Raw genomic sequence first — 72,089 nt, 5'->3', positions numbered from 1 at the left:
AGTCTCTCTGCAGGCGCTCTGTTTCCTCAACACTACCCACTCCCCCACCTATCTTTGTTCCCTTTGGGTGCTCCAGTTTCCTACCATAATCCAAAGACGCATTGGTTAGTAGGTTAGTAGTTTGTAAGTCGTCCCATGATTAAGTGAGTGTTAAAGAGGTGGTGCAACTCATTGGGCTGGAAGGGCCTATTCACACCCTGTCTCTAAATAATAAAAAGGAAACCATAAACCAATTACCAAGAACTGTTTGGATAGCATTTTGAGGTGAAATTTTATACATAATTTGAGCATTGAGATCACTGAATGGGGGTAAGGATTGTATGACAGTAAATTCTGAAACTCTGACATAATATTTTATTGGCTGGTCTTTGAACTTATATATATAAACAATTTTGGGCAAATATACGCCAGCATTCATTTTACAGCCTCTAAATAAATCTGGATGAGGGATTCTGAACATAAACTTTAGAACTTAAGTGGAAGGGGCTGGTGAATAATTTTTAGAAATGGCATGTACTGCAGTCAACCAAATGAATGAACGGTGAATTCTAGTTGTTCTTTCAATCAGATCCAAGTACTTTAAATTCAGACAGAGACTTTTGACATATCAGTTAGCCCCAGGAATACATTGTGCTTTACAAGTGGTCAATGACCCAGAGCAAACATTTTATTAGAATTGTTTAATTTTTATAGTTCTTCTTGACATAAATGTTTTTAGTCCAAGTAAATTTGTATTCCTGATGGGGAAGAAAATGTTTATGATTGCATATCAAGTTTATCACAGTACTTTTGAAGATTGTATATCCTGCAATGAACTTGCTGTGCTGTTTGATCAGTTGCTTCCACCTATTTAAAGTTCAAAATTAGACTTTATGAAAAAGAGCAAATGCACTAATCTAATGATTAATTTTCCTGTGATTTTCCTCAATGCTCATTAGGATTTGATTAAACAACATGTAATATTTTACCTGGGTAGTTGGCAGCAAAGTGGTATAAGCATTGAATTTTCCAAGCAAAATACGAGCTACTGCAGGAACTGAGCGGATAAAGGGCATTGATGAAGCGAACTGGATAGTTGACATTTCAGATTGAGACCTTTCATCTGGACTGAAAGAATATTGGGAGAATATCCAATATAAAGGGTGAAAGGGAGGAGTGGGGCAGGAGCTTGTAAGTGATAGGTGGATCCAGGTGAAGAGGGATTGATTGGAGACAGGTGGAGAGGGGAAAGGTGGAAATAGCAGTAAGCTGGCGTGTGAGAGGTGAAGACATGACTAGGGTCACAGATGGCAAAATCTGATGAGATAGGAAGGTGGACCATGGAACCATATAAAGGTTGTATAGATAGGACACTGGGGAGAGAACCCAGTGGGATGAGTGCTATGGGTGATTTGCAGATAGATTAGGCGGTAGAAGGAAAAAAAAATAACTGTTTAATTGGGATTTGGAGAGAAAAGCTTGCATTAGCGGACCTGGATAGATCAGAAAATTACAAAGGTGTGGCAGGCTACCTGAAAGTAGAGAATTCAATGTTGATGTCAGAAATGTCTGTAAGCTTTCAAAGAACCCTCTCTAACCTAGTCTTGTCCTTTTGACTTTCTCAGATTTATGAAGACTGAAGTCTATGATTGTTTGACAAGGATTTATTTTTATTAAAAACCTCTCCAACTGTTTTGCTGACTTTAATTTAAGCAATCTGTAAACCATTTCAACCAGTTGTGTGTGTCCTCCCCATCTCTTGTCTCCATCCATACTGATTCTAAAATATATCAGATCTTTCAACGGAAAAATAAAATTAAGGAAAAGATAAAACCTGAAGGAAACAGAACCATAAATTTTCTGCATTTTAAAACATGTTCAGAACAGAAACAGAATCTTTTAGAAACGGTCAAAGAGGTGCATGTTAAATTACTCGAATTACAAATATATTTCTGTGCCAATTAAGATTCAATAATGAAGAGAATGAATATTCTACAAAATGTTGAGTGAAGATTTTGTGAATTCTGCTGGCCTATCAATAAGGTTGACAATTAAATAAAAGGTTAAGTTAATTGTTATCTAACCACTGTTTTTCCACATGCTGTTAGAATATAATATACTGAAACATTCGGTGTAAAAGTGAACTTGCACTCCCAATATGGTGACTGCTTGAATAATTTTTTCTTTGAGACTGTTGAATCTGCAGGTCATTGCTAATTGGTCCCATACTTCAAACTTTCATTAGAATGTGCCAGATGTAATTAGATAGAACTGTGAATATTCACATGGGCACTTAGTTAAAATCCGCATTTTGTAGAAGTAGGTGTATGATGTTGAAAAAATTATGATGAGAGCCTGCAAAACTCATTAGGACAGCTTTAATGAGAAGAAGCATTTAAGAGAAACAGAAACCAAGAACACTTCTACCACATTAATAAGGAGATGCCTTTGGGCTAAATCTTATTATTCTAACACCACTGTTAAATGGAATTATCAGCTTTTCATATTGTCACATGATAGCTGAATAACACCTTCCTTTTGCCAAAAAGACCTTTCAGTTATTAAAAAAACTTTGATTTTCCACCATTATTAATTGATGTAAAATTAGAATATGGACGTTGCAAGTAATAAAGTTTATTTGCATGTTGCTCTCTATCTTAACACTCAGCTGAAATGGCCACTGTGGAGATCAATAAATGTCATTTGGCCTAACACCAAGAGAACTAAAATGCCCATACAAGGCAATTCCTAATGACATACAGTACAGAGTAGATGATTTTGGATCAACAATTCACATTCCCAAGGTCAAAACTACTCCTAACAACTTTGCTGATTTGGATCCAATGAATCGCACTGGGGGTTAGCTTTCCAGATCAATTTTCTTACTGGTTACCATTTTACTTGCACTTGGAGTATGACGAACAGTCTTGGTCACCCTGTTATAGGAAAGACATTGTCAAGCAGGAGTAGGTGAAGAAGAGATTTGTACGGATGCTGCCTGGACTAGGGGGCCTGAGTTAAAGGGAGAGATTAGCCACATTCGATTTTTTTCTTGGAGCATAGGAGAATGAAGGGTGACCTCATAGAAGTTTATAAGGGGTATGGATAGGTGAACAGTGATCATCTTTTCCCCATTGCTGGAGAGTCCAAAACCAGAGGAGACAGATACCAGATAAAGGTGAAACAACAACTGACAAGTGACTTCTTTAAACAGAAGTTAGTAAGAACTTGGAATGAGCTGCTAGTTGAAGTGGTTGAGGCGGATACAATTGCTACATTTAAGAGGCATTGAGATATATACATGGAAGGGAAGGATTTTGAGAGTTATGGGCAATAGGGACTAGCAGGGATGATGCAACAGTCAGTGTGGACAGGTGGGTGAGAGGGCATGCTTCCATGCTTTATTACCTTAAGATGCTGTGAATCTATGGTTTTACTAAAATGACTTTCATGTCCCATGTCTGGGGAAAACAGTGATGGAGTGAAGTATGTAGATAGCCAAGCTGCCTTCTAATGCAATTGACAAATTGATCCCAGTGGTATTTTTGAAAACTAATGTATCAAACAAATGGTGCAAAACTACATTGACAACTTTTGTACAAAATAAATAAACATTATCATATCTTAGATATTAAAATGAAGCTGGATACATTAGAATATATTCCTTTGAAGGAGCAGAGGCACACTCTCATTGTGTATCCATTTTATAATACTAACATGAAAACTCACTTAAGTTCACAGAGACATAGAAGACTATGACAAAGAGACAAGCTCTTTGGTTCATCTAGTTCATGATGAACTGATATTTTGTCTAGTCCCAATGACCTCACTTGGACCACGGCACTTTGTACCCCTCCTATCTCTGTACTTATCCAAGGTTCTCTTAGATGTTTTAACTAAAGCTACATCGGCCACCACTTCTCCTGGCAGCTCATTTCACACTTGCACCATCCTCTGAGTGAAAAAGTTCCCCTTCAGGTTCCTATAAATATTTCAACATTTCACCCTTAACATATGACCTGTAGTTCCAATCTCACCTAAACTTAGTAGGAAAAGCCTGCTTGCATTTACCCTATCTATAGCCCTCATAATATTGTATATCTGTGTCAAATCTCCCCTCATTCTCTGATGCTTCAGGAAATAAAGTCCTAACATATTCATCCTTTTCCTATATTTCAGGTCCTCAAGTCTGGGCAAAATCCTTGTAAATTTTGTTTGCACACTTTCAATCTTAGCGATATCTTTCCTGTAGGTAGGTGACTAGAACTGCATACGCTACTCCAAATTTGGCATCACTAATGCCTTATAAAGCTTCAACATAAAACCCCAACTTCAGTACTCAATACTCATATTAATGAAGGCCAATGTGCTTAAAACTCTCTTTATGAAACTATCTACCTGTGACATCTCTTTCATAGAATTATGGATCTGCATTCCCATGTCCTTGTGTTCTACTGCACTCCTCAGTGCTCTAATGTTCACGGTGTAAGTTCCACTCTTGTTTGTTTTCTCAAAGTGCAATCCTGGTATCATCCCCAGCCTTGCTGTTCCTGTTTACCACATTATCATCCAAATCATTGACATTGATGACAAAGAACAACAGATCACCACCATTGAGGATATCTTCAAACGGCAGCACCTCAAGAAGGCAGCATCCATCATTGAGGATTCTCACCCCCCTGGACATATCCTCCTCACATTACTGCCATCAGGGAGGAGGTACCTTAGCCTGGAGAATTGCAGGCTATTGTATCTTCTCCTTCACTATCAGATTTATAAACTACCCATGAACTGATGAACAGTATCACAATACTACTCTCTCTTTTTTTGGCACAGTGTATTTATCTATTTATTTATTTATTGATTGATTGATTATTGTAACATAGATTATTTTCTCTGTTGCGCAGTGTACTGCTGCTGCAAAACAACAATTTTATAACATATGTCAGTGATAATAAACTTGATTTTGATTCTGCACTGAATAGCAATTAGATTGTTTTTTTTTATCTCCAATGCTTCGGCAAAATAAAACAGGCTTTCAGATGTAGCACTGGATTGGACAGGGAATTCAGAGACTGTTGACATTGTGTTGCTACAGCATGACTGATACACAAATATCACACTATAATGTTATAGAGTGACTTCCATCTTGCAAATAACTTAATAGATTTAGTTGGTAATGTCTGTCAAGACATTCATACAGGCTGCTTAAGAACTTGAAAGCAAAGGGAAATGTAATTTTGAGTGCAATTGTAAGGTATTTTAAAACTGTATAGGATGATACAGGCTTTATTCCTTATTTTGTTGCAAATCTGAGCATTTTGGGCATTTATGTTATTGACACAGAAGAATTTAATCAAGGAATCTGATGGAAAAATGGATAAGCGTTCAACACAATCATTCCTCAGCACCTGATTGGAAAGCTCAAACTGCTGGGCCTGAACACCTCCCTCTGCAACTGGATCCTAGACTTCCTGACTGGGAGACCTCAGTCAGTCCGGATTGGAAGCAGCATCTCCGACACCATCACACTGAGCACGGGAGCCCCCCAGGGCTGTGTGCTCAGTCCACTGCTGTTCACTCTGCTGTCCCACAACTGTGCAGCAACACACAGCTCGAATCACATCATTAAGTTCGCCGATGACACAACTGTGGTGGGTCTCATCAGCAAGAACGACAAGTCATACACAGAGAGGAGGTGCAGCAGCTAACAGACTGGTGCAGAGCAAACAACCTGTCTCTGAATGTGTACAAAACAAAAGAGATGGTTGTTGACTTCAGGAGAGCACAGAGCTACCACTCTCCACTGAACATGGGCAGCTCCTCCATTGAGATCATTAAGAGCACCAAATTTCTTGGTGTTAACCTGGCGGAGAATCTGGCCTGGTCCCTCAACACCAGCTCCATAGCCAAGAAAGCCCAGCAGCGTCTCTACTTTCTGCGAAGGCAGAGAAAAGTCCATCTCCCACCCCCCATCCTCATCACATTCTACAGAGGATGTATCGAGAACATCCTGAGCAGCTGCATCACTGCCTGGTTCAGGAATTGCCCCGTCTCAGATTGCAAGACCCTGCAGCGGATAGTGAGGTCAGCTGAGAAGGTCATCGGGGTCTGTCTTCCAGCCATTACAGACATTTACACCATATGTTGCACCCATAAAGCCAACAGCATTCTGAAGGACCCCACACACCCCTGATACAAACTTTTCTCCCTCCTGCCATCTGGCAGAAGGTACCGAAGCATTCGGGCTCTCACGAGCAGACTGTGCAACAGTTTCTTCCCCCAAGCTATCAGACTCCTTAATACCCAGAATCTAGACTGGCATCTACATCATTTATTATTATATTGTAAATTTGTCCTCTACTGTGCCTATTGTCTTGTTTATTAATTATTGTACTGCCCTGCACTGTTTTGTGCACTTTATGTAGTCCTCGAGGAACGTTGTTTTATTTTTACTGTGTACTGTGCCAGCAGTCTATGGTCGAAATGACAATAAAAAGTGACTTGACTTGACTTGATAAGGAATATTGTGATTATGAAATGAAGTTGCCAGACTACAATGACAAATGCATTGATGACTTCCATGCATATACTTCTATGAAATGTCATGAAGTGCTTCATAGAAAACATTGTTGTATCACCCTTTGAAATATTAGGGAAGATGACCAATAGCTTAGAGAAAGATAAAGAGTTCTAAGGAGTATTTTTAAAGAGGAGGCAATAGACAACCAGTGGAGGAACTCAAATATTTGAGCTGCATATATAATGCAAAGGAATTTTTGGTTTCAGGTTGATACACTGCTTCAAGGCTGATGTATCTGCATTTTTAAAGGAGAGCCTTATGTGGAGACGATCATGAAGGGAATTCCCAGTGTACTTCTTTGTATTTCTTGACAGCTCACCAAAATGCCAGGAGATTAAATTCAGTGATGAGCAAGTGACTGGAATCCAGTTTAAGATGGCACTGCTGGAGTTCAGTGACCACATGCTGGTAGCCAATAAAAATAGAAACAAAATACTTCATCATTCACATGTTTTCTGCTGGACTATCACTGTAAACAGTGACGTAGGCTTCCCTGTCGAAGGCGAGTTGAATCGTCCATATGACCTGGCATCTTTGCTGGGGGCCAACAGAGGTCATATCTTTTGTTGATTGCACAGTTAGACTTAGCTTACGCTTGGGTATGCTTAAGTTTCATCACTTCAAACTTGTATGTTTGTTAATTGCTAATAAAGGATCAAATAAAGGATCCAACTTTTGAAACAGTCACTATTGGAGTGAGAGTGCAACATAGAAATATAACAAATAACATGCCAGTTGCTGGCAGCGATGATTATTTTGGTTTGCTTTGGCCACAACTTTCCTGGTTGACAAGAAACCCATGGCTTACTCCCAGAGGCAATGAAGAGAATTTCAGAAGTTTTTTTAATCATAATTTGAAATGAAACCATAGGCTAGAGTTGAATCTTTGGAGTAAGGCAGCAGTGTGGAGATAAATATGAAATTCTGAGAGTTCGTGATGAGTTTAAAATGAACACTCTATGATCATGTAAATGGTAAAGGTGGCAAAGCACAGAAAATGCAGTCTACATTAAACTAAACGGTATGTAGGTTCTGTCAAGGGCCACACTGCTTATGTTTCTAAGGCATCCACATATTATATAACATAAAGAATGGAAAGAACATGTACACATGGTCAGCACAATATTGTGGGACAAAGGGCCTGTAATGTGCTGTAAATTTCTATGTTCTATGTTTTATATAATAAATCTTTGGCCTAATATGGACATTTTTGTTGGGATTAAGATCCAAAATTACCCAAATAAAATGGATATGGCTATATAATGTTTTCCAGCCATTTACCATCTGTACCTGAACTGCAGTGTGGCAGAGTTTGTTTCAGGATGTTTTATTTAGATGCACTTCACTGAGACTGAAGAAGGCACTACAATATAATCTGGCTGTCTCAGGACTAAAATATTTAATCTTTGCTCATCTTGCTTTTAATTGCTAAGTTAATTGATACAATTACTGCAACTATATAATTCAAGTTTATGATATTACTCATATTATTGTTGTAATCAACCAAAAGTGATCATGCATTCATCCAGATTTGTAGTGCCATTTCCCCTTAAAATATTTACATCTTAAAACAGGAAACGATACTTATGGTTCCAGCAAAATATTTAAGGCTAAATACACTGTACAAAATTAAGAAAACACATAAAGTTAATGAAGTAGTGTGATATGTGTGGGGAAAGATAAATATTCTGCTGCTAGATATTGCATAACAATTTGCTCACAAGATTGAAATCATAATTCTCTCGCTACAAAATGGTAATGCTGACTTCAATAATTTCATCCCTCATTGCTCCTTGAAATTCCTAACAATGAACACTGTGTATCTGCAACAATTCACACAGACGCAGTGAAATACTTAATCAAAGAATATAAGAAAACATTAGTTTGCCATCTGCAAATCAAACCACGCTTTAGCAGCACTTAATTGCAATTTGTGCAGGCACAACTGGCAGAAGAAATGTAAAACTATGGTTTACATTGAAAAGTCCTGCATATCTCACATCTCCATCTCTTTGCAAGTGGCATGTGGCAACAGTTATTTAACAGCTTCAAGGAAGTGGCATAATTACCACCCCCACCTCATTTCCAAAGCTGTGTCTATTATGCTCATTCAGGTGCATTTTATAGCTGACTGTGGTTTGAAAATGTGATTTGGAGCCCTATGATTCAAAGGATTCCTGAATCACTGAGATTAAAAAATAAATTAGTGTCGTTCTTCCTCTTCAGAAGTATTTTACTATGTTTTAAATTTAGGCAATCATTTATTCACAAAATGTTGGAGGAACTCAGCGGGGCAGGCAGCATCTATGGAAAAGAGTAACAGACTGAATTCTAATCTCTTTTTTCCAGTCCTGATGAGGGGTCTCAGTCCAAAATATTGACTATTTACTTTTTTCCATAGATGCTGCCTAGCCTGCTGAGTTCTTCCAGCATTTTGTATGTATTACTTTGACTTTCAGCATCTGCTGATTTTCTCTTGTTTGTGAATCTTCTCTAATCTCTCTAAGCCTAATGATTGTACTGATAGTTTTAAGTCAAAAGCTGAAGCCAAAAGTATTTAGGTATTGTGTTCCTTCTTTAAAGTCAATGAACTGCAAACACTAAGAATCTGAAATAAAATTAGAAAATGGTGGAAGCATTCAGCAGGTCAGGCAGCATATAAGAAAAGTGAAATGGAGATATTGCTTCAGGTCAAGGAAACTTGTAAGAGCTGTTGATGAAGAGTCGTCAACCTGAAACATTAATGCAGTCTTTAATTTTACAGGTATTCGATTTCCTTCCTTCAAGGAAACATGAGAAATCAAAAATCCTCTAACAATTTGTAATTCTGAAAAACTAGGTGCTTCAAAATAAAAAATCCTGAGAATCCTTTACCTAAAAGTGCAAATCAATAAAATTAAGCATTTTTTGAGTCATTTTAATCTTTTTTATATAAAAAAAAGTAGCATGATAACAGGCCCTTCCATCCGAATGAGCTTGTGCCATGTAATTATACATGAGACAAATTAGCATATTAACTACTTCGTCTTTGGGATGTGAGAGGAAACCTGCACAGTCACAGGGAAACAACAGGAATTCTGCAGATGCTGGAAATTCAAGCAACACACATCAAAGTTGCTGGTGAACGCAGCAGGCCAGGCAGCATCTCTAGGAAGAGGTGCAGTCGACGTTTCAGGCAGAGACCCTTCGTCAGGACTAACTGAAGGAAGAGTGAGTAAGGGATTTGAAAGTTGGAGGGGGAGGGGGAGATCCAAAATGATAGGAGAAGACAGGAGGGGGAGGGATGGAGCCAAGAGCTGGACAGGTGACAGGCAAAAGGGGATACGAGAGGATCATGGGACAGGAGATCCGGGAAGAAAGACAAAGGGGGGGGGACCCAGAGGATGGGCAAGAGGTATATTCAGAGGGAGAAAAAGGAGAGTGAGAGAAAGAATGTGTGCCTAAAAATGAGTAACAGATGGGATACGAGGGGGAGGTGGGGCATTAGCGGAAGTTAGAGAAGTCGATGTTCATGCCATCAGGTTGGAGGCTACCCAGACGGAATATAAGGTGTTGTTCCTCCAACTTGAGTGTGGCTTCATCTTTACAGTAGAGGAGGCCGTGGATGGACATGTCAGAATGGGAATGGGATGTGGAATTAAAATGTGTGGCCACTGGGAGATCCTGCTCTCTCTGGCGGACAGAGCGTAGATGTTCAGCAAAGCGGTCTCCCGGTCTGCGTCGGGTCGCGCCAACATATAAAAGGCTACATCGGGAGCACCGGACGCAGTATATCACCCCAGTCGACTCACAGGTGAAGTGTTGCCTCACCTGGAAGGACTGTTTGGGGCCCTGAATGGTGGTAAGGGAGGAAGTGTAAGGGCATGTGTAGCACTTGTTCCGCTTACACGGATAAGTGCCAGGAGGGAGATCAGTGGGGAGGAATGGGGGGGACGAATGGACAAGGGAGTTGTGTAGGGAGCGATCCCTGAGGAATGCAGAGGGGGGGGGAGGGAAAGATGTGCTAGGTGGTGGGATCCCGTTGGAGGTGGCAGAAGTTACGGAGAATAATACGTTGGACCCGGAGGCTGGTGGGGTGCTAGGTGAGGACCAGGGGAACCCTATTCCTAGTGGGGTGGCGAGAGGATGGAGTGAGAGCAGATGTACGTGAAATGGGGGAGATGCATTTAAGAGCAGATTTGATAGTGGAGGAAGGGAAGCCCCTTTCTTTAAAAAAGGAAGACATCTCCCTCGTCCTAGAATGAAAAGCCTCATCCTGAGAGCAGATGCGGCGGAGACGGAGGAATTGCGAGAAGGGGATGGCATTTTTGCAAGAGACAGGGTGAGTAGAGGAATAGTCCAGATAGCTGTGAGAGTCAGTAGGCTTATAGTAGACATCAGTGGATAAGCTGTCTCCAGAGACAGAGACAGAAAGATCTAGAAAGGGGAGGGAGGTGTCGGAAATGGACCAGGTAAACTTGAGGGCAGGGTGAAAGTTGGAGGCAAAGTTAATAAAGTCAACGAGTTCTGCATGCGTGCAGGAAGCAGTGCCAATGCAGTCATCGATGTAGCGAAGGAAAAGTGGGGGACAGATACCAGAATAGGCACGGAACATAGATTGTTCCACAAACCCAACAAAAAGGCAGGTATAGCTAGGACCCATACGGGTGCCCATAGCTACACCTTTAGTTTGGAGGAAGTGGGAGGAGCCAAAGGAGAAATTATTAAGAGTAAGGACTAATTCCGCTAGACGGAGCAGAGTGGTGGTAGAGGGGAACTGATTAGGTCTGGAATCCAAAAAGAAGTGGAGAGATTTTAGACCTTCCTGGTGGGGGATGGAAATATATAAGGACTGGACATCCATGGTGAAAATAAAGCGGTGGGGGCCAGGGAACTTAAAATCATCGAAAAGTTTAAGAGCATGAGAAGTGTCACGAACATAGGTCGGAAGGGATTGAACAAGGGGTGATAAAACAGTGTCTAGGTATGCAGAGATGAGTTCGGTGGGGCAGGAGCAAGCTGAGATAATAGGTCGGCCAGGACAGGCAGGTTTGTGGATCTTGGGTAGGAGGTAGAAATGGGAAGTGCGGGGTGTGGGAACTATAAGGTTGGTAGCAGTGGATGGGAGATCCCCTGAGCGGATAAAGTCGGTGATTGTGTGGGAGACAATGGCCTGGTGCTCCTTAGTGGGGTCATGATTGAGGGGTAAATAAGAGGAGGTATCCGCGAGTTGTCGCTGTGCCTCGGCAAGGTAGAGGTCAGTACGCCAGACTACAACAGCACCCCCCTTATCGGCGGGTTTAATAATAAGGTTAGGATTAGTGCGGAGGGAGTGGAGAGCAGAGCGTTCGGAAGGAGTGAGGTTGGAATGGGGACAAGGTGCAGTGAAGTCGAGACGGTTGATGTCCCGTCGGCAATTAGCGATAAAGAGATCCAGAGCAGGCAGAAGACCAGAGCGGGGTGTCCATGAAGAAGAGGAGGGTTGAAGACGGGAGAAGGGGTCATCGGTGGGGGTGGAAGAGTCCTTGCCGAAGAAATAGGCTTGGAGATGGAGACGGCAGAAGAAAAGTTCCGCATCGTGGCGAACACGGAACTCGCTGAGGTGTGGGCGAAGGGGGACAAACATGAGGCCCTTACTGAGAACAGAGCGTTCTGCCTCCGACAGTTGAGGTCGGAGGGGATGGTAAAGACCCGGCATGGATGAGAGCTGGGATCAGAGGGGGGAGGGGGGAGGCTGGGTGTGTCAATGGAGAGGGGAGGGTTGTGGTGACAGGAAGATGGAGCCTCCGAGGGCCCAGGAGTTGACGGTGGGATCTGAGGAAGACGGGGCTGCGGAGTGGTGGTGGGGGAAGGGGAGACGGGAGTCACAACAGCAGCACATAACGACCCGGCCTGGAGTTCAAGGCTGGCGTCACAGTTGGTGGTTGTGCAATCGCTGTGAAGGTGTCCATGGTTGTTGCTGGAGTCCGGGTTTTGAATATGCCCTGAGGTGTTGGAGCCGCCGAGATCAGTGGCAGAGGCCGCAATCTGAAGTTCATGAAGTCACAGGGAAAATGTACAAACTCCTTACAGACGGTATTGGGAATTGAACCCAGGAAGGCTAAAGACATTCCTCCTTATCTATGTTCTGAAGCCGTGTCCTCCAGTCTTAGATACTCCCACCATATGAAACATCCTCTCCACATCCGCTCTATCAAGGCCTTTCACCCTTCCATAGGTTTTAATTCAGTCTCTCCTCATTCTTCTGAATTCTAGTGAATACAGGCCCAGGGCCATCAATTGCTCTTCATCTGACAAGCCATTCAGTCCAAGAATCATTTTCATGAACCTCCTTTGAACCATCTCCAGTTTCAGCACATCTTTTCTATGATAATAGGCTCAAAACTGCTCACAATACTCCAAGTGAGGTCTCATCAGTGCTTTATAATGTCTCAACATTATGTTCTTGCTTTTATATTCTTGTCCTCTTAAAATGAATGCTAACATTGCATTTGCCTTCCTCACCACAAACTTAATCTGCAAATTAACCTTTAGGGAATCCTGCACAAGGACACCCAATACATTTTGCAGTCATTTAAAAAAATATATTTTCTCTCTATTTAGAAAATAGTCAACCCTTTTATTTCTTCTACCAAAATGCATAACTTGCCAACACTTCTTTGCCCATTCTCCAAATCTAAGTTCTACTGTAGCCTCTCTGTTTGCCCAAAACTACCTGTCCCTCCACCTAACTTCATATTGTCTGCAAACTTTGCAGCAAAGCCATCAATGCTGTAATCCAAATCATTGATATATAATAGATGAAGAAGCAGTCCCAACACAGACATCTGTAGATCACCTCTAGTTGCCAGCACCCAACCAGATTCCAACTGATTGCTACCTGCTAATCAGCAACTGTTTTATCCATGCTAGAATCTTCGCTGCAATGCCTTGGGTTTGTAACATGTTAAGCAGTGTCATGCCAAAGGCCTTCTGAAAATCCAATTACACAACATCAACCGATTCTCCTTTGTCTATCCTGCTCGTTATTTCTTCAAAGAATTCCAACAGATTTGTCAGACAAGATTTTCCCTTGAGGAAACCATGCTGACCATGACTTATTTTATCATGTGCCTCTAAGTCCTCAGAAACCACATACTTAACAATCAACTCCAACATCTTCCCAACCACTGAGGTCAGACTAACTGGCCTATAGTTTCTTATGTTCTGCTTTTCTCCCTTCATGAAGAATGAAGTGACTTCTACAATTTTCCAGACTTCCTAAAACATTCCCCTCTGACCTTCAACTCTCATAGGCAGAACGCTCTGTCCTCAGTAAGGGCCTCACTTTTGTCCCCCTTCACCCACACCTCAGCGAGTTCTGAGTTCGCCATGATGCGGAACTTTTCTTCCGCCGTCTCCGTCTCCGAGCCTACTTCTTCGGCAAGGACTCTTCCACCCCCACCGATGACCCCTTCTCCCGTCTTCAACCCTCCTCCTCTTCATGGACACCCTGCTCTGGTCTTCTGCCTGCTCTGGATCTCTTTATTGCTAACTGCCGATGGGACATCAACCGTCTCGACTTCACTGCACGTTGTTCACATTCCAACCTTGCTCCTTCCGAACGCTCTGCTCTCCACTCCCTCCGCACTAATCCTAACCTTACTATTAAACCCGTCGATAGGGGGGGTGCTGTAGTCTGGCGTACTGACCTCTACCTTGCCGAGGCACAGCAACTACTCGCGGATACCTCCTCTTATTTACCCCTTGATCATGACCCCACTAAGGAGCACCAGGCCATTGTCTCCCACACCATCACCGACTTTATCTGCTCAGGGGACCTCCCATCCACTGCTACCAACCTTATAGTTCCCACACCTCGCACTTCCCATTTCTACCTCCTACCCAAGATCCACAAACCTGCCTGTCCTGGCAGACCTATTGTCTCAGCTTGCTCCTGCCCCACCGAACTCGTTTCTGCATACCTCGACACAGTTTTATCCCCCCCTTGTTCAATCCCTTCCTACCTATGTTCGTGACACTTCTCACGCTCTTAAACTTTTTGAAAATTTTAAGTTCCCTGGCCCCCACCGCTTTATTTTCACCATGGATGTTCAGTCCCTATTATACTTCTATTCCCCACCAGGAAGGTCTAAAATCTCTCCACTTCTTTTTGGATTCCAGACCTAACCAGTTCCCCTCTACCACCACTCTGCTCCGTCTAGCGGAATTAGTCCTTACTCTTAAAAATTTCTCCTTTGGCTCCTCCCACTTCCTCCAGACTAAAGGTGTAGCTATGGGCACCCGTATGGGTCCTAGCTATGCCTGCCTTTTTGTTGACTTTGTGGAACAATCTATGTTCCAAACCTATACTGGTATCTGTCCCCAACTTTTCTTTTGCTACATCGATGCCTGCATTGGTGCTGCTTCCTGCACGCATGCTGAGCTTGTTGACTTCATTAACTTTGCCTCCAACTTTCACCCTACCCTCAAGTTTACCTGGTCCATTTCTGAGACCTCCTTCCCCTTTCTAGATCTTTCTGTCTCTGTCTCTGGAGATAGCTTATCTACTGATGTCTACTATAAGCCTACTGATTCTCACAGCTATCTGGACTATTCCTCTACTCACCCTGTCTCTTGCAAAAATGTCATCCCCTTCTCTCAATTCCTTCGTCTCTGCCACATCTGCTCTCAGGATGAGGTTTTTCATTCCAGGATGAGTGAGATGTCCTCCTTTTTTAAAGAAAGGGGCTTCCCTTCCTCCACTATCAACTCTGCTCTCAAACGCATCTCCCCCATTTCACGCACATCTGCTCTCACTCCACCCTCCTGCCACCCCACTAGGAATAGGGCTCTCCTTGTCCTCAGCTACCACCCCACCAGCCTCCGGGTCCAACATATAATTCTCCGTAACTTCCACCACCTCCAACGGGATCTCACTGCTAAGCACATCTTTCACTCCCCCCCACCCCCGCTTTCCACAGGGATCGCTCCCTACGTGACTCCTTTGTCCATTCGTTCCCCTCCCCATCCCTCCCCACTGATCTCCCTCCTGGCACTTATCCTTGTAAGTGGAACAAGCGCTACACATGCCCTTACACTTCTTCCCTCACCACCATTCAGGGCCCCAGACAGTCCTTCCAGGTGAGGCGACACTTCACCTGTGAGTCGGCTGGGGTGATATACTGTGTATAGTGCTCCTGATGTGGCCTTGTATATATTGGTGAAACCCGACGCAGACTGGGAGATCGTTTCGCTGAACACCTACGCTCCGTCCGCCAGAGAAAGCAGGACCTTCCAGTGCCCACACATTTTAATGCCACGTCCCATTCCCATTCTGATATGTCTATCCATGGCCTCCTCTACTGTAAAGATGAAGCCACACTCAGGTTGGAGGAACAACCCCTTATATTCCGTCAGGGTAGCCTCCAACCTGATGGCATGAACATTGGCTTCTCTAACTTCCGCTAATGCCCCAACTCCCCCTCGTACCCCATCCGGTATTTATTTACATACACACATTCTTTTTCTCTCTCTCTCTCCTTTTTCTATCTCTGTCCCCCTCACTATACCCCTTGCCCATCCTCTAGGCTTTTCCCCCACCCCCCCCCTTTTCTTTCTCCCCAGGCCTCCTGTCCCATGATCCTCTCATTTCCTTTTTGCCAATCAACTGTCCAGCTCTTGGCTCCACCCTCCCCCTCCTGTCTTCTCCTATCATTTCGGATCTTCCAGTCCCACTCCCACTTTCAAATCTCTTACTAGCTCTTCTTTCAGTTAGTCCTGACGAAGGGTCTTGGCCTGAAACGTTGACTGTACCTCTTCCTAGAGATGCTGCCCGGCCTGCTGCGTTCACCAGCAACTTTTACGTGTGTTGCTTGACATTCCAGAATCTAGTGTTTCTTGAAACATCATTTCTAATGCCTCCACAACCTCTTCAGACAGCTCTTTCAGAACTCTGTGGTGTAAACAATCTGGTCCAGGTGACTTGAAACCTTTCATTTTCTCAAGAACCTTTTCCATTGAAATGGTTACTTCTTACAATTCATAACACCTGACTCTTGGAATTTCTATCATACTGCTACTGTCTTCCACAGTGTAGACTAATGCAAAATACTTATTCAGTTCATCCTCCATTTCCTCGTCCCCCATGACTATCTCTCTAGCATTGTTTTCCAGCAGCTTGATATCCATTCTTACCTGTCTTTTACACTTTATGTATCTGAAGAAACTTCTGGATTCCTCTTTAATATTATTGGCTAAATTACTTTTGTATTCCATGTTTACCTTCTTAATGACTTCTTTAGTTGCCTTCTGATGGTTTTTAAAAGCTTTCCAATCTTCTAACTTCCCACTAATTTTGCTCTATTATATGCACTGTATTTGGCTTTTATGTTGGCTTTGACTTCTCTTGTTAACCATGGTTGTGTCATCCTACCTTTAGAATACTTCTTCCTCTTTTGGGTGTATAAATCCTGTGCTTTCCAAATTGCTTCCTGAAATTCCAGCCATTGCTGCTCTGCCATCATCCTGCCAGTGTTCTTTTCCAATCAATTCTGGCCAACTCCTCTCTCATGCCTCTGTAGTTCCCTTTACTCCACTGTAAAACTGTTACATCTGACTTTAGCTTCTCCTCCTCAAATTTCAAGGTGAATTTGATCACATTATGATCACTTGCCCCTAAGGGTTCTTTTACCTTAAGTTCGATAATCAATTCTGGTTCATTACACAACACCCAGTCCAGAACAACTGATCCCCTAGTAGGCTCAACCAGGAGCTGCTATAAAAAGCCATCTCACAGGCATTCTAAAAATTCTCCCTCTTAGGATTCAGCACCAACCTGATTTTCCCAATCCTCCTGCATATTGAAATCCTCCATGACTATTGTAAAATTGCCCTTTTGGCATACATTTTCTATCTCCCATCGTAATTTGTAAACCACATCCTTACTAGAGTTTGGGGGGGGGGTCTACATACAATTTCCATTAGGGTTTTTATACCCTTGCAGGTTCTTTACTTCTATCCACAATCATTCACACCTTCCAACCCTGTGTCACCTCTTGTTTTTACAGACAGAGCAACACCACCCTCCTTGCCTGCCCACCTGTCCTTTCGATACAATATGTATCCTTGAACGTTAAGCTCCCAGCTGTAATCTTCTTTCAGCCATGATTAAATGGTTCCTGCAACATCATGCATGCCAATCTGTAATTGTGCTACAAGTTCATCCATCTTATTCTGTATACTGCATGCATTCAAATATAACATCTTCAGTTCTTTATTCATACTTTTTGATTTTGTCTGCTTTTACATTGGAACGCATCCAGCTGACTACAATCTTGCCCTATTATCAGTCTCACTACACATTGCCTTTACTTGTAAACCAACTACTTCATCCTTTGCATGGTCACTCTGGTTTCCAACACCTTGCCAAATCAGTTTACACCCTTCCGAATAACTCTAACCAACCTGCACGCAAGGATATTAGAACTCCTTGGGTTTGGGTGTAGCCATTCATTTTTGTACAGGTCATACCTTCCCCAGGAGATCCCAGTGATCCATAAATCTGAACCCCTGCCTCCTGCACCATTTCCACAGCCACACATTCACCTGCCAGATCATCTTATTCTTGCCCTCACTGGCACGTGGTGCAGGCTGCACTCTAGAGATTACTCCTCTAGAGAGCCTGTTTATCAGCTTTAATCATATAACCATATAACAATTACAGCATGGAAACAGGCCATCTCGGCCCTTCTAGTCCGTGCTGAACTCTTACTATCACCCAGTCCCACCGACCCGCACTCAGCCCATAACCCTCCATTCCTTTCCTGTCCATATAGTTGTCTAATCTAACTTTAAACGACAACATCGAATCTGCCTCAACCACTTCTGCTGGAAGCTCGTTCCACGCAGCTAGCACTCTCTGAGTAAAGAAGTTCCCCCTCATGTTACCCCTAAACTTTTGTCCTTTAACTCTTAACTCATGTCTTCTTGTTTGAACCTCCCCCACTCTCAATGGAAAAAGCCTATCTATGTCAACTCTATCTATCCCCCTCATAATTTTAAATACCTCTATCAAGTCCCCCCTCAACTTTCTACGTTCCAAAGAATAAAGACCCAACTTGTTCAACCTTTCTCTGTAACTTAGGTGTTGAAACCCAGGTAACATTCTAGTAAATCTTCACTGTACTCTCTCTATCTCTAGCTTTCTGCCTAGCTCCTTAAAATCTCGTTTCAGGACATTAGTGCTAATATTGTCATTGGTGCCTATGTTTACCAACACTTCTGGCTGCTCACCCTTCCCCTTGAGAATGCTATTGACCCAATCTGAGATGTCCTTGACCCTGGCACCAGGGAGGCAATATATATTCCAGGTGTCTCTGCCGCACCCACAGAATCGTGTCTGTGTTCCTCTGACTAAGGAATCTCCTATCAACACTGCATCTCTCTGCTTTTGTAAGCCACGGCACCAGACTCAGTGCCAGACAACCGGGTACTGTGGCTCCCCCCTGTTAGGATACACACCTCAAAAGTATTTAAATTTGTATATCTATTATTGAGGGGCATGGCCACAGGTGTACTCAGCATTGGTTGTGCATTTCCACTGCTTCTCCTGACAGTCTCCCAGTTACCTGTCTCCTGCGATCTAGTGGTGACTACCTCTCTGTAGCTCCTATTTATCACGTCCTCATTCTCCCATATGAGTCCGAAGGTCATCGAGCTGAAGCTCCAGTTCTTTAACATGTTCTCTCGGGAGCTGCAGCTTGGTCACCTGTTGAAGTTGTGTTTATTCCCAGTCTTCCTACATCCCGCAGACAGTACAAACCTCTGCCCCTGGAGTCATTCTCCTGACGCTACTCATCTCCCAATGACGATTATAACTCGTAACATTTTAATTAGTTCCTGGGATATGGAACATCACTCGTGGTCTATCATTTAATCTGGCTTTCTAGAAGATTTGCAGAGGGCGGTTAAGAATAAACCATGGACACAGAGTCACTTGAACGGGGCCTGTCAGCGACCTCAACAGAACTGTACGAAGAGGTGCTTCTCGCAGGTCAGCGGCGATTATTTTAAAAGAGAGCTTTGTGGGCATCTGTCCATTGTATTGGGTCTATCAGCGACATCAACAAAGCTGTACGAAGAGGTGTTTCTCGCAGTTCGGTGGTAATTATTTAAAAAGAGAGCTTCACGGGCATTTGTCAATTGTACGGGGCCTATCAGCAGCATCAACAGAGTTCTGAGAACTAAATGAATGTACAGAAGAGATAAGTGCAGTAGGCCAGTGGCGAGAGTAGAAGCAACAGGCTTTGGCTCAAAAGAGGCTTCGGCTCTGTGTAAAGCGTCTGTTAAGGTTTCTTTTTTGTTTTTTTTTCTCTCTTACTGTACCATTTAAATGGCTGTGGTATGTTCTTCGTGCCGGATATTGGAGAACTGGGGAGGCCCAGATTCTCCTGGGGAACTACATCTGCACGAAATGCTTCTGGCTGCAGCTCCTTGAAGACTGTGTTAGGGATCTGGAGTGGCAACTGGATGACTTTCAGCTTGTACGGGAGAGTGAGGAGATAATCGATCAAAGCTACAGGGAAGTAGTCACCCCAAAGTTACAGGAGGTGAGTAGCTGGGTGACTGTCAGGAAAAATGGAAGTAGGCAGTTAGAGAAGAGCACACCTGTGGCCGTTCCCCTCAAAAATAAGTACACTGCTTTGGATACTTTTGTGGGGGATGATCTCCCGGAGAATGCCACGGCAACCAGTTTACAGGCACTGAGCACGGGTCAGCGGTGCAGAAGGGACAGAGAGAGAAGAAGGGAGTGGTAGTGATAGGGGACTCAATAGTGAGGGAACAGACAGGAGGTTCTGTGGACATGAAAGAGACACACAGATGGTATGTTGTGTCCCAGGTGCCAGGGTCAGGGACATCTCAGACTACTTCTACAACATTTTGGAGAGGGAAGGGGAGCAGCCAGATGTCTTGGTTCATATTGGTACCAATGACAAAGGAAGGAAAAGCAAAGAGGTCCGGAAAAGGGAATTTAGAGAGCTAGGTAGAAAGCTGAGAAGTAGGACCTCCCAGGTAGAAATTTCTGGATTGCTGCCTGTGCCATGCACCAGTGACAGTAGAAACAAGATGATTTGGCAGATAAATGATTTGGCTAAGAAGCTGGTGCAGGGGCAAGGTTTCAGGTTCTTGGATCATAGGGGTCTCTGCTGGGGGAAGGGATGACCTGTTCAAAAGTGATGGGTTGCACCTGAACCCGATGGGAAGCAATATTCTCGTGGGTAGGTTTGTTAGAGCTATTGTGGAGGGTTTAAACTAATTTGGAAGGGCGGTGGGAACCCGAATAAAGGAAGTCAGGATAGGACAGTTCGTAAAAAAAAGTAAAGATAGCGTGCAGTCAGATTGGTGAGAAGGGAAGGCAAGTGATGGGACTTAGTTGTAGCCAACAGGCAGAGTATCAAAACAATAGGGATGCAGAATCTGAAAGAATAGCAAATACAGCACGCAAGGTGTTGTATCTAAATGAGCGTAATATAAGAAATAAGGTCGATGATATTGTTGCACTATTACAGATTGCCAGGTATGATGTTGTGGCCATCACTGAATCGTGGCAGAAGGATGGTTGTAGTTGGGAGCTAAATGTCCAAGGTTACACGTTATATCGGAGGGATAGGAAGGTAGGCAGAGGGGGTGATGTGGCTTTACTGGTAAAGAATAGCATCAAATCAGTAGAAAGAGGTGACATAGGATCAGAAAATGTTGAATCCTTGTGGGTTGAGTTAAGAAACTGCAAGGCTAAAAGGGCCCTAATGGCACTTATATACAGGCCTCCCAACAGTGGCTGGGAGGTGGACCAGAGATTACAACAGGAAATAGAAAAAACATAGGAGCAGAATTAGGCCATCTGGACCATCAATCATGGCCGATCCTTTTTTTAATCTCCTCCTCAACACCAGATCCTGGCCACCTCCCTGTAACCATTGACGTCATGTCCAATCAAGAACCTATCAATCTGGACTTTAAATACACCCAATGACTTAGCCTCCACAGCTGCATGTTGCAACAAATTACACAAATTTACCACCCTTTGGCTAAAGAAATTTCCCCGCATCTCTGTTCTGAAAGGGTGCCCCTCTATCCTTGGCTGTACCTTCTTGTCCTAGACTCTCCCACCATGGGAAACATCCTTTACATATCTACTCTATCTAGGCCGAGAGCCATCAAACGTTCCTCGTATGATAACTCTTTCATTCCTGGAATCATCCTTGTGAACCTCCTCTGGACCCTTAGCAATCTTTTCTAAGATGACTTGCCCAAAACTGTTCACAATACTCAAGGAGAGGCCCCACCAGTGCCTTATAAATCCTCAGCATCGCATCCTTGCTTTTGTATTCTGGACCTCTTGAAATGAATGCTAACATGGCATTTGCCTTCCTCAGCTCCGACTCAAACTGCAAGTTAATCTTCAGTGTGTTCTGTCCAAGGACTCCCAAATCCCTCTGCATCTCTGATTCCTGGATTTTCTCCAATTTTAGAAAATACCCCGCATATTTATTTCTACTGCCAAAATGGATGACCATGTATTTTTTAACATTGTATTTCACTTGCCACTTTCTTGCCCATTCTCCTAATCTGTCTAGGTCCTTCTGCTCCTACCTCTTTCCTTAACACTACCTACCCCTCCACCAATCTTCATATCATCTGCAAACTTGGCAACAAAGCCATCTATTCCATCATCTAAATCATTTATACATGTAACATGCTGTAGGATTTCACTGCTGTGTAACATGCTGTAAGGTTTCATTGATAATGTAATGGTTTGTCTGTAGCAGCAATGTTTGGGTTATGACTAGAGATAACTGGGTTTGGAATGTTGTTGTTCTTTCTTCTGAGTCTGAAGGAGAGATTTTTGTGGTTTTTTGCCGGAGAGAGATGAGGAGAGAAGACATGAACGGAGAGAGTTGGTAGACCGCTGGACGAGGTGGACTTGGAGCAAGGGTCCGAAGGGCAACGACAGTCAGAGGAGGTTGATGGTGGACGATCAGCTTATCAGTGAGCTCCAACATTGTGCAATAGACTGCTTAATAAGATTGGGCCCTTTTTATTTTTCTTTGTTTACTTTACTAACCATATAGTCAAAGTAAGAATTATACAACTTAATTGTTTAATCGCAAATTGTCTACTGTTTGTTATTTCGGGGGTACTGATTTGTAACAGGGAATGCATCGTGCAGCATACACCCAAACGAGATTTCTTAAGTTTGGACGGGCCGGGGGCTATCACCCCCTATATTAAGCCGCTAGCTGAAGCAAGAGTTACAATTGTGGGAATTGATTCCTTTGGACACTGTGTGGTTATCCTGAGCAATGAACCAGTGAGGCAGATATTTTTATTCCGGATTAATTGTTAATTCCACTGTTAAGTACTGTTGAAGTTGTGATTGTGGGCGGAGGCTTTGATAAAATGGCTGGCGCAGCTCTTGTTTTAATGCAGACCAGTGCTGAGGTGGCAGTAGCTGGGGGCGGACATTTCAAAGACAGGGTTCCCTCATTTCTGAGGAGTGAAGAGAAAGAGTGGTCAGATTTGGGATGTCTAATTAGTCCACGTCCACCGGTGAAGAGTGAGAATTCTGAGTTAGTATCCACCTTTACTTCTCTGGCGAATAAATGGAAAAATCAGATTCAAATTCCTAGATATGGCTGGCTCCACCTATTCTCTGGAATAACGCCCACCCCTAAAGGGGAGGAGGAGTATGAGCCTTGGGCGGAGTGGACCTCTCAGTTGTTAGATGAGTGGCAGTGCTCTGATGATGAAAAGTGACAGAGATTGGTTGAAAGTTTGAATGGGCAGGGCACTGACGTTGTGAGAGCCGTCAGGTTGAAATCTCCCGTAGCGACAGCTGTCAATTACATGCAAGCACTGGACAATGCTTTTAGTCCGAATGGAAGCCCAGTGGAGCTCATGGTGGGGTTTCAGAACATGCAGCAGGAGAAGGGGGAGCTTTCTGCCTACATTTTTCAGCTAGAGAGGCAGCTAAATTGCTTGCAGCGCAGAGGGGTCATTCAGGCAGCTGAGGTGGATCAGTTAAGAATGGACCAGATAGACAGGGGCGCCCAGTCCCATGACCTGATTGCTTGGGGTCTCCGACAGTCTCGTAAGATGCACCACCCTCCATCTTTTGTTGAGCTGATCAGAGAGGTACAGGAAGAGGAGAATGTGGCAGAGGCACGGGAGGACTCCGTCAGCAGGGTACAGTCCTCGGTAGTAGTTCCCTGTGGCAATGTGACCACAAATAGCCTACTCCGGGAGCAGTAAGGGAGACTGTGGCAGAGTTGAGAACGGAGATATGTCACCTGTTATCAATGGGTGTGACCACCCCACCCCCCACATGATGGAGCTGATGGGGGTGTGGATTCCCCAAGGGGACGAACAATGCGGAGGGCTGCTGGCTGCAGGTGTCATGCCAGAAGGAGAGTGAGCCCCTGGGTACCTAAGCAGGGAGAGTCGTTGGGAAAACCTAGAGGAGACCCGGTGAGGGAACACATTCCCAGCAATGTATCAAGGAACCCCCAAAAGCGAAAGGTCCAATTCCTGAAGGCTTAGTGGGACCATGCTCCAGCGTAGCGCTACGAATAGAGGGTACTTATGCTAAAGCCATACTTGACACCGGGTCACAGGTCACGTTGTTGTACCATTCGTTTTACAACCGGTACCTGAAGCACTTACCATTGACACCATTCAGGGCACTGGAGATCCAGGGAGTTAGTGCTATTGATTATCCATACGATGGTTATTTGTCAGTGAAACTGGAGTTCTCGGAGGCTGATGTGGGAGTGTCTGAGGACCTTGATACATTAGTGCTGGTTTGTCTGGACCCTGTTGAGAAGAGCAGCGTTTCAATTCTGGTGCGGACCAACACCCCTCGTGTGAGGAGGCTCATGGGGGCCTGCAAGGAGAAGGCTGGCAAGAGCTTTCTGGGAACATTGTCCGTGCACCCGGTGTTTTGAGCTGCTTTTGAGGAAGTGCATGGCTGCATCAGGCCGGATACCGAATTTAAACGAGCGACTGTGTGGTTCACCCAATTGAAGCCAATGGTGGTACGGCCGGGGAAGTAGCAAGAGTGATGGGGACCCCCAAATTTCTCGGAGTGCCTGAGGGCGAAGCCCTCTTAGCGGCGCTCTGGAAGACCACGAGGGGGAGTTGGGATTTCCTGTTGGGGTACTGGTGAGGCCCTAATTGCAGAAGGCCTCCGTTGTACAGCCAAGCAGAATGGCAGTGATTGTCAGGAACACTAGGAAGAGGGAGGTCACCTTCAAGCGGGGGATGCCCCTGGAGCATTTGTTCCCGGTGATGGTAATGTCTAGTGCCCCCGTGAGGCACGCCGGGGAGAAACTATTGGAAAAGGGGGAAAAGTTGACGGCTGAGTCATTCAACTTCGGGGACTCCCCGGTGCCGCCGGGTTGAAAGAGGAGGCTGGTAGAGAAGATGTTGAAGCTGGAAGGTGTCTTTTTCATTGGCGAGTTTGATGTGAGTTGTTCCAAGAGCACCTGTCGCACTATCCAGGTGACTGAGGATACCCCATTCAGAGAGAGGTCGTGGCGACTGGCCCCTGCAGAGATGGAGGACGTTCGGCAGCATTTGTGTAAGTTGAAGGAAGCTGAGATCATCACCAAGTTCTGAAGCCCCTATGCGTCCCCAATAGTGGTGGCCTGAAAGAAGAATGGGAAGTTATGGATGTGTGTGGACTATAGGACTCTGAACAGGCGCACCATCCCTGATCAGTATACTGTCCCGAGGATTGAAGACGCATTGGTCTGCCTGAGTGGTTCAGAGTGGTTCAGTGTGCCGGACTTGAGGAGTGGATATTACCAGATCCCCATGAGTGAGGCTGACAAAGAGAAGACGGCATTTATATGACCCTTGGGATTTTTCCAGTTCGAAAGGATGCCTCAGAGCATCTTGGGAGCTCCTGCAACCTTCCAGCGGGTCATGGAGAAGACGGTAGGGGATATGAACTTGCTTGAGGTATTGATATATCTGGATGACCTCATAGTGTTTGAATCCACTTTGGAAGAACATGAAGTGAGGTTACTGAAGGTGTTGGGCTGCCTGAAAGCTGAAGGGTTAAAACTTTCCCTGAACAAGTGCCAGTTCTGCCAAACATCTGCTAGCTATGTTGAGCACATAGTCTTATGGGATGGGGTAGTTTTAGACCCAGCTAAGATTGAGGCAGTTACCACTTGGCCAAGACCCAGACTGTGAACACTCTGCACTCATTCCTCGGGTTCTGTGGTTTCTATTGGAGGTTTGTGAAAGGCTACTTGAAAGTGAGTCACTCTTTGAATCAGCTTGTGTGCGGTTACCCTCCGTTGGGGAAGAAAGGGAGGGGAATAAAGGACTGGAGAGTAGAGAGTATCTTAGCCCATTGGAACCCTTTCGACTGAGGCGGAATGCAAAATATGAGGAAGCCTTTCAGTCGCTGAAGGAGCTGCTGACCCAGGCGCCAGTGCTGGCTTTTGCAGACCCCTGATTGCCGTATGTGCTGCACACAGATGCCAGCCGAGAGGGTTTAGGGGGGGCGTCCTGTATCAAGAACAGGGCTCCGCGTCGAGGCCCGTTGCGTTTGTCAGCCGGAGTCTGTCGCCGTCCGAGAAAAACTATCCTACGCACAAGCTGGAATTACTGGCGTTGAAATGGGTAGTGGTGGATAAACTGAGTGACTACCTCTACGGGGCCAAGTTTGAGGTGAGGACGGATAACAACCCCCTAACTTATATCCTGACCTCGGTGAAACTGGATGCCACAGGCCATCGGTGGTTGGTGGCGTTGTCTGCCTATGATTTAGCCCGAAGTACCGGCCAGGGAACCAGAACATTGATGCAGATGCTTTGTCCTGACGATCGCATGAGGAACTGGACAGGGATGAGGTGTGGGAGAACGTTCCTGCCCCAGGGGTGAAGGCCCTGTGTCAGTTTCCCATCACCGTGAAGGCAGAGGAAAAAGAGGGGCAGGATCGAGCAGTGGATCAATTGGGCGTTTCTGATGATGCCATCCCCCAAGATTATTGTAACCTGACTGCTCTGAAGACAAATCAGCTGCTGGAATTGAGTGCTGGTGAAGTGGCAGCTGCTCAGCGAGATGATCCAGGCATTGATACCATTTGGGCGACGGTCGGAAAGGGAGACATGACTCAGGTGGAGAGGACGAAACATGTGTCGATGTCTCCATTACTACGAGAATGGTCTTGGTTGGAGTTGAAGAACCCGATCTTATACTGGGTCACGTCACCCCCAGACCAACCCCGGTGTTGCCAGCTGGTTCTGCCCGAGAAGTGTCAGTGGATGGCGTTGAAATCACTTCATGATGACTCTGAACATTTGGTGGTGGAAAAGACCTATGGATTGCTCAGAGACCGGTTTTACTGGCCCCAAATTAGATTAGAGTAGATTATGAAGACACGCAGTCCTCTTTTATTGTCATTTAGTAATGCATGCATTAAAAAATGATAAAATATTTCCTCTGGTGTGATATCACAAAATTCAGGACAGACCAAGACTGAAAAAACTGTCAAAACCACATAATTATAACATATAGTTACAACAGTGCAACAATACCATAACTTGATGAAGAAGTCCATGAGCACAGTAAAAGATCAAAGTCTCAAATGTCCCACATCTCACGCAGACGGGAGAAGGAAGAAAAACTCTCCCTGCCGTGCCCGACCACAATCCGTCTCTGAGTCATCCGAAAAATTCGAGCCTCTGAATCAGCTCTCTGTCACCGAGTACTGAGCACCATCTCTGTCCAAACGATCCGATCTCAATCTCAGTCGCCAACAGCAGGCAAAGCCGGGGATTTTGAGGCCTTCCCTCTGGAAGATTTCTTGATCGCGCAGTAACGACAGCAGTGAACGAGCTTTTCAGAAATTTCTCCTATGTTCCTCTGTGCTTTCACATCTGTCTCCATCAAATCAGAATTGTCCACAGCCCCTATTTAACAGATATGATATCATTTTTCACCGGAGGGTTGTGCACGCGCGGCATGCTGCTCTCTCTCCTCCCGCCGTTTTTTGAAGTCGGAGGTTGAAGAATACCGCAAGTCATGCATTCGATGCATACTGCAGAAGACACTGTCTATGCGGGCAGCTCCTTTGTCCCACTTGCAGAGTATGGGGCCTCTGGACCTGGCGCGTATAGATTTCCTGTCCACAGAACCCAATGCCAGCAACACCGTGAATGTCTTAGTCATCACGGACCACTACATCAGATATGCTGAGGCTTTTTCTACCAAGGACCAGAGGGTGCCTACGGTGGCAAAAGTGTTATGGGAGAAGTATTTCATTTATTATGGCCTTCCCAGGTGAATTTATAGTGATCAGGGACAGGAGTTTGGAGGAGCCTCATCCGTGAGATACTGGGCATGCTTGGAGTCCAGAAGTCGAGGACCACATCCTATCACCCACAGGGTGATTGCCAGCCAGAGAGGTTAAATCAGACCTTGCTAGACATGCTTGGGACACTGGAGATCAGTAAGAAGAGCAAGTGAAGTCAACATATTGGGCATCTGGTTCACAGTTATTAATGTACAAAAAATGAAGCTACTGGGTACTCGCCATATTATCTGATGTTTGGGCATGAGACAAGGTTGCCTATTGACCTTTGTTTTGGGACTGACGAGGGTGACTGAACACCGAAGACTTACCTCAGGTACGTGTCTGACATGAGAAGAGAGTTGAAAAGGGCTTATGAATTAGCTGGGGTTGCAGCTGCCAAGCAGAATCAAAGGAATAAGAGAAGGTTGATCAAAAGGTGAGGTTCTCCCAACTCCTGCCGGGAGACAGAGTCCTCATAAAGAATTTGGGGCTACCTGGAAAGCACAAGTTACTTGACCGCAGGGTGGCTACGCCCTATGTGGTGGAGAGTCAGATGCCAAACCTACCAGTTTTTCTGGTGAAACCAGAGGAGAGGAATGGACCTAACAAGATTCTACATCGGAACAACCTGTTGCCTCTGGGCCAAGAGATGCAGGTAAACCCAGAGCCCGACTTGGAACCTACCCCTAGTAAGAGGACTCTTTAGAAACACGGGGTGACTACCAGGCCCCCAACAGGTGAGGTTAGGCCGGCCCCCATCCCTGAGAGGGATACTGATTCAGAGGATGAGGACCTGGATGTATGGTATATGCTGCCTTTCGCTAACTGTCCATTGATTGAGGAAGAGACTCTAGACCCTTCTCCCGCTGAGTCAGGTGAAGTTGTGGGGTGGGGGGGCTATCTGTGGGCAGCCTGGGTAGCAGCAGGACTCTGCAGGGAGGAAGTGGGGTTTGATCACAAGACAGAGGGCTCCGAGTTGCAGGTGGACACAAGTGATATATCGGGGGAGGACTCGCCAGGTAGACCGGAAGTATCCCCAGTAGTTTCAGAACCTGAAGAGTTAGATGATGTGGTGCAGAGGTCTCAGAGAATTAGGACACCACCAGATAGGTTGGCCTACGTAGCACCAGCGGAACAGAGTGTGACCCCTACTGTATTGGGGAGCTATGTCACAGCCTTTTACACCTGGATTGGGCTTTGTGTTTTGCAGGAAGGGTTGGCAAATTCTCTCAACGTCATAAGGACATGACCAAATTTGGTGGGGGGAGAGTGTAACATGCGGTAGGGTTTCACTGCTGTGTAACATGCTGTGAGGTTTCACTGATAATGTGATGGTTTCTCTGTAGCAGCAATGTTTGGGTTATGACTAGAGATAATGGGGTTTGGAATGCTGTTGTTCTTTCTTCTGAGTCTGAAAGAGAGATTTTTGCGGTCTTTTGCCAGGGAGAAATGAGGAGAGAAGACATGAATGGAGAGAGTTGGTAGACTGCCGGACTGGGTGGACTTGGAGCGAGGGTCTGAAGGGTAGCGACGATCGGAGGAGGTCAATGGTGGACGATCGGCTTATCAGTGAGCTCCAACATTGCACAACAGGCTGCTCATAAGATTGGGCCCTTTTTCCTTTTTTTTTGTTTTCTTTACTAACCATATAGACAAAGTAAGAGCTATAAAGCTTAATAGTTTTAATTGCATATTATGTACTGTTTGTTTTTTCGGGGTACTGATTTGTAACAAGGGACACATTACACAACATCCACCCAAACGAGATTTCTTAAGTTTGGCCGGGCCGGGGGGTGTCACCCCCTATATTAAGCGCTAGCCGAAGCAAGAGTTACACACACAGCATAAAAACAAGTGGTCTCAACACCAACATGTCTTGTTTGGACATGGCATTAAAGATTATGGGGAGAAGGCTGGGAACTGGGGCTGTGGAGGAGAAAAACAAAAGGAACAGTCATGATTGAATGGCAGAGCAAACTCGATGGCCAGATGGCTTAATTTTGCTTCTCTGTCTTCTGGTCTTATGTATGCCAGACTGACAAGGCAGAGCAGGTAAAGATAAGAGGCATATGACTCTAAAGGCATTAGTGATAATAGTGATTTTTTAAACTCAACATTTTTCTTCATGGTAGTCATTGAAATGCTAAGAATTTCATTTTATTAGCATTTAAGTGCTTTGTGTTTTGTTGGTGAGGTTCAAGCTCATGTTTCTGGATTATTAGTTCAGTACTCAGTACTTTAATCCACCAATTTAATGACTAAATTACAATTTCCTCTTAATGTCAGACTCTATATAACTTTTGGCTCTTGGTACTGCTATAAACAATTCGTTTAATACTATCTAAACTATTGGAATATAACCAAGTTAACTTGAATTTCATTTGCAGATTTTTTTGTGATTAACATTCCCAGATTATATTATTTTTTGTTTGTTTATTTGAAAAGCATCATTTTATGCATTTAAGTCCAAAATATAACCAACTGCTCCTGAATGTCAAAGTACTATCATAATCATGATTATGATTATCATTACTGGATCAGTGAACCTGCCCATGTTAATAATTTAGGATCAACTTATCAAAATGGATTGCAGCAGTGGCTGAACTTAAATTCAACAAATTAAATGAAACAAAATGCAATGTACAAGTGACTAAAAAATGACTGGATCATTATGCAGAGTATATGATATTTCTTGGCGACACATTATTAATTTAACGTATGACCAGTCACTTCTCCTATTATTTGATTTGTTGTTTTGATGGAGAAACTTACAGACATTATACCTCTGTAAACAAACCACAGCAAGCAGTTCTACTCTGTACAGCCCATATACCCTTTTGTAATTTTGATTAAAATTTCTGTCTTTTTGTATCTTAGAAATTATCAGATGCAGTTGTTGACAGAATTATAAAATTTAGACCATGCTTGAGTGTGAATGTGTAAAGCGATGTGGGGTGTGTGCAATAAGGACAGCACGTGGATGCGTGTCGAACTATATGATTCACTAGATAGAGTGCAGGATGGAGTAAATGAAATTGCCTGAGATTCAAGATCAAGTTCAAAATACATTTATTTCCAAATGTCTATGCAGTATATAATCCTAAGATTCGTCTTCCCACAGAGAGCCACAAAACAAAGAAAATGGAATTTGTTCAAAGAAAAACAATAAAACCCCAACACACAAAAAAAAAACAAATCGTGCAACTGCAAAAAATTGAGTGAAAAACACAGAAAATAAAACATCAAACCACAAAGTTATTGAAACGGTCTAGGAATGTCCAGCTTAGTTCAGTTCAGTTCAGTTTAGCTCAGTGTCATTCATTGACCGCAGGCTGCGGATCCAGTCCATGCAATCAAAATCGCAGAAATTAGCAATAAATAAGGAGGAACCAGAAATCAGAAGCACCTCGTATCATGGACTACAGAGTCCAATCCACAAACTGCATCGGTTAAAACGTTGCCCAAGACCGAAGACCCTGGCACCCTCCTCCGGCAGCATCAGTCGAGAGGGAGAGAGAAACGAGTTGAATGCACTAAGTTCTACGCAAGTAACCTGTTCAAAGATTGGAGATTGCTTTGGAAACATTGTGAACCATATATTGACTCACATATAGTCAACAAAACAGAAATGATGCAAGTTAAATTGTTTATTGTATTTCTTTGGTCACAGGGAGAGAAAATTGTACCAAATTATAAAGGCTTTAAATTGAGACTCAGAAGAATGTAAGATATAGCAAAGCAAATGAAACCTCTCAAAGAATAAAGCCATTTAAGGTTACTGATTACTTACATTCAACTAGGAGCAGAAAACATCCTTATAATGTATACTTATAAGCTGATAATGTTTACAGATCATTATTATAGCACAGATTTGAATGACTTGTTCATTACATATTGGATTGGACAAAGATTCCAGACTAGACTGGGATCAGTGAGGGATGCTTGACAGTTTTGGGAGGGTCTGAATGCCATATCCTCCACAAAGTTAAATCTTGTGACATAGGGGACAGCAGGGCTTCACTTCCAGATGTCTGCTATGCTCTCCTTGACTACTAGAACAGGGAGGAACCATGTGCGCTTCCATGTCTCCCGGTGATCCTTTGGTCTCAGTATTTGAAGGTGATGTGCAGGCTGCCTTCAAGAGAGTGAATCCAAGGAAGGCACCTGGTCTGGATAGAGTACAATGACTGAGTACTGAAGACATCTGCCAACAAAATGGCTGGTGTATCTCTCGCTCCGGCAGTGTATGATACACACGTGCTTCAAGCAGCCTTCAATTGTACCGGTGCCCAAGAAGAGCATGGTAACCTGTTTAAATGACTGTCACCCAGTTGCACTTACATCCACAGTAATGAAGAGTTCTGAGAGGCTGGTGTTGAAGAATATCAGCTCCTGAGTGACGATTTGGATCCACTCCAATTCACCTACTTAAGCAACAGATCTACAGCAGATGCTATCTCATTGGCTGTTCACACAACCTTGGAACATCTGAACAGCAAGGATGCATACATCAGGATGCTGTTTATTGATTACAGCTCAGCATTTAACACCATCATCCCTTCAAAACTAATCAGTAAATTCCAAGTCCAGGTTCTCAATACCTTCTTGTGCAATTGGATCTCTGGATTTCTTCACTTGTAGATCCCAGTCCGTTCTGATTGGCAAAAACATCTCCTCCATAATCTCCATGAGCACAGGAGCACCGCAGGGAATTGTACTTAACTCCCTGCACTATTGGCTTTACAACTATGATTGTGTGGCTAAGTATAGCTCCAAAACCATATACAAGTTTCCTAATGACACCACTGTTGTGGGCTGTATCAAAGTGGATGCTGAATCAGCAAACAGGAGGGAGGGTGAGCACTTGGCTGAGTGGTGTAATAACAACAGCATCTCATTCAGTGTCAATGAGACCAAGGAACTGAATGTAGACTTCAGGAGAGGGAAACCAGAGGCCCATGAGTCAGTAATCATCGAAGGATCAGAGGTGGAGAGGGTCAATAACTTTAAGTACCTGGGTATCACTATCTCAGAGGACCTGTCCTGTACCCATCATATAAATATTACTGTGAAGAAAGCACAACAGTGCCTCTACTGCCTCAGGAATCTGTGGAGGTTCAGCATGTCATTGAAAACCTTGGCAAACTTCTATAGATATGTAGTGAAGGTATGCTGACTGGTGGTATTACAACCTGGTATAGGAACACCAATGCCTTTGAGAGGAAAATCCAAAAAAAGGTAGTGCCCAATACGTCACAGGTAGAACCCTCCCAGAGATTGAGCACATCCTCATAAACTGCTGCCATGGAAAAGCATCATCAAAGATCCTCACCACCCAGGCCATGCTCTTCTCTCACTACTGCCATTAGGTAAAAGGTACAGGTGCCTCAGGACTCACACCACCAGGTCCAAGAACAGTTACTACCCTTCAACCATCAGGCTCTTGAACAAAAGGGGTTAGCTACACTCTTTTAAGGACTCTGTTATATTGTTATATCTGCATTTGCACAGTTTGTTTACAGTTTACATTTCCTGATGTTTACAGTTTACAATTACTGTACTACAGATTTGCTAAGTACGCCAGCAGAAAAAGAATCTCAGGATTACATGTGGTGACTTGTACACACTCTGATAAGGAGTTTTACTTTGAACTTTGAACTTTCTGGATCTGACTTTGGCATGCATCTTTTGTCTTCTCTCAGGATTTAAGCCTGAGGGGAAAACTAACATGTAATGCAAAATTAAATCTAGAGAAATACATACGTATCAAAGTGAAAAGCTGTGGAATTTCCAAATCCGGGAATCAGGAATGGCAAACAGAAAGAACAGAAAATGCGGAGAAAGAGCAGCCAATATGTTTTTCGTGTTTTAAGTATTGCAAATTGGAATGTGCATATTTGAAAATAATTTCTGCAAACATTCCATAAAGAAGTGAGCTGAGCCATATTTTGATAGCGACAGGAGTTAGATTTAATGTGCCTACTTCAAACAAGCTAAACATTCAAAGGACCAGTAAGGTGTTGGTGGAAAGGTAAGCAGTGACTCTAGAAATATTTACTGTAACGTTGTTCAATAACACATCATCATCTCAAGGCAGTAAAAGCAATAAATGGGCTATGTTCTACCAGCTTACAATAAGATTATATAAAGCCAACTAGAAATGCTCCCTCTCAAACTGGTAAATGCAAGAATTAACAATGTTATTTTATGAATTTCATTGCAGTTGACCACAAGAAGGTCAATGCATACTTGGAAACAGTGAAATGCAGCAGATGAGCCCAATCAAGGTGCACAATAGCAAGATCAATCAATTTAATCATACAACTCACTTATACATGTGCAGTTTTTTATACAGCACAGAAATATTTGAAGGAAATATAAAAATTTTAGATAAAAGAAGAGTTGGTAGTGTGTTTCATTTTTGGAGAAATACAACCCTTCCACTAAATTGGGGAGATTGATGAAGAGGGGGCAATAATCTCAGCATGCATAACTTACTCTGTGTATACAGATTGGTATGTTTTGAGATATCAAAGTATAAGATGAGAATTTATCTAGATTTAAGTTATGCCTCTGGAATTTTGAAATGAAGCTACTACTTTATGGACATAATTGAAGACATTTTACCAGATTTAACAGAGAAAAAGTTTCAGTGTGCTAGCTGTAAAGAATCAGTTCTAATGTGAAGAGTTTGATGAATGGAGTTTCTTATAAATAAATTAATACTAATTGAAAGGAAAACCGAGCAAATTTTAGCAAATACTGGATCTGTACTTGGATATCTCAGTGAACTGAAAACCCTAGCTGATGACACATTGGTCTTTAAAGAAATGGGGAAATTGCATGATACCTGAAAACAGAAAATCTAGCGGAGCAAGATGACATTCAGAAGTCTATTTTATGAATCACTTAATCTCTAGAGATGGGCAAAAGCTAATTCTGGCCAAAATCAAAGCATAAAGGCATTGCTGTGTTTGATTGATGTAGCATGATCATAATGCTTTCTAAAGTTTGTTAAGCACTTGAGCAGGTTACCATTTTCGTGAAGAGTCTGAGCACTTAAAGAGCTGACCAAAAGAATACTAAATATCTCAGCCTGCATCCTCCATGGTGGACAAACTGGTCAATCCTGGTGGCCCAAACCTCCAGAGACTGAAGAGTAAATTTTTTACATGCAACATACACAAAATTCTGGATGAACTTAGAAGATCAGGCAGCATCTATGGAAATTAATAAACAGTCAACATTTTGGGCATAGACACTTCCTCAGGATGGGAAAGGAAGAGGGAAGACACTACAATAAAAAAGTGGGGGGAGGGGAAGCAGGCTAGCTAGAAGGTGATGAGTGAAGCCAAGAGGGTGGGAAGGTAAAGAGCTGGAGAGGAAGGAATCTGACAGGGAAAGATAGTGGACCATAAGAGAACGGGAAGGAGGATGAGATACAGGGGAAGTGATAGGCAGATGAGAAGAAGGGAATGGTCAGAGTGGGGAATAGAAGAAGGGTGGTAAATTTTTTATCTGAAATTTATATTCATTCCATCGGGTCAGAGGCTACTCTGATGGATAATAAGGTATTGTTCCTCCTTCCTGAAGGTGGCCTCATCTTGGCACATGAGGAGACCATGGACCGACATGTCGGAATGGGAATGGAAATAGGAATTAAAATGTTTGGCCATAGGGAAGTTCCACTTGATGGAGTGGAGGTGCTCAACAAATCTGTCGTCCAATGTACGGTGAGCATCAACATTGTCGAGGAGGTTGCATCAGGAGCACCAGACACATTAGATGATCCCAGGAGATTTGCAGGTGAAGTGTTGCCTCACCTGGAAGAAATGTTTGGGGCCCTGAATAGAGGTGAGGGAGGAAGTACATGGGCAGGGAGATTAGTGGGGTGGAAAGAATGGACAAGGGAATCGCAGAGGAAGTGGTCCTTGTGGAAAGCGGAGGCAGGTGGGAAAGTTAAGATACGTTTAGTGGTGGGATCCTTTTGGAGATGGTGTAAGTTGTAGAGGATGATCTGTTAGATGCAGAGGCTGTTGGTGTGGTAGGTGAGGAGAAGAGGAACTCTATCGCTGTTAAGGCAATGGAAGTTGGGAAGAGCTCTGGTATTCGCGAAATGGAGGAGATGCAGGTGAGGGCAGCATCAATAGTGGGGAAAGAGCAGCCCTGTTCTTTGAAGAAGCAGGACTTCTCTGATGCCCTGAGATGGAAAGCCGCATCCTGGGAACAGATATTCTGGAAACCAAGGAACTGAGAAAAGGGAGTAGCATATTTACAGGAGATAGGGTGGGAAGAGGTATAATCAAGATAACTGTGGGAATCAGTAGGTTTATTAAAGGTATCAGATGACTGTTCATTTCCAGAGATGGAATCAGAGAGATCAAGAAAAGAGAGGGTGGTGTCAGAGATGGACCAAGTGAACTAAGGGCAGGGTGGAAGTAAGAAACGAACATGATGAAATTGATGAGCTCAGAATGGGTGTATGAAGCAGCACCAATGCAGTCAAACGTTTAGCAGAGGAAGAGTTGTAGAGGATTACCAGGGAAGACTTCGAACATGGATTGTTACTAATGAGCATGGAGCATGATCAAGTGCATTAACTTCTCATTCTTAGGACTGAATTGCAGTGTACATGGATTGAGAGCAAGGAAGATCCTGGAGATAAGAGTCATGCAGAAATATGAGGGCCACATATTCAGCAAAATGGGGAAATATGTACACTGCTATTAGATTATTTCTGAAATTTGTGAGAACAAATTTCAGAAACATAAATCTTAATCTTAATCATTTTGGGCAAATGTGCTTGTCAACAAATTTCAGAAACATAAATCTTAATCTTAAACATTTTGGGCAAATGTGCTTGTCAACAGTTTTTTGTCTGAAAAACTCAAGAGGCAGTGTGACAGACATGGCATCCTGGAATGCTCTTCATAGCTTATGGTCCACAGTTTAGAGCAGACACTGTTTGTGTTGCTTAAAGGGCTGGCAGTTTAATCACAATACAAAATCAGTTCACTTTCCACACAGCTTAGGAAAGCAAGAAAATGCTTTGACTGACTATAAGGTTATAAAAAAGAAAGGACTAAAGTTTCAGCTATTTGATCCCACAGTTCTTCCTTGTCATGCTGTGAGACCATTTTTGATCCAACATTCGTCATGTCCACTTTTCTGCCTACTCCTGATAATGCTGAATTCCTTTGCTGATTAAAAGTCTTACGATTTCAGTGTGAAGTATACACAAGGATTTAGCCTCACCAATTTTCTAGACTAAGGAATTTGAAAAGTTCACAGCCCTTGGAGCGAAAAAATTCTTCTTCCCTCAGATTCAAGCATCCAAAATGTTTTAACGTCCTTATGGAATTCTTCTTCAAAACATCTATAATTCCACGCCATCTAGTGCAACAATGAGTCAAATATTAAAAGGTGCAATTGAAATTGTAATATCAAATCCTGTAAAGTTATCTTTCCTTATGAAGTACCTGTATTCTAGTGACATGGTTCCAGCATTTATAAGTTAATTATTGCCAAATAATCTGATATAGCATAGCACTAAACTCAACCTCCCTCCCTCTCAATTAACAGAAATTACTATAAGGAAAATTAATTGAAACAATGTTAGTTTTTTTATTACCCAATTCCAGGCATGAGCAAGAAGGATTAATGCATACTGAATGCTGAAACAGAAAAGATCTGGCCATGTATTGGTAGTCCATTAAAATTGCTAGATTTGCCTTAAAATTCAGGAGTAAATTATATAAATATACCTGGCACTTGGTAAAAGAAAGGAGTTGAACAAAAAGATTAAGATTTATGTTTGTGAGAGGTAATCTTGTATCAATACAGCGCTGCCAAAATAATTAAAACATTTGCAGAATAAAAAGAAACAGCAGAGTTGGGAAAGTCGAGTCTTATCATAACGGATTGTGTTGGTAGAGAGAGACTGATGAAAGTGGCCAGTCCTAATGAAAATAAATAAAAGGGAAGGGAGTCAAGAGGAAAAGATCAACACACTATTAATGAGATAACATGCATCCATGGGACACTGGCAAAACACAGAGTTCAGAGACAGAAGAATATGAAAGAGGCTGGAGAATTAAAACATCAATGCTGGAGGTACTTGGCAAATAAGCACATTGCAGTTGTTACAGCAGAAACATCAAAATATGGATCAATTCAGAAGATGAAAATGGATCTAGCTGGTCTAATCCATTTCTTATTGATAGGTTAATCCCACTTAAATATCTTCTCTCTCCCTCAATAAACAGCAACATTTTCTGCCTTTACCCAGGGCAGCAATAGCCAATACCAAAACCACGTCCAGTTAGGTGAGTGTAGGAAAGCTTTGGGCATATGTCAGTACTAGTTTTCTTTTTACACAGATATTCACTGCTAGGGGTGGTGGTAGGAGCTGATAAAATACGGACATTTAAGAGACTTTTATATAGATACTTGGATACAGGAAATGAAGGCTAAGTACTGTGTGGGAGGGAAGAGTTAGATGGATCATGAGGTAGCTTTATATAGGTATCATGAGTCAATGGACCTGGGTGGTGCTGTACTGTTCCATGTTCTATGTTATCAGATTATATACTTGGAGACAAATTTTAGCAGAGCAGAAAAGGAGATAGTGTAAGCATTTATACTGCACAAGATGTTTAAACATTTAAAATGTTTCTGTATTGACAATACGGATCAAATTTCACATCATATGCTGGTGATAATAAATCTGATTCTGATTCATAATGAGCAGTAAGAACAAGTCTTGAAGAAATCTCTAATATGTCAAGCTCCAAATTGATTTTAGAGCTCAACTGGTGATTCTGTATGACTGATCCTAGCTTTGGTAGATAAGTTTTCCCTTGGTCATATCAGATAACAGAGTTAAAGAAGTCTTTGAAGAAATCAGATGAGCATTCTGGGTGGGAAAGGAATCAAAGGAACAAAAAATCCCACCCATATATTTTCAGTTTTTAATTCCATTAGGCGAATACCTGAAGTGTTCATTTTTTGTTATTATCTGCTGACAACAGTTATTCTGAAGAGGACTGGGAGATACTTTGTTATCAAGTTTCTCAACGTGGTCTTCACAAGGTTCCCAGAATTGTAAGTGGAATATACAATATCGAACCAAAATACTACATATGTGACAGTATGGTTTGTTTTCATGTCATAGAGTCATAGAGCACTGCATCAGAGAAACAGGCCCTTCCATGCCAAACTATTAAACTGCCTAGTCACATCGACCTGCACCCAGACCATAGCCCTCCATACTCTCTCATCCATATAACTATCCAAATTTCTCTGAAATATTAAAATTGAACCCACATCTATCACTAGAGCTGGCAGCCTGTTCCACACTCTTACCACCATTTGAGTGAAGAAATTTCTCCTCATGTTCCACTTAAACATTTTACCTTTCACCCTTAACCCATAATCTCCAGCTGTTGTCTCACTCAACCTCAGTGGAAAAAGCCTGCTTGCATTTACCCTATCTGTATCCCTCATAATTTTGTATAGCCCTACCAAATTTCTCCTCAGTCCTCTATGTTCTAGGAAATAAAGTCCTAACCTATTCAACTTTTTCCTATAACTCAGGTCCTTAATTCCCGGCAACATTCTTGTAAATTTTCTTTACACTCTTTCAATTTTGTTTGCATCGCTCCTGTAGACTGGTGACCAAAACTGCACACAATACTCCAAATTAGGCCTCACCAATATCTTATACAATTTCAATACAACAACTCAACTCTTGTTCGCAATACATTGATATATGAAGGCCAATGCGCCAAAAGTTTTATTTATGACCCACTGTTCTATTGCACTCCTCAGTGCCCACTGTTCACACTGTAAGACCAATCCTAGTTGGTCCTCCCAAAGTGCAACACCTCACAGTCATCTGCATTAAGTTCGATCTACCATTTTTCAACCCACTTCTCCAGTTGGTCCGGATACAACTGCAAGGTTTGATAGTCTTCCTCACTGTCCATTACACTCCCAATTTTGTTGTCAACCACATATTTGCTGATCCAGTTTACCATATTATCATCCAGATCATTGATATAGATGACAAACAACAATGGACCCAGCACCAATCCGTGCGACACACTACGTGTCATGGGCCTCCAGTCAGAGAAGCAACCATCTGCTAACCACTGGGAGAAAGATATCCACAAGGATCCATGAACATCAACCGGCTGTCAAGTGGCATGACGAACTCTATTCTTTCCCATGAAGATCAACAACAGCACAGATTTGAATGGGCATCAGTGAAAGTCATGGCACAAGCAAACATGTGCTATGCAAGAGAATTCCCAGAAGCATGAGCAATTCTGTAAACACACTTTTAGACCTTGATCCTATTTATGAGCCAATGTTAGCAAAATTCCAGAGCATAACACACGAAGTTTGCCTCGCAACCAATCAGCAATCAGACTTCCTCCTACATCACAAATAAGTTTCTGTAATGATGACCAGTCAGCAGATTGATAAATGTATAAAGGCTATAACAGCACAGTGATGATGTCTCCTTGTATGGAGACAAAACTTTTGCAAGTAAATTGCCAGGAACAGTGTACAACTCAACCTAACCAATGACCACCTGAACCTATATTTTCTGAATTATTTCCATCTACTACCACTCTCTGTCTTCTCCTGTGAAGCCAATGTTTTATACAATTTACTACCTCATCTTGAATGGCAAGTGACTAAAAATTTTTGACAAACCTCCCATGCAGGATCTTTTCAGACTTTGCTAAAGTCCTTGTAGATATAATCCCCTGCTTTGCCTTCAACAACTTTCCTGGTAACTTTCTCAAAAGCCTCTCTAAGATTGGTTAGACACAACCTACAACACACAAAGCCACACACTATCCTTAATCAGTCACTACCTTTCCAAATATTTCTATATCCAATCCCTTAAAGTACCTTTCAATAACTTTCTGACTACTGATGTCAGGCACACTGGCCTATAGCTTCCTGCCTTATTCTGAGAATGGCAATAACTACCCTCCAATCCTCCGACACCTCATCCAGGCCTGAGGATGTTTAAAATATCTCAGTGTGGGCCCATGCAATGTCTTCACTCACCTCCCATAGGGTCTGATGGAACACCCCGTCAGCCCAGGGGAACTATTCACCTTAATTTGCCTCAAGACAGCAAACACCTTCTCGTCTGTAATCTGTGTAGGGTCCATGACCTTGTTGTTGCATTGCCTCACTTTTATAGGCTCTGCCTGTCTTGCAAGTAAATGCAGATGAGAAAGTCTATTTAAGATCTCTCTCATCTCTTTCAACTCCATGCATAGATTACCACTCTGATCTTTCAGAGGACCAATTTTTTCCCTTGCTGTTCTTTGGATCTTTTATCTGTAGAAACTCTTAGGATTCTTCTTCACCATGTTTGCTAAAGCAACCTCATGTCTTCTTTTAACCCTCCTGATGGTAGTCTCACATTTGTTACACTCCTCAATTACCTCATTTGTTACTACCTGCCTATAACTGCTATGCACCTCCTTCTTTTTCTTAACCAGAGCCTTAATATCTTTCAAAACCCAAGGTTCCCTAAACCTGTTAACCTTGCCTTTTAATCTAACAGAAATATTCAAATTCTAACTCTCAAAATTTCACTTTTGAAGACTTCCCACCTACCAAGTACACCTTTGGCAAAAAAACAACCTGCCCAATAAACACTTGAAAAATCTTCTCTGATCTCACCAACATTGTCTTTTCTATGATCTAGAATCTCAACTCAAGGACCAGACCTATCCTTTTCCATAATTACATTAAAACAAATGGTATTACGATCACTGGATGCAATATGTTACCCAACACAAATTCCAGTCACCGACCCAGTCTCATATCCTATCAGGAGATCTCGCATCATGCCGTCTATAGTTGAGACTTAATGTACTGATTAAGGAAACTTTCCTGAATACATTCAATAAACTCTTTCCCATTCAGCCCTTTTAGAGTTTGGGAGTTGCAGACAGTATGTGAAAAGTTAAAATCACCGACTATTACAGCTTTATGCTTCTTGCCACAGTCTACAACCTCAAGTTTGCTCCTCTAAATCCTGCAGATAGCTGGGTGGTCTCTAATACAATCTCAATAACATGGTCATACCTTTCTTATTCTTTTGTGTTACTTATAAAGCCTCACTCTCCAACCTGTTCCATCTGAGAAGTGCCATCACATTTTCCTTGACTAGTAAGATCACCTCGCCCTTTTAATCCTTCTTGTTCTATCATGCCTGTAGCAACAGATCTCTGGAATAATGAGCTTCCAGTCTTTTCCCTCCTGCAACCAAGTCTCACTAATAGCTACAATGTCATAATACCCTGTGATGATCCATGACCCAAGTTCATCCATCTTTCCCACATCACTCCTTTCATTGAAGGATATTCAGCTCAGAATATTGGACCCACCGTGCTCAACCTTTTGATTCCTGACTTTGTATGTAGGTTTAACAATATCTTTCTCCATAACTACTCCACTATCTGTTCTGGCACTCTGGTTCCCATTCCCCTGCAACTCTAGTTTAAACCATTCCCTGCCCCCTGCCCCACTTGCAACAACAGCAAACCCCACTAGGATATTAATCCCATCCCCTCTAGTTTAGTTGCAAATCATTCCTTCTGTATAGACCCCACCTTCCCTAGAAGGGACCTCAATGATCCAAAAATCTGAAGTCTTTCCTCCTGCACCATCTCCTTAGCCACATGATGAACTGTATGATTTTCTTACTTCTGGCCTTATTAGCATGTGGCATGTGAGGTAACCCTACAATCATGTCCTGTCCTTTATCTTAGCATCTAACTCACTGAACTCACTTTGCATTTGTAAATTTTTGCTGCTGTATCAGAGATCTCCAAAAAATAAATTGCATGACTTCTGTTTATATTTCCTTTTGAAACAATATCACAAATTACTCAGCTGAATCCAATTTGTCAATATTGTCAGCTCTCATTGGAGGGACTAAAGTATTGACCAAAGAACTATACTTATTATCCACAAGCAGCGATTCTGCATACATGGCTTCTCATCTATCACATCAAAAGCTCTGATAACTGAACATTCTCACTGGGGATGGAAGGATCCAAAACACCCAATTGGCAAGCCATTCAGCTGCCTTGAGGATGTCAACAGCTTTGAAAAACGAATGTTGGTGACAACACCTAATTACTTCAGGCACTTGAATAATAAAATACAGCATATTTGAACATGCATGGAATGAGAATAGACAGATTTGAACATAGGTTTGCTTTCAAAATTTCAGACAGGCTCTCTCATTGTAGAATATGATTTCCCCCTAACATCAGTCAAAACTGGAAAATGCTCCAAAATAAAAGATGAACTATATTCCTCACTGTTCAATTTTTAACCTCTGAAATAAATTTATTCCACATGAACAAATATTCTTCTAAAAGGCTTTAGCTAACAACATTTCAGGGAAATCTTCTGCACTTTTCTTTCTTGCTGTCAATAAAAAATCTGAAGTTGAGCATAGTGTTATTTGTGTAATTCTAGCAGAATCTGCAGAAGTTGATAAATAGCTAATCTAGTAAGGTTAACATGGATTGAATGTCAGTGTGAAATTTATTTTTAGGTTTAGCAAACAGAAGCATGTTGAACACCACTGAGAAACTTCTCAAAGCCAATAATCTTTTTATCCCCATTTTATGATGGTATTGGTGAGAAGACTGTTCTACAGAATAGTTGGCTGTGGATAATGCGTAAGTATTTATCTTTGGTCAATAGTTTAGTTCCTCTACAACTCCCAAAGAGTGAATTGGAATAGTTTTGCTGGACACAAATGATTTGATCATTATTTCAAAATTCAAAAACATGATATCCATTTCTCATATTCTGAGAACTTGGTTTGAAGGTCAATCAGTAGGCCAGCTGGTCTGGTGATTGTGAGCATATACTTATATTGTTGTCACTATGTTCAGATATGGCCCAAGTGTGGAGAGAGAGAGAGACACTGAAGAGGGTCGATAATTTGCAGACACTGAAGTGGGTCAATAGTTCACAGCAGAGGAGACTTACAAGGATGTTGCCTGGATTGAGGAGCATGCCTTATGAGAATAGGTTGAGTGAACTCGGCCTTTTTTCCTTGGAGTGACGGAGGATGAAAGGTGACCTGATAGAAGTGTATAAGATGATGAGAGGCATAGATCGTGTGGATAGTCAGAAGTTTTTTCCCAGGGTTGGAGTGGCTAGCACGAGAGGGCATAGTTTTAAGGTGCTTGGAAAAAGGTACAGAGGAGATGTCAAGGGTAAGTTTTTTACGCAGAGAGTGGTAAGTGTGTGGAATGGGCTGCCGGTGACAGTGGTGGAGGCGGATATGATAGGGTCTTTTAAGAGACTCCTGGACAGCTACATGGAGCTCAGGAAAATAGAGGGCTATGGGTAACCCTAGGTAATTTCTAAGGTAAGGACATGTTCAGCACAGCTTTGTGGGCCGAACAGCCTGTGTTGCGCTGTAGGTTTTCTATGTTTCTCTGTTTCTATGCCTTTATTGCAAACAAAGATAGAGGGAAATGAAAACAATAAATACTAGGCCAAACAGACCCGTTAACTAAATCTGTCAAATGGAAAATGAAGCTAACACTGCGGCTGAAACGATAACTAAATGTAAAATGAAAACTGCTAGTCTTCAAAGTTATTTGACACAACAGTCCAATTTCTCAAGCAAGGCCGAATACAAGCAGGCAGCAAAAAGTTGCAGTGCTTTCCTCAAGTCTCGGAAAGCGCTATGGCGAAAAGAATGGAATTAATTGCCATCACAATGAAATAGTAACTAGCTGACACATGCATATTCACGAGCACAGATGCTGTATCTGCTGCGCTACCAAATCTGTAGTTGTGACAATTGTAGTGAGGTGCAAAAGCATCTTACCTGCATACAGCAGCAACATTCTCCCTGTGTATATGAACTTTTTCAGGAACATATTGTATGACAATGAACAGCCATTGATGTAGTATGTGCACAGTGAATAATGAATGGGCTTTGGAGTAGCATGGGTATGCAAGGGCTGTGATCAGGAACTCAGCAGGCAATTAGAAGCATAGGATCTGGGAGAGCATTGGACCCTGTGCTCTGGACCATCATTCCCACAATCCGGATCCCAGAATCTGGGCCTCTGTACCTTCCTCTGCAATCGGATCCTCAACTTCTTAACTAGAAGACCACAGTCTGTGCGGATTGGTGATAACATGTCCTCCTCACTGACGATCAATACTGGCGCACCTCAGGGGTGTGTACTTAGCCCACTGCTCTACTCTATATATACACATGACTGTGTGGCTGGACATAGCTCAAATACCATCGATAAATTTGCTGACGATACAACCATTGTTGGTAGAATCTCAGGTGCTGATGAAAGCGTTTACAGGACTGAGGTATGCCAATTAGTGGAATGGTGCCACAGCAACAACCTGACACTCAATGTCAGTAAGACAAAAGAGCTGATTGTGGACTTCAGGAACGGTAAGATGAAGGAACAATCCTCATAGAGGGATCAGAAGTGGAGAGATTGAGCAGCTTCAAGTTTCTGGGTGTCAAGATTTCTGAGGATCTAACCTGGTCCCAACATATCAATGTAGTTATAAACAAGGTAAGACAGCGGCTATACTTCATTAAGAGTTTGAAGAGATTTGGCATGTCAACAAATACACTCAAAAACTTCTATAGTTGTACCATGGAGAGCTTTCTGACAGACTGCATTACTGTCTGGCATGGTGGGGTGGGGGGGGGCGCAATGCACAGGACTGAAAGAAGCTGCAGAAGGTTGTAAATCTAGTCAGCTCCATCTTGGGTACAAGCCTACAAAGTACCCAGGACATTTTTAGGGAGCGGTGTCTCAGAAAGGCAGTGTCCATTATTAAGGACTTCCAGCACCCAGGACATGCCCTTTTCTCACTGTTACCATCAGGTAGGAGGTACAGAAGCCTGAAGACACACACTCAGCGATTCTTCCCCTCCGCCACTCGATTCTTAAATGGACATTGAATCTTTGGACACGATGTCATTTTTTTTTTGCTAACATACAGTATTTCTGTTTTTGCACATTTTTTAAATCTATTCAATATATGTAATTGATTTATGTATTTATTTATTATTATTATTAGTTTCTCTGCTAGATTATGTCATTGGGTGTATTAAAGGTGGAGGTAAATAGGTTCTTGATTGGTAAAGGAGTTAAGGGTTATGGGAAAAAGACAGGAGAATGGAATGAAAAGTAAGTAGTCATAACTAATGTTGGGGCAGTCTCAATGAGCTGAATAGTCTAATTCTGCTGCTTTATCATACAGTCTTATGGTCTTATATAAGCAATGAGATGAAGATTATAAAACATACCTGCAATTCAAACATGTAAAATATTAAGAATAAAAATGGCATTTGTAAGCATTCCATGTCCCTGACAGTGATCCTACTGTGCCTGACATTGTTTTGCAAAAAACTATGGTCATATGCTTGCTCATGAATTCATTAATGTTCTATAACTCCCACTTGTTCAGCGGTCTGTAAGCAAAAATCAATTCCTGTTCAAAACCTTTTTCTTCTAGTTCTAAGAGCAATATTTATTCTCTGTACTGATTTTAGCCTATCAGTGAATTGAATGTATAGGCAGAAATGCAGAAGGGGTATAATTATAATACATGTTGGAGACTGGATGATTCAGTTTTCTTGATCTATGTCTTCTTTTTGGATTCAAACTTAGTGCTAGGATGGGTATATCTTATTCTCACCGAAGCCTGAGACTCCTCTCCCTTATTGTTTCTTGTTAGAATCTCCTAGTCTTGCTGGAATGTAGCTTAGTTCTTAGAAATATTGTGTTTCATCTTACGTACCTTCCGTCCCTCTTCCCTCCGGGAGAAGGCTCAGGAGCTTGAAGACTTGTACAGCCAGGTTTGGGAACAGCTTCTTTCCAACTGTGATAAGACTGCTGAACGGATCCTGACCCAGATCTGGGCCATACCCTCCAAATATCCAGACCTGCCTCTCATTTTTTTTGCACTACCTTACTTTCCCTTTTCTATTTTCTATTTATGATTTATAATTTATAATTTAAAATTTTAATATTTACTATCGATTTGTACTCCAGGGAGCACGAAGAGCAGAATCAAATATCGTTGTGATGATTGTACGCTCTAGTATCAATTGTTTGGAGACAATGAAGTATAAAGTATCATTGTGTTTGTCTGAATGGCTTTTTGAGGACAGAAGCTCGACTACCACAAATATTGCTGCAAGATAAAAAGACGAAAGCTAGAAGCTGAAACAACATGTGTCTAGTGCTTACCAGGAGTAGAAATATAGGCTGTCAGGGACCAAAGATAGAACGTCTTATTTTACATATATATTTCTTTACCTTGTTGAGGGTGCAGAAAGGTGAGAGAAGTATTTCTTCCAGTCATTCTTCAGTTTTCTTTTAGCGTGACGCACCAGTCAGCCATTCTTGTCTGGTGCGTGGTGTCAGGGTTGGTCTCCTTTTGGATAACCGGGTCACGATATGAACGTTCCTGACTCGACCCTTTTTTTTTTACGAGGCCAAGTGGCTAGCTCGACGCTCAACCCGGCACGGATGGAAAGTATGCTCAGGGGGACGGCCCGACTTGGATTCGAACTCGGGAGCCTTCGCTCTGGAATCCGGCACTGATGCCATTGCGCCACCAGCCAGCCTATTCTTCAGTGAGTGAGCTCTACTTTCCACTCCTCAACTACACATCCTGGCCCATTGAGCATGAATAACGATATTCTTGGCTTTGTGATGTTCACCACCTTCAGTCAATTTAGCAACCCACTTCCATTCCCAGATGTTTTCCACGTGTCACTCTTCAGTGGCAGCGCTTAATATTTCCACTATTGGCTCTATCTCATTGGAAAATGCTTAGCTCTCCTGTAACAGTTCTAAGCAGTTCAGTGATCAATGTGACTGCTATTTTTAATATAAGTAGGCACTGTGGTCTTCACTGTGGTCTTTAGATTCTGCATTGATTCAAGTGCTAAGATCTTTTTATTTGATTAGTATCTTCTATAATTTTACAGTTCACTGAGATTTCTGCCTACTTTTTTTTGTAATTTATTTTTTATTGAATTTCATATCAAACAAACATTTCATAAGATATATTTCAGATACTGTACATATATATCATATAATCATATTTGTCACAAATCTCCACATAATATTTATCTGAGGTATACAGTTATAGAAAGGAGAGGAAAGAAAGAACAATCGAAAGAAGAAAACTATGTACAGAGTAGGGAGTGATCTTTTTTTACAACATATTCGTTGACTTGTGAGAATAAAATCAGGCCTATGAGGTGTTATGTAGTTAAACCATTTTTTTCCAGCATGAATAAAATTGTTCCAACTTATGATTAACAGATGCTGTTATCTTCTCCATTTTGTAAATGTCCATTGTAATTTCCATCCATACATTTATAGTTGGGCTCTCCTGTGATAACCATTTCCTTGTAAGAGTCTTTTTACCAGCCACCGGCAGTACATTCATTCAATATTTATCTCTTTTCAACCATTCTTGAGGTATATACCCAAAGTATATGGTCTTACTCTCTAAGGGTATTTCACATTTAAAGGTCTGCTCACTTCTTACAGTGGTTTGTAATCACATTTCCAGTTTTAATCATTCCAATGTTGTCAAATGTACTTAACAGCAGCCTGTTAGTGTAACCCTTTACAGTAGCACTGATTGATTGCTGTTCCATTCCCATCATTGTCTGCAAAGAGTTTGTATGCACTTCCCGTAACTGTGTGGGGTTCCACCGGGTGTAACATTTCCTTCCACATTTCAAAGACAGAGGAGTTAAAGTTAGTAAGTTGTGTTATGTTGGCACAGAAGCACCTTGCTGACTGTGTTGGCTCTTGACGCAAATGATCTATTTCACTATGTATGTTGTTAGTTTGATATACATATGACAAATAAAAGCTAATCTCTAAACTCTTAGTTGCACAGCTCTGAAATTTCCAAGCTAAACTTCTGTCCACTTCTCCACACTATCTAACTTCAACCCTGTTTTATGTCCAACATCTTGATCCATATTTTTGCAATATTTCATACTTTCCCTGACTCAGTATCAGATTTTGTTTTTGATTACACTCCAATAAAGAGCTTCAAGATCACTTTTTATGTTGAATTATTACATAAAAGCTAGCTGTCGAATAGAGGAAGATCTATACCACTTTAATCGCTCGAAAGTTGACTTGAGAGCATCTGTGTCTGCAAATTCAATTGCAATTCACTGTTTTTTTCAGAGAGTTATGCAATTGAAAATCAATTTCTCCATGAGAAAAGCAAGATAATGACCACTTCTGGGTCATTTCACTTAGCTCTGAAAATTCAATCAGGCAGTTGCAGTGTCTGTCAAACTGCAAAACCACTTTAAGGCTATACAGCATGATGATACTCTTCATGCATTGCACTTTTTGGAGTACTGATGGCCCATATTAACTCAGGAAAACACACAGGAACACTGAAAAGTCTGGATAGGAAAACTGATACTTCTATTAGTAGGAGAGTCTTGGATTCAAGGGCACAGCCTCAGAAAAAAGGTATTTCCCTTTAAGTCTGAGATGGGGGAGGAAGTTCCTCAGCCTGGAGGTGATGAATATTTGGGCATGGAGAGCAGTCGAAACCAGGTTGTTGAGTGTACTTAAGGTAGAGATTGGCAGGTCTTTGATTGGCAAGGAGGTTAAGGGTAACAGGAATAAAGCAGTAAAATGGGGTTGAAAATGTCTAGAAGAGACTCCATTGGCTGAATCTGTTCCTATTGTATATCTCATTGCTTTTCATCTCACAAAGCACTCTTAGGATCTCACTCCTATAGAGACAACTTTGGAGGCCCACAGGATAAGCAACCACCATCATTATGTAACCCACATTAATTAAACCCAAAGATGTAATGTTTGAAAGCTCCACCTGTGGAGGGATGAAAATGAAGTTTATCGAATTTAACAAAAAGACCTTTGAAAAAAAATCTAGCCGTGAGAACAAGGCATGGCTGATGCAGCACAGGAAAGCAGAAAACTATTAGAAACGCAGTAAACTATTAGAAACTAAAGACATAAAAATGTTAAGAATGGAATTCGAAGTGAGTATCTCTACCCTACTTACCTGAAAACCTCAGGGTGAAAAACCTGGAGGAGAGACAATAGCAATAAAAGATCAATTGAAGCTACGGCTATAACAAAATATTGTCAGAGACGAGTGTCCAAGATCTTTATTGTGTAACTGGGAATTTTTTTCTGTTAAGTTATAGCAAGGGTTTTGATGAGCTAAAGTGTTTTCAACTGTATAAATTTACATGTGAAATATGTTCAGTAGTGTTGTAACTGAGAAATGTTTGAAATAGAAAATAGAATGTGTATAAAACTTACAGATTGTACTTCTGTTGTATATAGGTCAAGTTTTTTTTGCGTTAAGTGTGTAAGACTTTCTATGGGTGATCAACTATTTCATCCAACAAAACAAGAAACAAGATGGACAACCACTCAAGATGAAGAACCAGCGCGGGAATGAAGTGTTTCATGACATACAGGATTTAATACGTTTAGATGTACAGGTTTATTTTCATTCAAAGGATCTGAATTTGATTTTCTGCAAGAACTGATTATTTTTGTAAAGACTTTGATAAGTTACTGAATGAGATATACTTTGTTTAAAAGTTGTGATGTCAGAGAATTGTCATGAAATGTGTTAAACTGTATAGATATATAATTTCTGAATTTTAATTTCAATTTGTAGACATACTGACTTGAACTGAAACAGAAGTTAACCATAATACTTAAGAGTAGGAATTCAATTAGTTTTCTAACATACTAGGGATAAATAAAAAGTAAAGGTTAGTCTGTAAACCTTTAAATGAGGAATAACACTAGATCTAATTAGAGAAATTGGAATAATAAATGTTATGCTAATGAATATCCCTGACTCTAACTAAACAGTAATTTGTTTTTTGTTTGCTATCTGAGATTTGGAACCTAAACAGAACACTGGAATTTTGAATTCTTCTTACTCATGTAAATATTAGTGTATCTCGTTTTTTTATAATCACAACTTACCTCTAGAAGTAAGCGGAACAAGTGCTACATATGCCCTTACACTTCCTCCCTTACCACCATTCAGGGCCCCAGACAGTCCTTCCAGGTGAGGCAAAACTTCACCTGTGAGTCGGCTGGGGTGATATACTGCGTCCAGTGCTCCCGATGTGGCCTTCTATATATTGGCGAGACCCGACGCAAACTGGAAGACCACTTTGCTGAACACCTACGCTTTATCCGCCAGAGAAAGCAGGATCTCCCAGTGGTCACACATTTTCATTCCACATCCCATTCCCATTCTGACATATCTATCCACGGCCTCCTCTACTGTAAAGGCGAAGCCACACTCAGGTTGGAGGAACAACACCTTATATTCCATCTGGGTAGCCTCCAACCTGATGAACATCGACTTCTCTAACTTTTGCTAATGCCCCACCTCCCCCTCGTACCCCATCCGTTATTTATTTTTATACACACATTCTTTCTCTCACTCTCCTTTTTCTCCCTCTGTCCCTCTGACTATACCCCTTGCCCATCCTCTGGGTTTCCCCCCCGCTTGTCTTTCTCCCCGGACCTCCTGTCCCATGATCCTACCATATCCCCTTTGCCAATCACCTGCCCAGCTCTTGGCTCCATCCCTCTCCCTCCTGTCTTCTCCTATCATTTTGGATCTCCCCCTCCCCCTCCCACTTTCAAACCTCTTACTAACTCTTCCTTCAGTTAGTCCTGATGAAGGGTCTCGGCCTGAAACGTCAACTGTACCTCTTCCTAGAGATGCTGCCTGGCCTGCTGCGTTCACCAGCAACTTTGATGTGTGTTGCTTGAATTTCCAGCATTTGCAGAATTCCTGTTGTTTGCGTTACCTCTAGAAGTGTGTGTTTTCTATTCACTGCCTCCTTCCGATACCTAGAGCTTCTGATGGCCTACTAGCACCAAGTGCGGTACTATGTAATTTGATTTTTCTGATAAAGAGTGTGGCAACTAGTGATACAAGATAAGACAACCGCCACACAAGTGTTGCATATACAGGAGAAAATCTGCAAAAGATGGAATTCCGAGCAACACACACAAAATGCTGGAGGAACTCAGCAGGCCAGGCAGCACCTATGGAAAAGAGTATAGTGGATGTTTCGGAGCATAACCCTTTGGCAGGATCATTAGCATCCCTGACAGCACCACACCCACCATCCCTGATCCCTAGCTTCCAGCCCCCCCTCTACAATCCTCAGACTTGTCAACATTCTATTCTACATGATACAGAGTTTTCCACATCAGAACCTCCTAGTGAACTGTCTAAGGGTACAGAACCTCCAGAATGTCTGGCCTTGAGGGTGGTAGGGCACAGGTCATTAGATTATTAGATTAGATTATGAGGACATTCAGTCCTCTTTTATTGTCATTTAGTAATGCATGCATTAAGAAATGATACAATGTTCCTCCAGAATGATATCACAGAAACACAAGACAAACCAAGACTAAAAAAACTGACAAAAAACACATAATTATAACATATAGTTACAACAGTGTAAAGCAATACAATAATTTGATAAGGAACAGACCATGGGCACGGTAAAAAAAAGTCTCAAAGTCTCTCGAAAGTCCGATCATCTCACGCAGATGGTAGAAGGAAGGGAAACTCTCTTCCTGCCATGAACCTCCAGCGCCGCAAACTTGCCGGTGCAGCACCCTGGAAGCACCCGACCACAGCCGACTCTTGAGCCCGTCCGAAAACTTCAAGCCTCCGACCGGCCCTCCGACACCGAGCACCGACCACCATCTCTGCCAAGCGCTTCGACGCTGGCCCGAGCAACAGGCAATAGGCAAAGCCAGGGATTTGGAGCCTTCCCCTCCGGAGATTCTCGACTGCACTGTAGCAACGGCAGTGAAGCAGGCATTTCAGAAGTTTCTCCAGATGTTCCTCTGTGCCTGTCACGTCTGTCTCCATCAAATCAGAATTGTGCATGGTACCTACTTAACAAATACAATATCATTTCAGAGCGGCCGTGTGTGCTGTGTCGCACCACCATCTTCTCCTCCCCACACATTAGATATACTGTAACTAGACTGCAGATAGGAAAATAATTGAAAAATTGAAGATTGAATTTATGAGAAACTGCTGTAGAAGGGAGCTTGAGGCCAGCAGAAGTCAGTCATGATTATATTGGACAGTATGGGCAAGCAGCCCACTAATGCTTCTCTTTTCCTGTGTTCTTGATTTCTTATATGTCTGCTTTTCCAACCTAAGAGAATCAGAATCAGGTTTATTATCACTGGCATGTAGCGTGGAAATTTGTTAACATAATATAGATGAGAAAAATAAAATAAAATAAAAATAATAAATACTGTGTACATACATCTGTTGATGCTTCTGGACACATCTTCAGTGATGTTCCTGGAATCATCGGGTGTTTCGGGTCTTTCAACATTATACAACCTCCTCCAGGTGACCCAGCCAGGGCTGATCAGACCCCAGCTTGTGTCCAGCTGGCTAGCTACTTGTGACTCCATGGCTTCCCTCTTTTGAGCCACAGCCATCTTGAGGCCCTCTCTGCCGCATCGGTGGTACTGCGGATGGCTCTCCTCTTCCTCTCTCCCTCGATGCCCAAAATGCTGACGGCTGTAACTAAAGAATCGGCTATGAATCCCCAACAACCAACCTCCACTGGGAGATACCTCACTCTCCATCCATCCTGCTGACAGTTGCTGACCAGTCCTGCGTACTTGGAGAGCTTCCTTTCAAAGCCCTCCTCCAAGCTATCTTCCCATGGGACTGAAATAAATAAATAAATACATTACAGCATACATATATTGAATAGGTTAAATAATGTGCAAAAAACAGAAATACTGTATATTACAGAATGTTCTTCATGGTACAATATATATATATTTGTTGACATGCCACATCTGAGATTCAGTTGATTTTAGTGCAGAGAAAGTAAGTTTAAAATTACTCTTATGGGTGCAGGGAGTTGAGGAACATTCTTAGAACTTTATTTCCAACACTTGGTTATAAATCCAACAGCAACAATGTCAACTTGCATTTTATAGCAGTATTGTACTTTTAAGAAGTACTTATCTACAATATCTTCATTCTTCTATCATCTTTTGATTTGGTACATATTTCCCCAGCCATTTCAAAGTTCTAGTATTTAATTGATGTTTAATTGATTTTGTACTGCCTGGATATGCCTGTTTGAAAACCCAGTGCTTTCAAGTACACCAATGTCTCTAATGTATTGACAATATTCTTGTTACCCAGGATCTCTTTGTTTCTGAAAATGTGTGGTCCTCTGATTAATATGCTCTTGATGATACTTCCTTCATGAAATCATATTACTATGCAGTGCTTACTGGTGCTGATAATTCCACAAATGAACTGAAAAGTACTTTGAGTACTGAAACAATTGTAGTTTGTATGTTTAATCTTTTAAATTCACCAGCTGTAGCCTATCCCTAAGTAACAGAAGTCAAAAATATTTTTTATAATCACACCTGCAGGACAAAGTTAATGGCTTTTGGAATTATTCAAAGTGCACTTAAATGCATCCCATCTGGATTTTCATCAGAAAACCAATAAAAATCTCATTACTATAAAATCCAAAAGACTTGTAAACATCTCTGTACACAAATGATAAAGTTCTTTTTTCCCAGAAACAAAAAGGAGGAAGGGCAACAGAGTGTTTAAGTTAATGATTACATTTCAATTGTCTTTAACTGTTCCATATGTTTATTGTTAAAATAAATTGCCAAATTTCCTGAAAACATTTGAGTTTTTGCATTTGGGTACTTTGAACATTGATAGAAATTGAAAATAATTAAATTGATTAAGATGCAAGTCATAACTTTAAGATACATAATAATCTGAATAATAACTCAATAGATACAAAGCGAATATTACTAATGGATTGCAGCACACAAGAAATAGATTGTAGTAATGGCAAACTAATTGAAACTGCAGCAGATTCCTTACAAAGAAGATGGGTAAGCAATTAGTAAAACAATTGAATAATTAAAGTGGGTTTAAAACTTCACAGAAAAGAGCAAATTTTCATCTCCAGAATGTTCAACGTGCCTACATTTGCATGCACAAACATCCATAAAACCAAAGTTCAAATTTCAAAAATTCAAATCAATCAATGCTACACCACAGAGTTGATCTGTTGTATCAGCCAGTATTCATCCCTCTAGTAGTGGCATCAAAATTAGATGAATTGGTGTCTTATTGAATGTTGAACTCATAATTGAACATTTATGAGATCCTGAAATCTATAAAATTGATAGTATTTTCTCTATACAAAAGTAAATTGCACTTTTATAATTTGTGAAGTATTTTGGGATATCCTAAAATGATTTTGAAAAGAGAAACAGAAATTAAAGCTTTGTTTTCTGTTTTATATGTAAGAGTTGTATCATTTGAACTAAATCTTCCCCAGACATAAAATAGAAATATCACTATTGGGTTTGTAGTTATCTAATTTTGTATAATATCTTACTTACTTCTTTGGGTAGAACTGTTTAAGGAAAAAATCAGCAAAAGGCATTCAAGGATAACATTCATAAGAAAAAATCTTTCACTCTTTCATCAAATAACAGGGCTGGTTTTGAGAATTTGTGCTGTCAGCAGATTCTGAAGTTCCACATTTACAACTTATTTACCTACTGAATTAAGTGGTAAGGTATACTACTGCTATGTGTAATAACATATAGACTCCATATCCCAATGTGCACTGTGTTTCAGAGTTGTTCTATAAATTAAGTATTGTCATCTGTAAAACAGTTTAACATATCTCTCAATATATTTCACAGTGCTTTACATATGGTGAATACTTGAACTTCAGTCATTGTTACTGTTGAGGCAACATTTAATAAAGACAATATTTGCAATGATGGAGAACATCTGATAAAGTTTGTTGTTGTTCCTTTCTATGCCTAGTGGCAGCCTTGCTGTTTCTTTAGCATTTTTTTACATAGCCGAGTTGCTAGTTCAACACTCAACCCAACATGGTTTCTTCCTCCAATCACCTTAAAATTATGCCATTACTTAATAGCCATGCTGCCCTGGGGAAAAGTTTCTGGCTGTCCACTCTGTTTATGCCTTTTATAATCTTATAAACCTATATCAAGTTACCACTCAACCTTCACTCCAAAGAGCTCAGCTCAGCTCTGCATCCTATCAATGTCCCATTGAAAACTAGGACAACCTTCTACACTATCCACAATCTTCGTGTCCTCTGCAAACTTACTAACTTACTCTTCAACTTTCTCACCAAAGTCATTTACAAAATTGATAAAGAGCATGTTCCCAGAACAGAACTTTTATGAACAACACTGTTCACTGAACTCCAGGCACAATATGCTCCATCTACTACCAACTTCTGCCATCTATAGGCAAGCCAGTTATGTAAACATACAATTCTAAATCCCATGCCCCCCAAATTTCTGATAGAGCTTCCAGCTGTACTGTTATCAACTGCCTTACTAAAATCCATATACTGTATACCATATCCATTCCTCTACCTTTGTCACTTCGTCAAAAAATTCATTCAGGCTCTTGACGCATGACCAAACACTCACAAGCTATGTTGACTATCGCTAATCAGACTATGCTTCTCCAAATGCTCGTAAATCCTGCCTTAGTATTCAAAGTTCAAAGAAAATTTATTCTTGAAGTACATATGTGCTTCCAAATAGTACCCTGAGATTCCTTTTCTTGCAGGTATTCACAGTAGAACAAAGAAATACAATCGAATCAAAGAAAAGCTACATACATACAAAGACTGACAAATGATTAAAGTGCAAATGAAGGCAAACTGTGTAAATAAATAAATAATACTGAGAACATGAGTTGTAGAGTCCATGAGAATGAGTTCCTTGGCTGTTTTCAGTGATTAGTTCAGTGTTGTGATAAGTGAAGTTGTTCACACTGGTTCAAGAACCTGATGGATGAAGGGCAATAATTGTTCCTGAACCTGGTGGTATGGAACCTAAGACCCCTGTTTCTGCTTCCTGATGGTAGTATCAAGAAGAGAGTACAGTCTGGATGGGAGGGGCCATTTATGATGGATGCTGCTTTCTTACATCAACACTCTTTCCAGGTGTGTTCAATAGTGGGGAGGGCTTTTTCTGTGATGAACTGGACTGTATCCACAACTTCTTATAGGCTTTCTACTTCCTGTATTCATTAATCTCCACTTTGGTTTCACTGATCTTGAGTGGGAGGTTGGTTTGGTACCATTCATCCAGATTTTCAATATTCCATCCAATATGCCAATCCATCACCACCTTTGATTTGGCTAACAGTCATGTCATTAGCATATTTAAATATGGCATTGGAGCTGTACTTATCCTTATAGTCATAAATATAAATTGGATAGAGCAGGAGGCTAATCACACAACCTTGAGGTGTACCTATGCAGATGGTGATTGTCGATGAGATGTTCTTGCCAACCCATACTTACTGATGTCTGCAAATGAGGAAATCGAGGGTCCAGTTACACAAGAATGAATCGAGGCCTAAGTCTCGGAGATTATTAATTAGTTTTGAGAGAATGATAGTGCTGAATGCTGAGCTGTAGTCAATGAAGAACGTCCTGATGATGTCTGCATCTTGTGACAAGAATACACATAGATAAGATGTTAGCTGTCCTGTGTGATCAGCAGTTGGTCTGCCACCTGTCTTCGGGAGAGAGAGAGATAAGGAAAACAATGGAGCAGCATTTGGAGATGTGTAATGAAGGGACGGGAGAGAGAGCTGTCTAGAGCGGCTCCCCCTTTGAACCCTGAACTGTTTGAAGTGATGGACAGGCGATACCCCAGCAGGGGGATAAAAAGGGACAGGTTCGCTAAGGCAGCACACACGACACCATGAGGTAACGAGACCCTGGAAGCGGTGCCCCCCCACAAGTCGGCGGGAGTCATTTGGAAGGCTGGTTGCGGAACCAAGCCTTAGATGCACAAGGTGGAAAGGTACGATCAGCGGGAACCCGGTGTGTGTCCGCCCTTGCTTGGATGCCAGGTTCACTGCAGAGGATCAACCGCATCTGGAGGAGGGGTCACAGTCGGTGACCTCAGGTGACATCACAAAGGACTCGCCCGAAAGCTGCTTATGAGCAATATCACAGGTCTGTGAGTGGAAGCCGTTTTGAATGATTATTTGTTCTTGTTCTCTCTCTCCTTCCCCCCACATTGTCCATCACCACGGCAACGATTACTGCAAATTGAACTAAATTGGACTGAACTTTGCGTCACTTTGAAATTGGTCATTTACCCCTAGACAACGATAGAGCTTGATTGATCCTGTTATCTTAATTCTGTGCACATGTGTGTTTATCATTGCTGAACTGTTGCATTTATTATCCTTTCGATTACTGTGTTGCTTGTTTCTTTAATAAAACTTTCTTAGCTCTAGTAATCCAGACTCCAACTGAGTGATCTATTTCTGCTGGTTTGGCAACCCAGTTGCGGGGTACATAACAATCTTCACTGTCAGATTTTCTAGAGCTGAGCAGAGAACCAATGAAATGGCACCAACCTATTGTGATAGTTGGCAAATTGGAGCAGATTCAAACAGGAGTTGATGTGCTTCATGACCAACTGCTCAAAACACTTTATAATAGTGGATGTAAGTGCTAGAAATTCTCTCCAAAAACTTCGAAGAATCCTTTCTGAAATTTGCCTACCACTGACATAAGACTCACTGGTGTATAATTCCCAGGATTATCCCTATTAAATTTTCTGAATAAAGAAAGAACATTTGCTGGCCTCAATCTTCTGGTACTACTCCTGTGGCCTGTGAGAATGCAAGGATCATTAAAAAGTGCTAAAGATATGATCAACATAGCTTTCCCCTAGCAGATCATGGCCCCCAAAAGTGCCCAAATTGGTATACTTGTTTTTGAGTGAACCAATCACAAGGGTACTCTGCACTCTCTTGACTATTTTCTCTCCCTCTCCTGACATTCACACAGCTACCGGTCTCCTACAGCTTAGATATGACTACCACCCCATAGCACCCATCTATCACTTCCTCATTCTCCTGTATGAACCTTAGGTCATCGACTCTGGCTCCAGTTCCCTAACACAGTCTGTGAGAAGCTGCACCCAGATACACTTCTGACAGATACAGTAGGCAAGGAGACTGGATTACTGCATCTCTCACATCTCACATGAGGAGCACACCACTAACTTGGGATCCATTTTCACTACTCTAGCGAAGCAATAATAAAGAGTGAAAGAGAAACTGCATAGAAACCTCAACCTAGCCTCTGCTTCTCTCACCAAAGCCCCAGTTCCCCACCTGCACACGGTTTACTCACTCTTTGGCTGTTTCCACAATGACTGCTCCACTTAAACTTAATATTTTTTATTTAATTAGCTCTTGCCTAGCGTCCAATTACCCAAATGATCTCAATCTCCGCAAAATGTTACAACAGGCTCCACCCAGTCCTGACAAAGGGTTTTGGTCCAAAACGTTGACTTGCTTATTATTTTCCATAGATGCTACCTGACCTGCTGAGTTCCTCCAGCATTTTGTATGTGTTACTCTGGATTTCTAGCATCTACAGATTCACTTGTGTTTATGCCCCGCTTGGTGCTTACTCTTACAGTTTTGCATTAAATGCTCAGTTTCCCAAGAAATTCCAGCAATTTCTTGTGCAATAAACTTACAATAGAAATTTCAGTTAAGTGAGTTTTTATTTCTGGCATCGTAGCCAAAAAGTTCTATATGCAGTTTCCTTAGTTTGTCATACTGTGTGTTTCTTCTCACTGACGGTAGTGTATTATTTGGAGAGTTTTCTCCTTCTGGGAGGAATTCAATACCAATATTCTTGTCTTTTGCTTATATAAGGATGCCCAGGCAGCATTGCACTCTTGGGATGCAATCACAAAATTACTTCAACCATACATTTCTGGCAATCTCTCAGTTTGATACCTGAAGTCAAACTGGGGCATCCATTTAAGAGATGTTGTCTGCCATTTAGTGGATATTATTATTACTTTGTTTCCCTTCCTGTTCAATACCAGCAGCACACAGAATGATAATCACAAGCGGCATCTGACATAATCAGATGACAGCTTGAATATTTTGCTTTACGTTGATATATAGCACACATATGCTTTTCAAACAGAAGCATGACATTTATTTCATTCCCTTCATTCACAATTTAAAAGCATGAAGAGGTATTTTTTCTTGATATTTGACGTCAGTATCAAGGTCATCATTTAATGGCCATTTCTAATTCAGGTGGCGCATGCCTCCCGCAAAGGTACAATTGCACAGTTAGAATAAAGGTTCGCTCACATTGCCAGTGCCCTGGACTAGTCCTAACCTCTGCTGCTCTCTGTGGCGTTTTGACAGAGTGGTATAGAGTCTTTTCTGCCTCTAGAGGAGCAGTTTATTGTGTATGCTGTTCATTTTGAATGAATATGAGATCCTGTATGTAGGCTGCTTTTTATATAATTTCTTCTGTGGGTGAATTTGGATTTCAATTTGAAGCGCGCAGTGGAAAGACACCCATCTCCATCGTCTCTCTATTTGCCTTTGAAACAGCAATATCCGTGAGTCTTAAGTTTTGTTAATATCAGTAAACATTTAGTTGTGCCATGAGTTCACTCTGGTCTACATGACTTAATTATGGTGTTCTGATTGTCAGAATAATCAACAGTATTAGTGCAAAGATTCTGCATTGAACTTAATACGCATTTTACTTAAATATCTGCAGTTTCACAACTAAGATCTCATTAAAAGTCCAGAAGGAAATTTCCATCTTGGCTGATTTTTGAGAAGCTGTTTAACTCATTGCATAGCTTTGTATATACAGACTGCTGAGAGTGAAAAGGTAACTTGTCTTCAAAGGCATCGGATGTGGATTGGAGAGGTGTCTGAGTGTCATAGACCAAAATGTCAGCTTCCAACCCTTACTTTCCAGATTGCTGATACTGAAACACTTTTTATGCATTGTGGTGTGCTATTGACTATCAACAGCCTATTTAACCCTCTTGGACTTGTTGCTTCAGTCAGTATCCAGGGATGCTTCATATTAAGAACCTAGACCTTGGGCCCTTTCAGATAGGATGTCCCACTCCCTAAAGAGAAGTATGGGCAGTGGCAGCAGTGGTGTTCTTCCCTTCAGGATCTAAAAGGTTTGAGGATTCCAAGAATTCTGCTTCCTTCAGCCCAAAAGAAAAAGGTCTGCATCTTCTGTGTTGCATTGCCTAAACCTATTGCTGCTATTGCATACCTGAAGGTCACAGATGCTGCTGGATATAGTGATGTTGAATTCATTCTGGGCAAGGCAAAGCATGCTACTAACTAGATCTCACCATATTAAAATTTGGACTTAGTGCTTAGTAGCTGAGGTGGCACAGATGATAACTGAAAAGCTGGACACAGAATGAGATGATATAAAGTTCCTTACCAACAACAAGGTTGTGCTCAGTTACATATTTAGCACAAAGACATTCTACCATTTGTATGTTTATGCACATAGGATCCAATGTATCTGGCGATCAACTCAGAAGAGCCAATGGAATTATATTGCTACTGATCTCAACCGGCTGATCAGGCCACAAAAGGGTTCCATCTATACAGCTCACCCTCTCCTCATCATTAACTGGCCCAGCATTGCTTGCTGATCCCCACTAGGAACATCATCAAGGCTGGTAGTTTCAAAGTCTGAATGGTTAGTGACTGTATAGCAAGACCTATTTCGAGATCACTCTCTGATACTATCCTTCCTTTAGCAAAGACTTAGTGAGGTTATCATTTGACATATGTTTCAATATTGAAGTTTGACATCTTATCGATGCCAGGCAGGGAGTGTTTTGGCTTCTATGGTTTATTTTGTATGAACATCACTTCCTGAACATAAGCTTGCCTTGTCTCTGCACTCATAGGTTAGGCCCTGTCATCTTGTGTCTATTTAGTACCTCCTCGTTCCATCACCATTCACAATTAGATGTGTAGAACCTTAATCTGAACCGTTGATTGTGAGGTTGCTTAGCTCCATTTGCTGCAGGCCATTTTTTGTTATCTAGTGAGCAGAGGGTTCTGTTTTGGAGCTGAATGAAGTTGGCCCCTCGCTTTTAGAGATAGCTGGTGCTGTTCACAGCAAACTCTTCCACACACTTTTACCCTGTGTATGTCTTTGCAGGTGCTCAACAGTGCCTCACGGATGCCCAGCTTTGAAGCTATATATATATAAATCTATTACAGTTAGCAGCACTGTAGTGCCATGTTGCATGTTAAAGGGTGTCCGCAGAGTGAGGAGAGAATTCATGTTTCTACAAAGGCTGTGTGGTGGTCCAAATGTGATGGTATTGTGTTTACTATCTCCATAAACTCAAAACGAGATTTTAAGCCCCATCTGATATATAGTATGTATCAACGGGTATCCGCTCTATAAGGCGTTTGTGCTGTATCTACCTACTCTTCAAAGACTAGCTTACTTCCCTGCCTAGTCTCTGCAGTGCGGTCTAGCTGCCAATACTCATCACTTGAGTGTGGGTTACCCCGTCCCTGTCAAGTAGGAGATACTTCCAGCTCACAAAGTAGTTTAAATACAGTTTTTTAAATTTTAAATGATACATGTTTAAATCTAGACAAATTGTTGATAACACACATTTAACACTCACAGAGGATTACTAATTTACAAATAATTTCTGGATTCCAAATTATTTACAAACTATAACAGATTTTCAAACACAGCTAAAATTCTTATAAACCAAAAGAATATGCCAACGAGTTGCAAACAGCTGAGTCGCCCATTACAGAAACCGATGGGTGAGGAATGAATTCTCGTTTATCTTTCTGTCACCCCTTTTTTCTATCATTGTCCTTATTATTCCTAACACTCCCCAATGCTTTCTAATATTTGTACCATTATACTACCAATTGATATTATTTGCACATGATGCTTTTCAAATACCTTTGCTGGGACAAAATAATTCACGAAGATGGCCTGAAAGCTTCTGGGGACAGAGATCCCAGGCACCTAAAGTTAATGCTGAAGGCTGACTCTTGAATTACACAAATATGCCAACTATTGATTCATCATACCTATGACCATCACCTGAGTTAGACAAGGTGACAGGACCAATGGAAACATGAGAGACTGCAGGCACAGCAAGCAACTCAGATGGAGCATTCAGTGGAACATCAGTGTAAGGAAAGCAAACGTCAATGTTTTGGGTCAAAATCTTGCATCGTGACGACAAACCCAGTCTATCTTTCAGGACTCAGCCAGTTTGGTCAATGACATTGCTTCATTTTGGACATTCCAGTTCTTCCATTCAGTTGTATTCTGCACTCACTATTTTCATTACTTCTTTCAACATGATAGAATACTGTTTCACCAGCTAAAGAAAGACAGCAGATGGGCGCCAAGGTGCCTCGCATCAACACTGAGGATTTCGAAGCTCACTCCTTCCCTCCAGAATACCACTATGTCACACTCTCTGCTTGGTTGTTTTGCCAATGGAACAGTAAAAGCTATCGTCTGACTGATCTCAGAGTCATCTCCCCCAATGAAGGCATCACTGTCTAATTATTTGTGTAAGGTGCTGTAAGGTTTCACTGCTAATGTAATGGTTTCTCTGTAGCAGCAATGCTTGGGTTATGACTAGAGATAATTGGGCTTTGGATTATGGGCTATCCAATGAGAGGGATGCTGTTCTTTCTTGTAGGTCTGGGAGCATGGATTTTGCAGTCTTTTGCCAGGGAGAGATGAGGAGAGAAGATGTGAATAGAGAGTGTTGGTAGACTGCCGGACGGAATGGACTTGGTTCGAGGGTCTGAGGGTCTGAGGGTGGGCTATGCTCGGAGAAAGTCGACGGGAAACCAGTGGACTGAATTGTGAACTCCAACATTATTCATTAGACTGTTTCGTGAGAATGGGCCCATTTCTTTTTTTTTGTTTCTTTATTAACCATAGAGTCAAATTAAGAATTATAAAGCTCAATCATTTAATCGCATATAGTGTATTGTTTGTTATTTCATGGTATTGATTTGTAACAGGGGACACATCGTGCAGAATCCACCCAAACAAGATTTCTTAAGTTTGGCCGGGCCGAGGGCTGTCTTCCCCTAGATTAAGCTGCTAGCCGAACCAGGTGTTACATCTGGATTTAGGAGACAACCATGTTAGTGAAGCCGGAGTCCAAATGAGATAAGGATAGCGGTTTTTCTCCCCTAATAACGTTAATGAATCAAATGAAATTTTATGACAATGCAGTTATTGTTCTTTCATCAATATTCATAACCAGCCCTTTTTCTCCCTTTTTTGGTTTATGCTGCCTCGTTTACAAAGTATTCAATTTTTCCACTAATATTCCAGCAGTGTGATGGAATATGTTCTTCTCTACAAATGAAGAGAGTCAGTTCCATCAACATGAGAAGGTCTCAGCACCATTCATAACAAGGCCGTCTATTGACCAACACCTCATCTCCTAAGCAGAGTATTCACTCTCTCAGCAACAGTGTGCCATGGCAGCAGAGGGCATCATCTTTAAAATATAAAGCAACTGATCGGCCAGATTTCTATTACACCTACTCTCAATCCAAGACTTTTTGAATAGAAAAGGGAGAATGGCAACATAACTCACTTCCAGTTTTGCACAAGTTAGGGAAACCATACCACAAAGGGCAACAGCATGTTAAGGTTGAGAGAAAGAAAGATGGTGTGGCAAGTGAGACTGAAAGGAAGACAGCAGGGGACATTAATAAACATGGCGGGACTGATGGGCTAAGACGTGTTTGTTTCAGTGCTCGGAGTATTATGGATAAGGCGGATGAACATAGAGCCTGGAATTATGATGCTGTTGTCATTACCGAGACCTAGTTGCATGAGGAGCAGGGCTGGCAGCTCAGCATTCCTGTGTTTTGTTGCTTTAGATATGATAGAAAGGTCTCAGGGTGGCAAAGGATTTAGAAGTGTTGCGCGACCGATAAGGGAGAATGCTACAGCCATACTCAGCGAGGATACATAGAAGGCTTGTCCACGAGGGCAATTTGGGTGGAGTTTCGACATAATAAGGGTGCAATTACACTGATGCATTATACCATGGGCTCCTGAATAGGCACTGATAGGTGAGGAACAGATATGTAGACAGGTTATGGATAGGCGCAGAAAAAAGTGTTGTCTTAGTGGGGAACTTTAAATTTCCTAGTATTTAGTGGATCTTCCTTAATAGGTGAAGCTTAGATGGGGCAGGATTTCTTTAGTGCATTCATGGTGGATATGTGGAGAGTCCAACTGGAAGAGCAAATATACTAAACTTGGTTTTGGGAAATGAGCCAGGTGAGGTGACACCTGATTGTCGGTGAACATTTTGTAAATAGTGAACACAACTCATTATGTTTTAAGGTACTTATGAGTAAGGGTAAAAATGGATCTTGCTGTAAAGTACTAAATTTGGGTAGAGAAAATTATGAGAGGATACGGCAGAATCTAACGGTATTGATTGTGACCAGCTGCTGTTGGACAAGAACATGTGGAGGTTGTTTAAAGACCGGCTGATCAGAATTCAGATCAACATGTTCCAGTAAGGTGTAAGGACGATGATGACCAGAGATGTCCAAAATTTAGTCAGAAAGATAAAGGGAAGTTAAAATCATATTAGGCACTTGTGGAATATAAAGATGACAAGAAAATGCTCAAGCAAATGATTAGGAAGAGCAAAAGAAGCCACGAATCAGAATCAGGTTTAATATCACTAGCATATGTTGTGAAATTTGTTAACTTTGCAGCAGCAAAACAATGCAATACAATACGTAATATTAGGGATACATAATAACAGGAGGTGATGCAGCCAGATAGAATGCTCCCCACTGTACATCTGTAGAAGTTTACAAGGTGACATATCAAATCTCCTCAAACTCCTCATGAAATATAACCCCTGTCATGTTTTCTTTGTAGCTGCACTGATATGTTGGGACCGAGTTAGATTCTTAGAGAGATTGACACCAGGAACTTGAAATTGCTCGTTCTTTCCACTGCTGATCCCTCTATAGGGACAGGTATGTCTTCCCTCATCTTACCCTTTCTGAAGTCCCAATCGGTTCTCTGGTCTTACTTGTGTTGAATACAAGGTTGTTGCTGTGACACCACTCATTCAGCTAATGCCCTTGGCAAGCAGGATCATGGAGAATCCCAAGACTCCAATTAGGAAAAAGATGATAACTAAAGAGAAGGTAAGTCCCCTCAAGAATAAGGAAGGGAACATGTCCTTGCAGTCAAAGTAAGCTTCAGTGTTACTAAATGTGTAATTTGTGTCTTTATTTACTGAGGAAAAAGAATTGGAAGCCAGCAGAAATAACGTAAGGCATGCTGATGTGCTCAGACAGTTTGAAATTAAGGAGGAGGCGATGCTGGATCTTCTGAAAAGCATTAAGGTGGATAAGTCCCTGCGATCTGATAGCATACATACTAGAATATTGAAAGGAACGAGTGAGGAGATCACTGGAGCTTTGACAAAGATGTTTGGGTCCACACTAACAACATGATTGGTCCCAGAGGACTAGAGAGTAGCAAACACTATGCCTTTGCTCAAGACAGTAAATAGGGATAATCCATGTAATTATAGACCAGTGAGTCACATGTCAGTGATAGGGAAGCTATTGAAGAGCATACTGAGGTAAAAGATATGCGCGCATTTGGAAAACCATAACCTGCAGCATGGATTTATGCAGGGCAAGCCATGACTTAACAAACTTGGTCAGGATTTTTGAGGAGGTAACAAATATTTGATGAATAAGGCAGTTGATGTTACTTACTTGAATTCTTAGTAAGGCATTTCATAAGGTTCTTCATGATAGGTTGATCGTGGATTCAGAAAATAAAGATATATGGGATTCAAATTGAATTGCAATTTTGGATTCAGAACTGGCTTACCCAAAGAAGACAGGGGGTTAGAAGGTTGTCGTTCGAGCTGGTGTCCTATGACCAGCAGTGTTCCACAGGTCTCGGTGCCGAGATCTTTGTTGTTCGTGATATATATCTATGATTTGCATGAAAATATATATGGCTTGAATTATCAGGTTTGTGGATGATACGTGGAGTTGTGGACAGTGTAAAAGAATAGAACAGAATATAGATCTGTTACAGATATGGGCAGAGAAAAGGCAAATGGAGCCCAGCGTCATCTGGAGGAACAGGTATCATCCCTTGCTGCAGCTGTTCAACAGCTCACTGCAGACAATCAGAGTCAGGTGTCTGTGATTTCCACTCTCATGGCCACCATCCATGAATTCACTATGGACAGCCAGCAACAGCAAGATAGCCATTACCATTCTCACCAACACAATTTGGCAGCCCCTGGCAGTCCTACTCCCAACATCTTGCAGGCCCTCCTTTTCGGTTGCCCAGCTATCTCTGCCTCTAATACTCCCACACCCATGCCTTAACCAGAAAGCTCCCACTTTTGGACCCCCACAGACTCCCACTTTCAGACCACTACAGACTCCCACGTCTGTACAAGAACCAAGTATTCCACTGCCAGGCGGATACTCTGGTGATCCCGATGGCTGCAGGCATTTTATTATCCAATGTGAGCTGACATTCCAAGCCCAGCCTGGTCATTTTGGTGATGATCCACAAGAAATGGCATACACTCTCAATCTCCCAGATGGGCCTCCGCTCAGCCTGCTCACTGCCTTATGGGAACAAGGATACCCTGCAATCCAGTCATTCCGGCATTTTGTTGTAGATCTAAGGATGGCTTTTGACCTTCCAGTACAGTGACAGGAGGCTGCCCAACAACTCTTGGACCTCCACCAAGACCGAGGGATGGTGAGTCCCTACACAGTCAAATTCCACATGCTTGCAGTAGAAGCGGGATAAAATGCGAGATCTCTCATCACAGATCTCTTCCAGCACAGGCTGAAAGGGGACTGGCAGGAGATAGCTATCCGTGACGAGCAGGATAGTCTGGATGACCTGATTAATTTGGCTATTTGAGTTGAGCAATGCAGGGAAAGATTGTCTCAAGCTTCCTAGGCAACGCCTGATTGCTGTCTTTCCTTTCCCTCTCGCTCACCACAAGCACCCAGTCCATAGAAGAGCCTATGCAAGTGGGACGCATGTGCCTGTCTCAGGAGGAGCAAGAGTGATGTAGGAAAACAGGTTCCTGTCTCTACTGTGGTGATCCAGGACATTTCTGGGCAGCATGTCCCAGGCATCCAGTAAAAGAGGATACCTGTCAGCAGGGATGGAGTACTAACAGTCTGGTCCTCTTTGCAGTCAGCATCCCTGAATTGTAACACACGCAGTTTTCCTTTGAACCGTGAACATAAGGTAGTTATCAGCTCCAGTGTAGCCGGGAATCTCATGGACATCTCTCTAACACAAAGATTGTGAGTTCCAATTCAGGAATTAAGCAAAAAGACCAATGTCAAGGCCCTGGATGGTCAACCTCTGGGCACCAGCAAGATCCACCTTTCCACCCAACCCCTCTAACTTGTGCTCAAAGGCAACCATAGTGAAGAACTCTCTTGTTATCTGGTTGACTTGCCTGAACTGCCACTGGTGCTTGATCTCCCCTGGTTATCCCAACATAACCCACAGATTGACTGGGTTCTGAAAGCACTCCAAGAGTTGGGACTGGCATACTTGTCTACATGTCTGGATCCAGCTCAAGCTCTGTTCCATGAATCCCCTCCTGAGTCAGCTAAGGATGAAGATCTGTCTGGGATTCTGCCTGAATATGTGGATCTCTTTGAGGTCTTCAGTAAAAGAAAGGCCACCTCCTTGCCCTCACACTGGCCATACAACTGTGCCATAGACATCCTGCCTGGGACTAGTCCTCGTCAGGTCCGGCTCTTTTCCCTCTCTTGACCTGAAATGGTGGCCATGGAAGAATACATCAAGGAGGCATTGGCCATGGGTTTTATCCATCTATCAACCTCACCGGCAGGAGCAGGCTTCTATTTTGTGAGCAAGAACAATGGCAAGCTCCATCCCTGCATTGATTATTGGCCCCTGAACAACATCACCATGAAGAACCATTACCCTCTGCCCCTGCTGGTGTCTGCATTCAAATACTTCCAGGGAGAAATCAGATTTTTCAAAATTGATCTGCGTCATGCTTACAATCTTGTTCTCATGAGAGAAGGGAGTGAGTGGAAGATAGCTTTCAACACCTCTAGTGGCCACTATGAGTACCTCTAATGGCCACTATGAGTACCTGGTGATGCTTTTTGGTCTGGCCTTTGGCCCTGCTGTATTCCAGGCCTTGGTTAACAATGTACTCGGGGACATGTTGAGCCAGTTTGTTTTTGTCTATTTAGATAACATCCTTATCTATTCCTGCTCTCATCAGGAACATGCTGAGCATGTCTGGAGGGTTCTCAGATGGCTCCTCAAAAATAACCTGGATGGCACACCCAAGAAATGTGAGTTCCTTAAAGACTAGGTGTCATTTTGGGGCTATATACTTACCCCGTTCTCGTAGCTATCCCTCGAGGTCGAGGATGATGGTCTTCGTTCCGTTGATCTATTTATGGGCTCTCAAGTGGCTAGAAGTGGCTCACAGAGCGAAGACGCCTAAGCATGTACTTGTTTAACCTGTACTCGATGTTGCACTTCAAGAAGCACACGATACTTCAAAAATCTGCCAACTGATTCCAATGGCATGGGAACCATGACGATTGGAGCAGATGGATTTATTGTAGCCTTCATCCGCCTTCACAGCCATTGAGTTCAAAGTAACTTCGTCCGCCTGTTCCACCGTTGAGGTCTTGTTTGGATTGTTCTTTGTCAGGAACCTCACCCTCGACCTTAACGCCATGGGTGACCCTACCAGGAGCATAGCTCCAGATGGCATCGCTCTCGGGATCTCAGGACCACACAAGCTTCTCCACCATGACAAGGTGACAATCCATGGAGAAGCACTTACCCCATCCTGTGTCAAATGGATCATAGCCTTGCCTCTTCCAGCCCCACAACCTGGAACTCCCAAGTGGTTTGGACAGAGGTTACCCATAATAACCTCCTGTCATCCTCCATAGTTATGTCTCACCTTGAAAGCTAGAATCCCCACTCTTCCCTGAGCAGGAGATTGATGTAGGAGTTCCTGCTGCTGAACTCCTGATCCAGACCTACAAACGCACCTGAAGACAAGCCAGGGTTTCTTTGCTTCGCCGACAAGTAAGGCCATTCAAGGCAGGAGAGAAGGCCTGGTTGGCATCATGGGATCTTCCCCCAAAAGTCGAGAGCTGCAACTTGGCTCCATGCTACATAGGACCATTTGTAGTGGAAAGAGCGGTCAACAGATCTCATATTGATTGTGTCTACCAGCATCACTAAAGGTCATCCTTGTATTCCTTGTTTCTCTGCTCAAGCTGGTTGCTACCTTTTCCCTGGCTCCAGTCACCTCTCCACCCCCTTCTCCCCGCTTGGTAGATAGTTCCCTGTTCTAAATGATGCCGTGCCTCCTGGCATCTCGCCGGGTACGTGGTGAGATCCAGTTCATTGCGGACTGGGAAGGCTATGATCCAGAAGAACATTCATAGATACCAGTGAAGGACATCTTGGATAAATGGCTTATCCGGGACTTCCAGCAGACACAGTTCTGTGCTGTGCCTAGGGAGGGGTCTCCTGTCACAATCATGGATTCGGCAGCGCAGCAGATATGGCAACTGCGCTCATGAATATGCATGTGTCAGCTAAATATTATTGAATTATGGCAGTTGTTAACTCACTTCTTTTCATTGTAACATTTGTAGAGACTTGAGCAAAGCACAGCAATATTATGCTGCCAGCTTGCATTCGGACTTGCCTGATAAAGTTGACTGTTGAACTGACTGACAATGAAGACTAGAAATATTTGTTTTATATTTAGTTAGTCTTTGCAGCCTCAGTGCTAGCTTTTTCCATTTGAGAGCTTAGTTAACGTCCCTGTTTGGCCTCGTGTTTATTGTTTTCCATTCCCTTAAAATCTTGTTCGCATTAAAGTCTGTGAACTATCGACCCGCTTCAGTGTCTCTCTCCACAATTCGGCCATATCTGAACAAACTGACATATGCAACTTGTAAGGAGTTTGTAGCACTGGGAAAGAAGGGTTTCTTCATTCCTTAATTATATTTTCTTTGAGAGTGTTTCTTCACATTTGATTCATAATTGCATTCATTGAAGAGACATTACGTTAGTTTGCAAGATAAACTTTGGGCTATTTGGAAGGAAACAGTTAATATCCAAAATTATTTCTGTGGAGCAGTTTTAAAACTATGACAAATTGAAATATCTGTATGCTAATTCTATGCTATTGGTGCTCTGAGATTCCAGTGGTTTGATTTAAGACCATTGATTGATCAGAATATATTCTCCAATGTCAACTTACAATCCCTTTGATATTTATCAACATTTTCCCTTTTATTTCTGTCTATCTGTTTCCTCCATTAGTGTAATAATGACTTAACTCTTCCTGAAAAAAATATTAGTTTAGAAATAGACCTATCAATTTTAGATAGTTTGATGCATATCTTAACATCTTCATGAATTCAAGCATAGAAAATTATGTATGGCTTCAGCAGATTTTGGACGAGCTTATTATATTGAATGTGACCTTTGATGGCCTTAAATCCATTCTGTGGTTGAGAGCAGTAATAAATGTCAGAGCTGACAAGCGTGTGAATAGATATTTGAAGGTCCAGTGCTGGGCATTTTCTCTCAGCATTTTGCAAAGATGATGTTGTTTGTGTGGGTTTGGAGCTGTGTGTGTCAGCAGTTAGATGTATGATAAGTTCAAAGTCCAAAGTAAATTTATTATCAAAGCACATATAAAACCTGAGATTCATTGTCTTGTGAACATACTCAATAAATCCATAGAATAATAAGCATAAAGAGAACCAATGAAAAACAGCACCAACTTGGGCATTCAGCCTATATGCAAAAGTCAACAAACTGTACAAATACAAAAAGAAAAAAATAATACTAATAAATAAATAAGCAATATATAACAAGAACATGAGATGAAGAGTCCTTGAAAGCGAGTCCATAGTCTGTGGAAATATTTCAATGTTGGGCAAGTAAAGTTGAGTGTAATTACTCCTTTGGATCAAGAGCTTGATGGTTGAGGAGTAATAAATGTTCCTGAACATGAGTTCGGAGGCTCCTGTATCTTCTTCCTATTGGCAGCA

At 42.1% G+C, this 72,089-nt stretch overlaps 1 long non-coding RNA gene across 1 annotated transcript; it reads left to right on the top strand.

Moving 5' to 3' along the window:
- Positions 1–19,477: 19,477 nt before the first annotated feature.
- Positions 19,478–50,985, top strand: LOC140197343 (uncharacterized). The gene is made up of 4 exons (XR_011885919.1): positions 19,478–19,574; positions 29,334–29,459; positions 47,445–47,586; positions 50,318–50,985. It is a non-coding gene; the product is annotated as an uncharacterized lncRNA (long non-coding RNA).
- Positions 50,986–72,089: the final 21,104 nt, after the last annotated feature.

This window comes from Mobula birostris, chromosome 5, assembly GCF_030028105.1.
Source record: "Mobula birostris isolate sMobBir1 chromosome 5, sMobBir1.hap1, whole genome shotgun sequence".
In the NCBI taxonomy this organism is placed as follows: Eukaryota; Metazoa; Chordata; class Chondrichthyes; order Myliobatiformes; family Myliobatidae; genus Mobula; species Mobula birostris.
The sequence above is the reverse complement of the archived record's forward strand: the minus strand, read 5'-3'. Positions and strand labels throughout refer to the sequence as shown.